The 72089-nt window shown below is 40.5% G+C and overlaps 1 protein-coding gene and 1 non-coding gene across 4 annotated transcripts; both read left to right on the top strand.

Moving 5' to 3' along the window:
- Positions 1-40746: 40746 nt before the first annotated feature.
- TRNAS-AGA (transfer RNA serine (anticodon AGA)) lies at positions 40747-40828 on the top strand. The gene has a single exon. It is a non-coding gene; the product is annotated as a tRNA-Ser (tRNA).
- A 443-nt stretch (positions 40829-41271) lies between these two features.
- On the top strand, positions 41272-64179 carry CFAP418 (cilia and flagella associated protein 418). Of its 3 annotated transcripts, none has more exons than XM_061171658.1 (6): positions 41272-41474; positions 46157-46244; positions 49931-49995; positions 50530-50595; positions 58262-58357; positions 62069-64179. In XM_061171658.1, the coding sequence occupies exons 1-6, from the start codon at positions 41314-41316 to the stop codon at positions 62220-62222; spliced, it is 630 nt and encodes a 209-aa protein (XP_061027641.1). In that variant the 5' UTR covers positions 41272-41313; the 3' UTR covers positions 62223-64179. The 3 variants fall into 3 exon arrangements, with proteins under 3 accessions (XP_061027641.1, XP_061027640.1, XP_061027642.1); XM_061171657.1 differs by having other exon boundaries at positions 58244-58357; XM_061171659.1 differs by lacking the exon at positions 58262-58357.
- Positions 64180-72089: the final 7910 nt, after the last annotated feature.

Here is a 72089-nt window from a genome sequence, read left to right as displayed (position 1 = left end):
GTGCTTATGGCTGAGGTACGTTTCTGGTCCAAGATGGGGAGCCCAGAAATAGGTTTGGAACTTTAAAAATGCCGGGGGTGGGGGAAGGGCAGCAAGTGGAGGGGCAGGGTTCACTGCCGTTGCCTCTGCCCCTGTCCTCCCACCACCGACCCTAGGAAAACAGCAAGAGTTCCAGCCCTGGCTCTGCCTGGGACCTTGGAGCAGCTCTGGCACCAGATAAGCCTCAGAAGGGCCAGAGTTTGTGCTGGTGGGTTTGTCTGCTGCATCAAGGGTCCTGAAATCTGGGCCTAGGCATTTCCCTCTTGTTGGCCCCAAAGAGCAAACCCCAAACTAGCTCACTTTCTAGTCCTCCCACACATTGCTTCCCAACCCTCATCCCTGTCCTGCAAGACCCTGGTTTCTTCCCTTCAGCTTCAGGGTTCTGAACCCTGGCCCCTTACTTCACCTATGAGCCCAACCACAGGGATTGGAAGGTCTTCTTACCTCTCCTGCAGTTCCAGCTCTGCAGTCCTTCCATTCGCAGATTCTTCCACTGCCTGGGGAGAAGGCAGCATCCTCCTTGGAATTTCATCCTCATAGCCCTGCCTGTCTTCACCTAGGATGCACTGATGCAGGCGGTGAGTCTGTTCATGACGAAGCATTAACTCCTTCTCATAGTTCACGCTCCCGCTGTCCCACCAAGGCAAGTCCTCAGGGCACTCTCTCTCCCCAGTTAATCCCAGCTGCTTTCTCTCATTCTTGTCTCCCTGGTGGTCCAGTGGTAAAGAATCCTCCTTCCAATACAGGGGACGCGGGTTCGATCCCTGATCGGGGAACTAAGATATCACATGCCACGGGGTAACTAAGCCCACGCACCACAACTACTGAGTTCGTGTGCCTCAACGAGAGAGCCCGCATGCCGCACACTACAGAGCCTACGCACTCTGGAGCCCACACAACTAGAGAGAAGCCCACGTACCGCAACAAAGATCCCAGTCCCTCAACGAAGATCCCACATGCCGCAACTAAGATCCGATGCAGCCAAAAAATTATAATAACTTTTAAAAATAAAGAAAATAGATAAAAATAATGGGCAGCGTGGAGAGGGGTGTAAGCAGGGAGAGGTGGTTTCTGAAGTCAGGATAGCATTTAGACATTTAGTTTTAAGAATCCAGACATTAGATGAAGGCTGTGTCAGAGGAAGAACCAATGGCAATTAATATACTAAACACAGAGAATTTCAACCAGGTATCAACTATCAGAACAAGAAAAAGGTAATGCCTCTGCCCAAACTGAGAATACTTGAAAGGAAAGCTAGTTCAAATAGCAGTTTAACCAGTGTCTACCTGAGGCCTGCACTTTGTTGGCACAGGAACAGATTGCCTGGATTTTCAGTATCAGAGAGAGGAGTCAGGTATCTAACTCACTAGTCAAAGAAGATCTCCTAGTGAGCCTCTTAGTGATTTTCCATACTGGCCTTCCACCCCTCATCACTCCTATCACCTTTCACCTGCACGTTTCCCTCTGCACCTAGCAGTCCCTCTAACTGGGACACTCAATAGCTATGAGATAACCCTAGTCTGGACATGAAAACAAGCTCTGATCCATGTGGCCAGTGATTGGATGTGCATCACCTTAACAAGAGCAATGCTGCAGGTGTAAAGAAACTCAAACAGTTGGGACTCGAAAAAAATGTAATTTACTCCACCTCTCTGCTAAGGAGATTTTCAGGAGAACTTACACTGGGGGCGGGGGGGGGCGGGGGGGGTTGACATGAATGTCATTTGATTGGAAGATGTTTTAGCCCAATGAAATGAAGAGCTGTAAGAAGAAACAAGCTAGCAGGCAGATAAAGAGGGAGGGGGCAGGCATGAGCACTACCCATATACATTTGTCAGACACGTTTACTTGAAGCTAAACAATTTTTAACTGTGATTTTGTTTTAAAAAATTGTTTTAATTTTTTTAACTTTGTTAAAAGGGCATGGTAGTCCACTGATGAAAATAATCCATTAAAACAAGTTCTAGGATTGAATCAGACCCAAAATTAAGGTCATTTCAGGAGCTGATTCAGAACTGTATGGGGGAAACCAAGATGGCGGAGGAGTAGGGGGACGTGGAGTTCATCTCTCTCCACAAATGCATCAAGAATACATAGACAGATGGAAGAATTCTCACAGAACACCAGCTGAACACTAGCAGAAGAATTTGGGCACTGGAAAGGACAAGAAAGATCCCCGCATAACCGGGTAGGATGAAAAAAAGAAGGGTAAAAGAAGAGGAGAGGAAGCGGGACAGGATCTGCGCCCCTGCTGGGGGGAGCTGAAGCACAGGAGAGGTTCCCACATCCAGGGAAGCCTCCTCACCAATAGGGAAATCAGTTGGGATAGAAGGGGAGCATCTGAGGCTGTCAGAGGAGGGTGAAATGGCCTGTCTGTGACAGAGAGGACAGAGTGAGACCTACACAGACAGTCCGAGCCACAGCCCTGCATGCCCCAGCCTGGGACATGTGTCCGCCAGTGCACACAGGGGCTGAGAGTTGGAACATGGGGATTGGTGAGCAAACCTGGGGGGAGGACTGCTGTTGGTTGCGAGTAGACAGCCTGAGGGGATGGGAGGGAGGAAGTCCGCAACCAGGAATGCTTGAGGAGGAAACCCAGACTGCCATAAAAGCAAGGCGCCACTGTTGAGTGACACGCAGGGGGTGACACCGCCATTGCAGCCTCTCTCTCCCCAGGCACCAGGGCCCTGCCCCACCAGGCACTAGGAAAAGCCCCCATCAGGGCTGGCCTTCTCACGCTGGCCACCAGGCACTAGGAAAAGCCCCCATCAGGGCTGGCCTTCTCACGCTGGCCACCAGGCACTAGGAAAAGCCCGCACCAGGGCTGGCCTTCTCATGCCGGCCACCAGGCACTAGAAAAGGCTCCATCTAGAGCCAGATCTCTCGTGTCCATGGCTGCCAGCTTTCCCATGCACCTGTCACCTTTGGGGCCCCCGTGACACAGGAAATCATGCCACCGCCACACCCTATCCTCACCAGGACAGACCCGAGTGCTCCATGGCAGCCTTGGGAGCAGAGTCCTGTAGGTGGCCCACACACAGAGGTGGGGCTAAAACCACAGCTGAGCCCCAGGGGTGGGGCGACTAAGGAAGAAGAAGAAAAATCTTTCCGTGCAGCTACACAAACCGCAGATTAAACCCCTGTGATTGGCTTGTTAAACCCTGCATCTCTGGAATATCTGAATGGACAATGAGTATTCCCACAACTGAAACGGGCCTAGCTCCAGCAGCTGTGGACTTTGGGAACTAGTACACACAGGAGTTGGGCCAGGTCAGAGTCTGAGCTGCCCCCACAGTGCACACAGAGGGACGAGAGACCTACCCAGAGACCTACCCAGAGGCCCCAGGAGGGCCTCCTGGGGAGGCGGAGGTGGCTGTGACTCACAGTGAGGCAAGGACACTGTCAGCTGAGACCCCAGGAAAATATAATTATTACTATTTTTTTATGTTTTGTTATGTTATGTTGTTGTTGTTTTATTATAATTTGTTTTTATTTTTATTTAGTTTATATATTTTTTTATATTTCTATTTCTATGTTACTTTTTGTTGTTCTGTGTTTTTTCCTTGTTTTATTTCTTTCCTTTGTTCTATTTTGTTTTTATCTTTTTTCCTTTTTTTCTATTTGTTCTTATCTTTTTTGTCTTTTTTTCATTTTTGTGTGTTTGTTTTGTTTGCTTTTTCCTTCAGTTTGCATTCTGCTTTTGTTTTATTTTTTATTTTTGTTAGTTCTGTTTTTAGTTGTTCAATTTTGTTTTGGGATTCTTTTGTTTGTCTGGTTTTACTCTTGTTTTTTGTTTTCTCTGTTTTTGTTTTTCTTTCTTATTTTGTATGTGTGTGTTTCTTTGGGGGTTTTGTTTTGTTTTGTTTTTGTTTGATTTTGCTTTACCATTTGTCTGGGGTTTTGTTTCTCTGCTCGTTTGTTTGTTGTTTGTTTGTTTTTAATTGTTGCCATTGCTGTTTGCTTGTTTTTGTCTTTGCTATTTGTCTTGGGTTTTGTTTGTCTGTTTATTTTCATTTGTTTTCTTCCCACCCTTTTTTTCTTCTTTCCTTTTCTTTTTCCTTTCTTTGCTGAGCTGTGTAGCTTGCAGGGTCTTGGTTCCCAGGCCAGGGATCGGGCCTGAGCCTCTGGGGTGGGAGGGCTGAGTCCAGGACGCTGGAAAGCCAGAAAATTCCCAGACACAGGAAATATTAATTGGAGAGAGTTCTCCCAGAGGTCTCTATCTCAACTCCAAGACCCGGCTCCACCCCACTGCCTGCAGGCTCCATTGCTGAATGCCCCATGCCAAACAACAAGCAAGACAGGAACACAAACCCACCCATCAGCAGACAGACTGCCTAAAGTCGTACTAAGCCCACAGACACCCCAAAACACACCACCTGACATGGCCCTTCCCATCAGAGGGAAAAGATCCAGCTCCACCCACCAGAACTAAGGCACCAGTCCCTCCCACCAGAAAGCCTAAACAAGCCATTGGACCAACCTCACCCACTGGGGGCAGACACCAGAAGCAAGAGGAACTACAACCCTGCAGCCTGTGGAAAGGAGACCTCAAAAAGGAGACCACAGTAAGTCAGACAAAATGAGATGACAGAGAGATATGTTGCAGACAAAGCAGTAAGGTAAAAACCCACAAGACCAAATAAATGAAGAGGAAATAGGCAATCTACCAAAAAAGGTCAGAGTAATGATAGTAAAGATGATCCAAAATCTCAGAAACAGAATGGAGAAAATACAAGAAATGTTTAACAAGGACCTAGAAGAACTAAGGAACAAATAAACAGTGATGAACAACACAATAACGGAAATTAAAAATACACTAGAAGGAATCAATAGCAGAATAACTGAGGCAGAAGAACGGATAAGTGAGTTGGAAGATAGAATGGTGGAAATAACTGCCACAGAGCAGAATAAAGAAAAAAGAATGAAAAGAATTGAGGACAGTCTCAGAGACCTCTGGGACAACATTAAACACACCAACATTCGAATTATAGGGGTCCCAGAAGAAGAAGAAGAAGAAAAAGGGTCTGAGAAAACACTTGAAGAGATTATAGTCAAAAACTTCCCTAACATGGGAAAGGAAATAGTCAATCAAGTCCAGGAAGCACAGAGAGTCCCATACAGGATAAACGCAAGGAGAAACATGCCAAGACATACATAACTCAAACTATTAAAAACTAAATACAAAGAAAAAATATTAAAAGCAGCAAGAGAAAAGCAACAAATGATATACAAGGGAATCCCAATAAGGTTATCAGCTGATCTTTCAGCAGAAATTCTGCAGGCCAGAAGGCAGTGGCAGAAAAACCTACAACCAAGATTAATCTACCCAGGAAGGCTCTCATTCAGGTTTGACGGAGAAATCAAAGGCTTTACAGACAAGCAAAGGCTAAGAGAATTCAGCACCACCAGACAAGCTTTGCAACAAATGCTAAAAGAACTTCTCTAGGCAGGAAATACAAGAGAAGGAAAAAACCTACAAACAAACACAAAGCCAAAACAATTAAGAAAATGGTAATAGGAACATACATATCAATAATTATCTCAAATGTAAATGGATTAAATGCTCCAACCAAAAGACACAGACTGGCTGAATGGATACAAAAACAAAACCCATATATATATATTGTCTACAAGAGACCGACTTCAGACCTAGGGACACATACAGACTGAAAGTGAGAGGATGGAAAAAGATATTCCATGCAAATGGAAATCAAAAGGAAGCTGGAGTAGTAATACTCATATCAGACAAAATAGACTTTAAAATAAAGACTGTCACAAGAGACAAGGCAGGACACTACATAATGATCAAGGGACCAATCCAAGAAGAAGATATAACAACTGTAAATATTTATGCACCCAACATAGGAGCACCTCAATACATAAGGCAAATGCTAACAGCCATAAAAGGGGAAATCGACAGTAACACAATAATAGCAGGAGACTTTAACACTCCGCTTACACCAATGGATAGATCCTCCAGACAGAAAATTAATAAGGAAACACAAGCCTTAAATGACGCATTAGACCAGATAGACTTAAGTGATATTTATAGGACATTCCATCCGAAAGCAGCAGAATACACTTTCTTCCCAAGTGCTGACGGAACATTCTGCAGGATAGATCACATCTTGGGTCACAAATCAAGCTTTAGTAAATTTAAGAACATTGAAATCATATCAGGCATTTTTTCCAAACACAACACTATGAGATTAGAAATCAATTACAGGAAAAAACTGTAAAAAACACAAACACATGGAGGCTAAGCAATATGCTACTAAATAACCAAGAGATCACTGAAGAAATCAAAGAGATAATCAAAAAATACCTAGAAACAAATGACAACAAAAACATGATGACCCAAAACCTATGGGATGCAGCAAAAGCAGTTCTAAGACGGAAGTTCATAGCAATACAATCCTACCTCAAGAAACAAGAAAAATCTCAAATAAACCACCTAACCTTACACCTAAAGCAACTAGAGAAGAAGAACAAACAAAACTCAAAGTTAGTAGAAGGAAAGAAATCATAAAGATCAGAGCAGAAATAAATGAAATAGAAACAAAGAAAATAGCAAAGACCAATAAAACTAAAAGCTGGTTCTTTGAGAAGATAAACAAAATTGATAAACCTCTAGCCAGACTCATCAAGAAAAAAAGGGAGAAGGACTTAAATCAATAAAATTAGAAATGAAAAAGGAGAAGTTACAACAGACACCACAGAAATACAAAGGATCATAAAAGACTACTACAAGCAAATATATGCCAATAAAATGGACAACCTGGGCAGAAGACCTAAAGAGACGTTTCTCCAAAGAAGATATACAGATTGCCAACAAACACATGAAAGGATGCTCAACATCACTAATCATTAGAGAAATGCAAATCAAAACTACAATGAGGTATCACCTCACACTGGTCAGAATGGCCATCATCAAAACATCTACAAACAATAAATGCTGGAGAGGGTGTGGAGAAAAGGGAACCCTCTTGCATTGTTGGTGGGAATGTAAATTGATACAGCCACTATGGAAAACAGTATTGAGGTTCCTCAAAAAACTAAAAATAGAACTACCATACGACCCAGCAATCCCACTACTGGGCATATACCCTGAGAAAACCATAATTCAAAAAGAGTCATGTACCAAAATGTTCATTGCAGCTCTATTTACAATAGCCAGGACATGGAAGCAACCTAAGTGTCCATCAACAGACGAATGGATAAAGAGATGTGGCACATATATACAATGGAATATTACTCAGTCATAAAAAGGAATGAAACTGAGTTATTTGTAGTGAGGTGGATGGACCTAGAGACTGTCATACAGAGCGAAGTAAGTCAGAAAGAGAAAAACAAATACCATATGCTAACACATATATATGGAATCTAAAAAAAAAAAAAAAAGGTTCTGAAGAACCTAGGGGCAGGACAGGAATAAAGACACAGACATAGAGAATGGACTTGAGGACATGGGGAGGGGGAAGGGTAAGCTGGGACGAAGTGAGAGAGTGGCATGGACATATATACACTACTAAAGGTAAAATAGATAGCTAGTGGGAAGCAGCCGCATACCACAGGGAGATCAGCTCAGTGCTTTGTGTCCACCTAGAGGGATGGGATAGGGAGGGCGGGAGGGAGATGCAAGAGGGAGGAGATATGGGGATACATGTATATGTATAGCTGATTCACTTTGTTATACAGCAGAAACTAACACACCATTGTAAGGCAATTATACTCCAATAAAGATGTTAAAAAGAAAAAAGCAAAGATAGGAAAATGAAGACTTTTTTTAAAAAATGTAAAGGTTATTGTAAAAAAAATTTTTAAATGGACAACCTGGAAGAAATGGACAAATTCTTAGAAAGGTACAGCCTTGTAATACTGAACTAGGAAGAAATAGAAAATATGAACAGACCAATCACAAGTAATTAAAACTGTGATTAAAAATCTTCCAACAGGACTTCCCTCGTGACACGGTGGTTAAGAATCCGCCTGCCAATGCAGGGGACATGGGTTTGAGCCCTGGTCCGGGAAGATCCCACATGCCGCGGAGCAACTAAGCCCGTGTGCCACAACTACTGAGCCTGTGCTCTAGAGCCCGTGAGCCACAACTACTGAGCCCGCGTGCCACAACTTCTGAAGCCGCGCTCCTAGAGCCCAAGCTCTGCAACAAGAGAAGCCACCGCAGTGAAAAGGCCGCGCGTCGCAACAAAGAGCAGCCCCCGCTCACCGCAACTAGAGAAAGCCCGCGCACAGCAACTAAGACCCAACAACGAAGACACAGTGCAGCCATAAATAAATAAATAAATTTATTTAAAAAAAAAAATCTTCTAACAAACAAAAGTCCAGTACTAGATGGTTTCACAGGCGAGTTCTAACAAACATTTAGAGAAGAGTTAACACCTATCCTTCTTAACTCTTCCAAAAAATTGCAGAGGGAGGAACACTCCCAAACTCATTCTACGAGGTCACCATCACCCTGATACCAAAGCCAAAGATATCACAAAAAAAGAAAATTACAGGCCAATATCACTGATGAATATAGACGTGAAAATCCTCAACAAAATACTAGCAAACCAAATCTAACAACACATTAAAAGGATCATACACCATGATCAAGTGGAATTTATCCCAGGGACGCAAGGATTCTTCAGTATATGCAAATCAATCAATATGATACACCATATTAACAAACCGAAGAATAAAAACCATATGATCATCTCAATAGATGCAGAAAAAGCTTTCAACAAAATTCAACACCCATTTATGATAAAATCTCTCCAGAAAGGGGTCATAGAGGGAACCTACCTCAACCTAATAAAGGCCATATATGACAAACCCACAGCAAACATTATTCTCAATGGTGAAAAACTGAAAGCATTTCCTCTAAGATCAGGAACAAGGCAAGGGTGTCCACTCTTGCCACTACTATTCAACATAGTTTTGGAAGTCCTAGCCATGGCAATGAAAAAGAAATAAAAGGAATCCAAATTGGCAGAGAAGAAGTAAAACTGTCACTGTTTGCAGATGACATGATACTATACATAGAGAACCCTAAAGATGCTACCAGAAAACTACTAGAGCTAATCAATGAATTTAGTAAAGTCTCAGGATACAAAATTAATACACAGAAAATCTCTTGCATTCCTATACACTAACAACAAAAGATCAGAAAGAGAAAGTAAGGAAACAATCCCATTTACCATTGCACCGAAAGGAATAATATACCTAGGAATAAACCTACCTAAGGAGGCAAAAGACCTGTACGCAGAAAACTATAAGATACTGATAAAAGAAATCAAAGACGACACAAACAGATGGAGAGATATACCATGTTCTTGGATTGGAAGAATGAATATTGTGAAAATGACTACACTACCCAAAGCAATCTACAGATTCAATGCAATCCCTGTCAAATTAGCAATGGTATTTTTCAGAACTAGAACAGAACTAGAACAAAAAATTTTACAATTTGTATGGAAACACAAAAGACCTCAAATAGCAAAACCAATATTGAGAGAAAAAAAAAAATGGACCTGAAGGAATCAGGCTCCCTGACTTCAGATTATACTACAGGGCTATGGTAATCAAGACAGTATGGTAGTGGCACAAAAACAGAAATATAGATCAATGGAACAGGATAGAAAGCCCAGAGATAAACCCACGCACCTATGGTCAGCTAATCTATAACAAAGGAGGCAAGAATATGCAATGGAGACAAGACAGCCTCTTCAATAAGTGGTGCTGGGAAAACTGGACAGCTACATGTAAAAGAATGAAATTAGAACACTCCCTAACACCATACACAAAAATAAACTCAAAATGGATTAAAGACCTAAAGGTAAGGTCAGACACTATAAAACAACACGATCTTTTTTGACCCACCTCCTAGAGTCATGAGAATAAAAACAAAATAAACAAATGGGACCTAATTAAACTTAAAAGCTTTTGCACAGCAAAGGAAACCATAAACAAGATGAAAAGACAATCCTCAGAATGGGAGAGAGTATTTGCAAACAAAGCAAATGACAAAGGATTAATCTCCAAAATATACAAACAGCTCATGCAGCTCAATATCAAAAAAACAAAGAACCCAGTCAAAAAATGGGCAGAAGACCTAAACAGACATTTTTCCGAAGAAGACATACAGATGGCCAACAAACACATGAAAAGATGCTCAACATCACTAATTATTAGAGAAATGCAAATCAAAACTACAATAAGGTATCACCTCACATGGGTCAGAATGGCCATTATCACAAAATCTACAGACAGTAAATGCTGGAGAGGGTGTGGAGAAAAAGGAACCCTCTTGGTGGGAATGCAAATTGGTACAGCCACTATGGAGAACAGTATGGAGGTTCCTTAAAAAACTAAAAATAGAACTACCATGTGACCCAGCAATCCCACTACTGGGCATACACCCAGAGAAAACCATAATTCAAAAGGACACATGCACCCCAATGTTCATTGCAGCACTATTTACAATAGCCAGGACATGGAAACCACCTAAATGTCCATCAACAGAGGAATGGATAAAGAAGATGTGGTACATATATACAATGGAATATTACTCAGCCATAAAAAGGAATGAAATTGGGTCATTTGTAGAGACGTGGATGGACCTAGAGAGCATCATACAGAGTGAAGTAAGTCAGAGAGAGAAAAACAAATATGGTATATTAACACATATATGTGGAATCTAAAAAATTGGTATAGACAATCTTATTTACAAAGCAGAAATAGAGACACAGACGTAGAGAACAAACATATGGATACCAAGGGGGAAAGGGAGGTGGGGTGGGATGAACTGGGAGATTGGGATTGATATATATACACTATTGATACTATGTGTAAAATAGACAACTAATGAGAACGTACTGTCTAGCACAGGGAACTCTACTCAATGCTCTGTGGTGACCTAGATGGGAAGGAAATCCAAAAAAGAGGGGATATATGTATACATATAGCTGATTCACTTTGTTATACAGCAGAAACTAACACAACATTGTAAAGCAACTATACTCCAATAAAAATTTAAAAAAATAAAACTGTATGGGGTTGTCGGAGGCCCCCTTGCTGACAGCATTAGTAGTAAGAATCAAGATAGAATGAGTTAATTCATTTCAGAAATGTTTATTGGGTGACTTCTGTGTGCTAGGCCCTGTTCTAGGTGCTAGATAGACTGTGGTAAACAAGACAGACCAATCTCCCACCTCCTTAGGTGGCTTACCAAAGGGTATGTTGGGAATGGAAGCAACATAACTTCCCAATCCAGTCAAAAAGATCCAAGTGTTGTTAGGTCCTTAAAGGTGAATAGGATGTATTCACACAAAAATATCAATGAAATGTAAAGGATATAAAGAAAACTCTAACCTGCTCAATTGTATTGTAGCAAAGTGAGCTAATAGTGCTTTCAGGAATAGATTTTTCTTCTTTAAAAGGAATTCAAGGATCTTTGTGGTGATGGAAGAGTTCTGTATCTTGATTATGGTGGTGTTATAATACACAAATCTACACATGTGAAAAAACTACATAGAACTATTCTCTCTCACACACACACACACACACACACACACAAGTAAGTGCATGTAGAACTGGTGAAATCTGAAAAAGTTCTAATGGATTGTACCAATGTCAATTTCCTGGTTTGATACTGTACTCTAGTTAGGTAACAGTACCACTAGGGGAAACTGGGTGAAGGACCTCTCTGCACTATTTTTACAACTTCCTATGGATCTGTAATTATTTCAAAATAAAAAGATTTTTTTAAAGTAATTTGAGAGTAAAGAATGTTATTGTGACTCTGATCCACCCAAGATGGAAGGCAGTCTGATTCTTGTCACTGTCAGAGTTCTAAGCACATCCCTAGAAGGAGAAAGGGTGATCCATGCAGCTTCCTAGAGTCCTAGAAATCAAGCCTCCTCTTTGGCGGCTCTTTTAACTCTTCCCAGGATGCCCATACCAGAGGCACACATAAGAAGCCATGGCAAACACTCGACTCTAGCTCAGGAAATTCTTCCAGAATGCCTCCCCATAGCCTGCTTGGAGCCTTCTCACGCATCACACATGGTTCTCGGTTCTCTTGGCATCTCATCTTGGCTCCTTCTCTGCTTATTTCCCATGGTGGAGCTGGTAACTGTGCCCCAGACTCTTGGCACTGACCTAAGACATCATAGAGCAAGATTTAGGCATCACCTCTCGGCTCCAAACACTTATGTATCTCCGAAAAAATGGCTGAGGCCGTGTAACCTGGAGCCCAGAGGGACCAACAATGCTCCCTGGGTCCCTACCCACACAATCTGATTAATTTTCTAAATTTCTTTGTGCTGGTTTTATGCTCATCTAACAACAGTTGATCATGATTTGGACTTTTAAGTGGATTTGCTCACTTAAGTGAGAAGGAGTGACCAGAGAAAATAATCAATGTTTATTATCATGGTTATTATATCTCTTGTTGTAAATAAATCAATTTCCATTCTGTTTTCAGCAAAAGTTAAAGTCCATCCTCAGTAGAGTATAATAGTTATGACTCCAGAACCAGGTTTAAATCCTCTACCGTCACCAGCTCTGGGACCTTGGATATTACCGCTCACTTGCTATGGGACCTCAGGCAAGGACCTCATCTCTCTGAAGCACTTTTTGTTTCCTCATCTGTAAAGTGGGTATAATAATAGAGCTTACCTCATAGGGCTGTTGAAAGCATTAAATGGAGTAATATATCTAAAGCACTTAGAGCTGCGCCTGCATGCTGTAAGAGTTATGCAGTAGTCATTGTTACTGCCTGGAAATAATAAAATAAATGTTGAGGCCTATAAATCTAGGAGGCAGACCCTGTAACTATAAGAAATGAGTTACTCCCAAGGACTGCCACACTAGCAGACCCAAGCTGAGAAATAAACCAGCCTCTGAGATGTCTCTTGTCCCCCAAGGCCCTATGGAATTGGTCGTTGGTCTGCTTGGTGATAAAGAAAGGACACAAACCAATGTTAAGTTTTGCCCTTCAAGGTCAAAACCACTTGGCAAGTGATTCAAGGCATAGAAACAATCTGGGAGTTCAGACAAATCTGTTATTCTGCTGAGCTGATTCACACATGGAATAAGAAGAGTTGCAAAGACAATCCATGTAATGTTACCTGAAAATATCCCCAGTAGCAGGGTTTTAAGAGCAAGTACTGTTTGACAAAGAACCACAGCAAAATAATACTTGTGTTTGCATAGGGTTAGGGAAGTGAAACTGTTGCAGGCCCTACCTATATGATAACAGACCCACTATTCAAGAAAGTTGACTGAAGGAACCAGGTAATTAATCAGTCGTTCAATTAACTTGCCAACTTAGTAAAAGATTCAGTTAACTTTGCATTCAATTCAGTCAAAGTGTTTAAATATGTTTTGCTATAATCCCAGCCTTTATCTGTAGGTCACTTGCCAAAAAAATTAAAACGAAAGTTCACCCAGGGAAAGATAACAAGAGTTAGAAAGTGATTACCCCATTTCATAAAATTACCAATATGAGCTAAAAATTAGGTAGGGAAAGAGCTTAGAAAGCCAAGTAATAGCACCTGCCAGTATTACTATAATTAGTGTTGCCCCAAAATGTGATTTTGGCTAAGTTGCATTAAAAAAAAGACATACCTTAAAGGCCAGCCACAGCATAATTAATAAATACCAAAGTGATAGCTAAATCAGAGCAGGTAATACGGGCAATTAGGAAGGAACAACTCGGACTTCCCTGGTGGCACAGTGGTTGAGAATCCACCTGCCAATGCTGGGGACGTGGGTTCGAACCCTGGTCCGGGAAGAACCCACATGTGGCGGAGCAACTAAGCCCGTGCGCCACTACTGAGCCTGCGTTCTAGGGCCTGTGAGCCACAACTACTGAGCCCACATGCCACAGCTCCTGAAGCCCACGTGCCTAGAGCCCGTGCTCTGCAACAAGAGAAGCCACTGCAGTGAGAAGGCCGTGCACCACAACAAAGTAGCCCCCGCTCGACACAACTAGAGAAAGCCTGTGCGCAGCAACAAAGACCCAACACAGCCAACAATAAATAAATAAATTTATTAAAAAAAAAAAAAGGAAGGGACAACTGGATGGAGCTGGTTCCTACTGATTCCCTCAAGGCACTCGGGGAAGTGATACAGCTGTTTTCCCAGGAGAGGCACAGACAGGGGTGCCTCTTTTGTTCTCCCTGCTGGGAGTCACTGTGTCCATCAGAGGAGCTCCAAATGCAAAATTCCTATGTCCATTCTATGCATAGATCTAGGATCTCAGAAGTTGGCAAAATAAAACCAGAGATTTAAAAAAAGAATACAGTTCCAAGGACCAATGTCTCCTAACTGTCCATTCATAGAAGTGGTCCAAGGGTGGGGGTTTGGAGAATGGAGTCAGAATATGCAAGTGCCAGATAATAAAAGCCAATATATTCTGGGTGCTTACAATGTGTCAGGCACTCTTCTTAAGCACTTCCATACATTAACTCATTTCATTCTCAGGAGAGTAGCATTATCGGCTCCATATTACAGATGAGCAAACTGAGGCACAGAAAGATTAAGTAATTTCCCCAAGATCCACAGTGAATAGGTAACTCAGCTGTAATATTTTATCCAGGCAGTATGGCATCGGAGTTTATTTACTTGAATACTATATTATGGGGCCAGACAAAGAAACCCCTTAAATAATGCACTATGGGGTCAAATGAGAGACAAAGGAATCTATCAAGTCCCTTTGGCTTAGAAATGCCTCCAACGATAGGTGTCAGTGCACATAAGGCCAGTGTTTACAAAGAGGTGGTCATTTGGAGCTGTGGAGCAAACCCAATGATGTCTTTAAAAGACTGGAAAGGGGGGAAAAAGGAAGAAATTGGTACTGCAAAAAAATACTCAGCATGCATCACTCTCCCTTTCATGGACGCTGGCACAGCCACCACATCCACAGGGTGCCATGCCTGTGAGGCATGGCAAACACTCTAAAGCAGCTTCCCGGCAGCTGACCTTTGCAAGAAAGGTCAAACTTACAAATCAACAACAATGACGTGCAACTCCCTACCCGCAGCCCTCCCTCCTGTGAACTGTTAACAGGTCTTAGCACCTGTGGGGCCCTGACCCCAGGGCAAAGCAGGCAAGGCCCCCTCTCCGGTTTCAGAGGGATGTGGAAAAAGGTAAAAGGTGATAAAGCCTGTGGGTGCACAGAAAGGATCTCATCACAAAGAAAAGCTATATCCACCTGAAAGGTATAAAAATATTAATAAAACAGAAACCTCAATTAAATAGAGTTGGAAGACCAGAAGGGGGAGCTCCCATACCCCGTAATGATAGCCCAACAGGAAGAAGACTTCTCATTTTTCCTGGCAAGGACTCAGCCAATGAAAAGCCATGGACTCTTCATTTTCTCTAGCCCTCCCAACCTCCTTTTCCCCTCTATAAAAGCGTTCTCCTTCCCTCGCTATGGGGGGACCTGCATGTGGCTCGCCATGGTTGCAGACCCTGAATTGCAATTCTCTGATGATCCTGAATAAACCCATCTTTGCTGAAGAAATAGCTGGCAGTCTACTCATTTCAGGTCAACAAAGGTAAAAGTAATTATTATCAGTGAAAAGGGAAATAATTAGTCTGGGAGCAGAGAACCAAGAACAGAGTACGTTTCTCACGAAACAGTCAAATCTGGGCACAGATCAGAAAAAGAACTAGAATGGAGATAAGTGGAGTTATTTACAGAAAGAAAAAAATCTGTTTTAAAAAAAATCAAAAGCCCTATGCTCAGCTGCAGTTAAAAAGAGCTAAAATCTGAGAGTGTGTCTGCAGAGGAAATTGACTGGAAAACCAGAGAGGTGTCCTCTGCTCAGAGTTCTTATTGGACCCCACCAAGGAAGATGGAGGCCTTTTTTGTCCTTTATCCCAGGAAGCACGGTGTCCTGAGCAGGGAAGGGCAGCATCACCCAAGCCACGTGGGGCTTTCAGGGGAAGAAGAAGGACAGTAAAGGCAAGAGCAGCTCTTTCTCACTGGGTTAAACTCCCACAAAACCTTTGAAATGATGCAACACACAGAATGCACCAAGGAGAATGGCCCCACTGGTATGGGACTGGAGAGTATTTTCTCCTTTTACTTGTAATGATTCAAACACTGAGGGATGCCAGACAAAAATGAGGAAGCGGCGGGGGGAGGGAGAATCCTGATGGAGCTTATGTCTGCAACATATGGAATAAGTTATTGAAGAAAGTGGCTCTAACAGAATTTGTAAAAGTTGAGGAGGGGCAGTTATGCTTCTTTTGGAGACAGAGAAGATTGAGGGCGTGGTGAAAAAATAGCAAAATGGGATTAAGATAAACCAAAAACAGAGGAGAAATATTGGGCCAGATGAACTTTCACCTTCCCTAAAATGATTTATGTACTTATGAAGAGCTAGACTGGACTTGATTTCTGGGGGTGAAAGTTGCCGGTGAACCTGCACAAATTCAGCATTTCTGCAGGGATTCTGGGCAGAGCTACAGTTCTACAGGCAGAGCTAACGCCAAACATTTGTGGTAAAGAGGTTTAGTATTTAAGTGGGACGAACCATTACTAAGTCTTAGACTTGAGCACCTCACTCTGAGGAGAAGAAAAGATGGAAGGGACGAAGGGAGAGAGACAGGAGGGAGAGGTAGAAAGAGAAGGGAATCTGATTGTACAGAAATCTGAGGTCACCAGATCTAAGCGATTTCATAAGCGATTTCATAATCACTTGGGCCAGAGAGGGTTGGGCAGAATAAAGAGTGTTAGCACACAGCTGAGCTAAATGTCAGAATACCTAAGTGACAACTGTCACAGGGGAAAGCAGGAGCCAGGATCCCAAGGAGATGAGATGTAAGGTTGAGAAATTTTACTGGGAGTCAGGTAGTGGATGGGGAGATCGGGAGAATTGAAGACTTGCCTAGCTAAGGCCCAAAGAGTCAGTTGAAGGTTGACCCTGACAGCTTTACTAAGGGTTGAGATCCATGGAAGGGTCATGAAATCAATGTAGTCCTTTTTCTGCAGAATTTTAAAAAATAAAATAAGCTAGGAAGGTTGAGATAAGATATAGACTACAGTAGATTATACTAGAAGAGTGCATTGCATTCTGTACCGAGGGTAAACATTGTTCAATGATACAATTCACAGTGTATGTGCGTCGTTACATAAAATACACAGCTTACCGTGTGTATTTACCAAAAAAGTTTGAAACCACTGATAAGAAGAGGCTCCAGGGGAAACAGGGGAAGAGGGAGAAAAGAGTTGTAAAATTCATGAAAATTAGAGTTCTTAGCAAATGCCACAACAGTTCTAATTCCTTCCTTGAAGAATAGAAGCCCAAAGAAACAAAATAAGTGTGGCCAAGGTTCTAGGGTTCAGGACAGTGCAGAAACGGTATCTTCATTACTCTAATATAAGTGCCTGACATTAAGCTTTTGATTGTCAAGGCATCCATTTCAAAGACGTCCACATTTAATAATCACATTACCAGCTGTCTGACACCGCTACTAGCGAAAAATCAGATAAGGAGTTAGGCTGCCCTCACCCATGAAGGTCCTTCTTTCAGAAAGCCCTGGGTAACCTAGATAACTGACCACGTGAGTGACTTCGCTTCTCCCTTCCTGTGCCCTAATTCCCTTTGTTATGCTTTAAATTAGCCAATAGTGAACTTACAAAACCCTCAACATCCCGCCCTTGGGCCCTAACATACGCACAGCCCCAGGTCCTCTCTCTCATTCTCTCTCTCTCCCCCCACCTCCACTTGGCTGTGTAGCCATCAGGTGTGCCCTGTACCCTCCGGGACTCACGAGTAATAAATCTTGTTCAGCACAGTTTCCTGATGGCTTGGCTGAAGTGCGTCCTGCGATTACAATAAGAACCACAAGGGCTGGTCCACCCACAACAATGGCCCGGGTTGGGGCAATATCTTTGGGGGTTTCCCTACAAGTAATGCTGGTCAGGCCTGCCGAGTGCCGCGCGCATTCCTGGCAGACAGCATCACTATCAATGGGCTGGGACCCCACAACAAGGCCAGTGAGTCCTTTTTTCTAAATTGTAAGGGAAAGAGGGTAAGAGAGGAGGGGAGGAGGAGGGGGGGAGGGAAGTACTGCAGACAAACCTCTGCTTTGACTATTGTCTTGGGTTGGTTCTACTGCTAAAGTGGACAACAGATTTACAATTAGAAGTGTCCGTTCTGCCACCACTTAACTGTGAGGTCTTGGGCAGTCATTCAACTTCCATAACCCTCAGGTTTTTCCTCTATAAATCAGCGCCAAATACTGGCACTAAACCCTGTTGAGTGCTACCAGCATCCGTTCCCCTCTGCTTATTTCCTAACAGAGACCTGACTTTGTTCATTCATCCACCCCCTCCACGTGGCCCAGGGGAAACTGACTCCCAGCCCAGCTCCAGGACGGGATCCTGACTGGTCTATGCCAATCACAGTAACCCCACCCTTCCTTTGGTGCGGGAACCCAAACCAGTCACTGTAAGCTACTGACTAAGTCACAATGCAACAAGGCTAAAGTAAAGATTAAACTAATCTATGTAAAAGCATTTTATAAACTGCAGAAAAGTTATACAAGTGACAGCTTTTTGCAAAATTATAAAGTTTCAACTAACATGGGGTTTTTAGGAAAAATCCTTGACTATTGTAAGCCTCACATTCTTTCTTTGGGACATATTTGCCCTCTCCTGACCTCTGAGCAGGGATTGTATTCTGTACAACACCTATTGCATTATCAACACTTAATAAATGCAAAATAATGTTGTGTTAACTACAAATTGCCACCAGATGTTCTTAAGGCTTTGAAACCGTCAAGTGAAACTGATTGCACAAAATAGTAGTTTAATTATTACATCATCCATCTCAGTAATGGTGAGCGTCCGTCTGTCTTAGGGCTGAAAGCTCAAGTTAAACCACTGCTGTAGTGTTGAAGATCAAATGTTCAATATGTGGTCCCTAAAGGCAGATTTTGGGAAGAGCCAACATTCAGCTTCTCTATACATCATCATCTTGAATTATTCTGTTCAAAGACAAAGCTCAGCATCCAAAACAAGATGTCAAACAAGAAGTCAAAAAAAGAAGTTTCTGGCTGAAATGAAGTTTAGGAAAACAAGTACTCCCAGCAGTGCACACAAGCAACCAAAAGCATTATCCATAAGTGGTTAATAAATAAGAAGATAGGATGAAAAGGCTGTTTAGAAAAGCTAGAAGGAATTGTCTCCTCCGTTGAAGGGCACCAGTAAAGAATTCCTGCATCCCCAGAAAATGTTCTCCCATGCAGTGGGTCTCAACGCTATCTGTAGACTGAAATCACCTGGGTAGGGTTTTTTTTTTTCAGTTGTCCCAGAACCCCACTGCAACCAATTAAATCAGAATTCCTGGGAGAGAGACTTAAATTATAGATCCTGAACCAGCATCATTAACATCACTTAGGAATTTGCTACAAATGCAGAATCTCAAGCCCCACTCAAGCCCCCATTCAAGGCCTACTGAATCAGGATTTGCATTTTAACAAGATCTCCAGGTGATTCATGTGCCCATTAAAGTTTGAGAAACGTAAGCTTAGATGACAAAAAAAAGCTTATTTTTCCTCACAGAATAGTTACAGGGCTAACAATCCAGGGTAGCAGGGAAGTCCTCCTCCACACAGTCATTTAGGATCCCGGTTCCTTCCTTTTTGTTGCTCTGTCATCCCCTAGGACATTGCTAACATCTACCTGGTCAAAGCTGGACCACTCTGGGTTCCAACCAGCAGCAGGGAAGGAGAGCACTGGAGGAAAACCTATTGTCCTGAGGCCTAAGACCAGAAGTGCTACACAATGTTTCTTTTCTGAATTTAGTCACAGGACCACATCTGACTCAAAGGATATTGGGATAGCTAGTTTAATCACGTCTGGGAAGAAGGAGAGAACAAATTTTGGTGAACAAAGATCAGTCTCCATGCCAGACATAAAGTGCCCAATAAATGATAGCTATTATTAGAGCTATTATTATTAACCAGGATGTGTGCTTCACAAGCTTAGAATACAAATACTGTTTCATTTATTCTATTCTTCTAGTAAATTGCTTAAGGCCCAAAGACCTTACCAGCATGAAGTCTGAAATTCCTTCCTTGAGGCCTTTTCCATTCTTTCATCCCTATAGAGTACAACATCTATAGGGCCTTTCTCAGTTCTAAAGAGTCAGTCGTACTTCCAAATGTCAGGTGAGAGAAATAACTAGAAAGTTTCTACTAGCTCACCAGTACCACTGCTTGGTGGCTACCTCGTGGTCATACCAGACACTGGTCCCACCCAGTCCAACGGCTGATTATCTCTGCCACGGAGAAGTCTTTGCTTTGCTCAGGCCGCCGTCAAGCCTCCACCCATCCTTTCAAGTCAAATGGATCCACTCAGTCATCATCTCTAAGCATGAAACAATGCCCAGCTGGCTGGGTGTAGAAAGCTCCTGCCTCACCCAAGTGCTGCAGAACCACCCCTTCTCACAGTCCCAGGGCCCCATGAAGCCCTGACCCAGATTCTGAATCCAAGCTAGATATGCCCATGGTGAATTCTACTCTAGGTCCCTTGGTGTTCTTTCTTTCCAACAAATGTTAGCCCAGTACATCAATGTCTAATGACATTAACTCTCAAAAGAGAAGGACCAAGGACTTTATCCTTTTGCTTCCAGGGGGTTCCTTGGCTACTTGGAAAAATTACCAACTCCTACTCAAGACCAGTTCTATATACCAAGGGCTATGGTGAGGGGGCTACCTCTGTCAGACCATAAAAAAAATCCCTTGATAATATTACCCCAGGGATAAGAGATAGCTACTGGCCTTACATTTTTACAGCTAAGGGATGCACTCAAGTGATTTTTCCTATTATAATAAAAACTCTGCTCCAAGGCTGTTGCTGGCTATTAAAGAGGCTGGCACCATTTTAAACATCTCATCTCAGCAGTTTTCAATAACACCTAACATCTCTTCAAGGCAAGTATCATTATCATCATCTCTGTTTATTATTTTAAAGAATGGAGAGTTTAAGAAACCCCCTAGTCTCAGTGATCATAGAGCCAGGATTCAAAACCTGGTCTTTCTGGCTAACAATAAAAATAATAATAATAACCTTTACTGAGCACTTTTTATTCACTGTATACTGTAAAAAATTAATAAACAGGGACTTCCCTGGTGGTCCAGTGGTTAAGACTTCACCTTCCGGTGCAGGGGGTGCAGGTTCAATCCCTGGTCGGGGAGCTAAGATCCCACATGCCTCACAGCCAAAAAAAAAAAAACAGAAGTAATATTGTAACAAATTCAATAAAGACTTTAAAAATGGTCCACATCAAAAAAAAATCTTTAAAAAAATAAACAAAAAATTAATAAACAGAAACTTCAATTAAATAGACTTGAAAGACCAGAAGGGGCTATTCCCATACGTGACTATAGCAGAGCCCAACAAGAATAAGAACAACTCCTCTTCTTTCCTGGCAAGGACTCAAACAATGAAAAGCCATGGGCTCTTCATTTTGTCTAGCCCTCCCAACTTCCTTTTCCCGTCCATAAAAGTGTTCTTCCCTTGCCACGCAGGGACCTGCATGTGGCTAGCCATGGTTGCAGTACCCCCAAATTACAGTTCTTTGCTGATCCTGAATAAACCCATCTTTGCTGGAGAAATGTCTAGCAGTCAATTTCAGGTCAACATCTTAGTGGCCCATATGGGAACCAGAGAAGACCCTTGACAGCTCTGGGTCGAATAAGCAAACAGGGACAATACCCACAAGTGAGCCCACTGTCGCTCACTACTTTTCTCACCAACCCTGCAGTTTGAAGGTACATCTTTATCCTCAATCCAAGCTCACTCCCTCTTTCATTTGAAGATTTCCAGGTTTTACTTGGGCTCTATTTTAAGGTTTCATCTTTCTGGTCAAGGCCTTGTTTTGTATATGAGTACTCATTTAGCACTTTGGTCTGATCTTGAGGTCAAACTGTATCAACCAACTTTGGCTCATCCTTCAGGAATAAGTTGCTTCAAATGAAACTGTGGCCGTTCAGCCTTCAGCCTATTCCTCAGGAAGGGGCTATCTTCCAAAAACTGGCTGGAAAAGACTTCAGCCTGGCTACTCCTCCAGGACAAGGCTGTTGCCTTTGAATTGGCTGGTATTCAGGCTTGCAGGCTGTTTGACTCGAACTGTAAGCTATTTGAACCATTTGAAAACTGTTCTTTTAAACTAGAGAAAAACCTCTGAGAAATGGGATCCCAGTTATCTAAATATTTTGAGGGTGCACCCACACAATGACTCCTGCCAATTTTATGTCCTTCCTCATGCACATTTCTAACTAAAAGGACCAACCTGACCAAAGGCAATCTAAAGTATCAATGGCCATTATGGGCAACTTTCTGAAATCCTCAAACTTAATTTCCTTAAAACCAAATTGGACTACAATAGCTCAAAATTTTCCAGAATTTAGTGGAATGCTTATTTCAGTTGGTATTTTGAGGTTTCCCAGTGTTATCAGGAATCTAAAATTGCCTCTCTGCAAAATAAAATTTTAAGATTAACTGAGGCAAACAATCGATTTAAGAAAAATAAAGTGGTCCCTGAAGCCTCAGGCTCTTCTTCCTAGGCTTCTCTGTCTCAGGCTCCGCCTCCAGAGCCACCTCGTCTCTCCTCCCCTGCTCCTCAAGTCCAGACTCTGCCTCCAGTGTCATTTTCCTCCTTCCTTTCTACTCTGCCGACACCTCCTTTTCAACTTCAATACTGCCATACTAATTCTCTCACCCAGCTTCCCCTTTTCTCTGAAATTCTCCCCACTCCCTCTTCCTCTGAACTTTTCAGAACCTGTCCCTTTAAAATTAAGTGTCCTGAGGATCGAGAGGCTAAGCCCTTAATTTCTTATACTCTCTGGACTGAAGCCTAACTGCAAGCCATAGTCAAAGATTTTCCCAAAGTAACCAAAGATCTTCACAGATTTGCTGAGAAATGTTAACATAGTCGTTCAAACTAATCAACCTGGTTTCTCTGACTTACATCACCTAATTCATATGCTTGTCGGTAAAGGCCAGGCTCAACATTGGATGGGAACTGCTAATTGGGAAAACCCTGAAAGGTCTCTAGAATTACAACTGGGAGACTGGCCTGCTTATTATACAGTCAGGCTTGCGCAATTGCTAGGCGACTTCATTGAGCAATTCCTAGGGCTTTTCCAAAGCCTGTTGATTGGAATAAAATTCAGCCTTGCACACAAAAATCTGATGAACGTGTTCATGATTATTACACTCAACTTCAGATTATTTTTAAGGAAAATTCTGGTCTTCCTTCAGATGTTGAGTCCACATGGCTAGCTTTTGCTCTATTTTTATTTATGGACTGAACTGAGACCTTTCCCTTCTAGTAAAAAGGACCAGAATGGAATGGGAAACTACCTCCCTCCAGATTTAGTTAATCTGGCAAACCAGCTCTCTCTCATCCTAGATGAATGTCCTCAAAGGAAGGCCACCAAAATTCTTAATCTTCACCTCTAGCAAATGAAGCCTCCTAAATGAAACCAAACCCTCCTAACTTCTGCTATTATTGCAAAGATCTAGGGTATTGGAAAAGAGATCTTTACAAATTTAAGCACTTTAGGTACTTTCAGCCCTCTAACCAGCCTTTCCAACATCCTCCCAATTCTCAAAGACGGGCCTCCAAGGAAGTGCAGGGGCTCTTCCCAATTCTCCCTCTTAATCAGCTTAGAGAAACATTTCTCCAGATTGGGGATGAATCTCTTCCAGTCCTAATTGACACTGGAGCCACACTCTCAGTGCTCAACTCCACTACTATAAAACAGCCCTTGCCTCGGAGTACTCAAATAATTCAAATAGTGCGGATCTCCAATAAACCTCAAGAGGTTCCTGCCTCTGAGCCCTTTGAGAGATACACACCTTTTTCTCCTTAGTTCCTCTGCCCCTATCCATTTATTAGACTGAGACATCTTAGAGAAGTATCATGTTGGAATTTCTTTCTCGCAAAGGGGGAAATAAATCTAGAATTTTAAAGTAGTCATAGAAGTAACCAACCAGGTGAATTAAATGATACTTTTGACATCTTTTATTTCTTCGGTCTCTGATGATATTAGAGCTGATTCTAGAAACACTGATCATCTGTCCCTATTGAATCAGTTACCAGTTTCCTATTGGGCAAAATCTCCAACTGATGGTGGCAAAATTCATGATGTACCTCCCACCAAGATTCAAACAGACCCCTCAAAATCTCTCCCCAGAATTAATCAATACTCTGTAAGTAATAAAATACCTTCAAGGTATAAAACCCATACTAGAAGATTACAAGGCTCAAGGCCTCATTATCCCTTGTAGTAATCCCTGTAACACTCCCATTTTACCAGTGAGAAAACCTAAGAGCCAAGAGTGGAGGTTTGTCCAGGACCTCCAAGCAATAAACAACATTGTTACCCCTCGACACCCTGTTGTTCCTAACCCTCGAACACTACTAACATCCATCTACACCAGAGACAAATTCTTTACCGTAATTGATTTATGCAGTGCATTCTTTAGTATTCCAGTTGATGAAGTTAGCCAATTTTTTTTTTTTTTTTTTTTGCCTTCACTTGGGAAGAAAAATAATTCACCTGGACAGTAATGCCTCAGGGTTTTACTAAGTCCTTATTATTTCTTGCAAATCCTGAAGGCTAATCTGGATGATATAAAGTTCCCTAGAGATTCTACTTTGTTGCAATATGTAGATCAGGGGTCCCCAACCCCCAGGCCACAGACCAGTACCAGTCCGTGGCCTGTTAGGAACCAGGCCACGCAGCAGGAGGTGAGCGGAGGGCGAGCAAAGCTTCATCTTTATTTACAGCCGCTCCCCATCACTCGAGCCTGAGTTCCGCCTCCTGTCAGATCAGTGGCGGCATTACATTCTCATAGGAACGCGAACCCTACTGTGAACTGCACATATGAGGGACCTAGGTTTCATGCTCCTTATGAGAATCTAATGCCTGATGATCAGAGGTGGAGCTGAGCGGTGATGCTAGCACTGGGGAACAGCTGCAAATAAAGATTATCATTAGCAGAGAGGTTTGACGGCACAGAGACCATAATAAATCAGTTGCTGGCAGATTCATATCAAAACCCTATCAGTGAGTGGCAAGTGACAATTAAGCTGCATTAACAAAAAAAGCAGACAAAAAAGCCTGCTAGTAGCAGGCTTTATGGTGGCAAGTGAGTTGATGAACTTCAGTTGTACAGCTGCATCTGGTGGCAGGCTTTAAGTCAGAATCCGACACTTATTTTAGTCTGTGCGTGGCCCACGCATTATTTTATTTACCACTTCTGTCCACGCCTCTTTCCTGCCCTGCGCGCTTGTCTCAGTCACAGTTATGGTAAGCCCACAAGTTAACCCTAGCCAAAATGAGTAAAAAACAAATGTCGCTGGAGAGCTTCTTTGAAAAGGGGGAAAGACCCAATGATGAGACAGCAGAAGACTCTAAGAGTGCCAACAAAAAGAAAGCTGCATTTAAAAGAAAATACCAAGAGTCCTACTTAAATTACAGGTTCATTGCAACAGGTGATTCCATTCTCCAAGCCTGCTATCCAACAAAGCCATGAAACCTTCAAAAGTGCTTTGCCACGTGGAGACCAAGTACCCTACCTTAAAAGACAAGCCTTTGGAGTTTTTCAAAAGGAAAAAAACATGAACACGAAGAACAGAAGCAATTGTTGAAGGCCACCACTTCATCAAATGTGTCTGCACTAAGAGCATCATTCTTAGTGGCTAACTGCATTAATAAAGCTAAGAAGCCCTTTACTATTGGTGAAGAGTGGATCCTGCCTGCTGCTAAGGACATTTGTCATGAAATTTTAGGAGAGGCTGCAGTTCAAAAGGTGGCACATGTTCCTCTTTTGGCTAGCACCATAACTATACGAATTGACGAAATAGCAGAGGATATTGATGCACAATTGTTAGAGAGGATTAATGAGTCACCATGGTATGCAATCCAGGTTGACAAGTCTACCAGTGTTGACAACAAGGCAACAATGCTTGTTTTTGTGCAATATATTTTTCAGGAGGACGTGCATGAGGATATGTTATGTGCACTTTTGTTGCCAACCAACACCACAGCTGCAGAACTGTAAATGATTACATATCAGGAAATGATTATATATCAGGAAAACTGAATTGGTCATTTTGTGTCAGGATATGCACGGACAGAGTGGCTGCCATGACTGGACGGCTTTCTGGTTTCACTACTCAGGTCAAAGAGGTCACTTCTGAATGTGAGTCTACGTACTGTGTCATCCATAAAGAAATGCTTGCTAGCCAAAAAATATCACCTGAACTTAACAAGGTTTTGCAGAATGTGATTAAAATTATCAACCACATTAAAGTACATGCTCTTAACTCACATCTGTTCGTGCAGCTCTGTGAGGAGATGGACACAGAGCACACACGTCTTCTCTTATACACAGAAGCGAGATGGCTTTCTAAATGTAGATCACTGGCCAGAGTTTTTGAGTTACGAGAGCCGCTCCAGAGATTTCTTTTAGAAAAACAGTCACCACTGGTCGCACATTTCAGTGACACAGAATGGGTCGCAAAACTTGCTTACTTGTGTGACATATGCAACCTGCTCAACGAACTCAATCTGTCACTTCAGGGGAGAACGACAACTGTGTTCAAGTCGGCAGATAAAGTGGTGGCATTCAAAGCTAAACTGGAATTATGGGGGCGACAAGTGAACACTGGGATTTTTGTCATGTTTCAAACATTAGCAGAGATTTGGAAAGAGACTGAGCCAGGGCCTTCTTTCTCCCAGCTGGTGCATGATCACCTATCTCAGCTTTCAAAAGAGTTTGAGCATTACTTCCCAACCACAAAAGATCCCCAAACTGGGAAGGAATGGATCCGTGACCCATTTGTGAATAAGCCAGGTGAATTGACTTTGCCCGTGCTGGAAGAGGATCAACTGCTTGAGATCGCAAATGACGGTGCCCTTAAAAGTATGTTTGACACAACTTCAAATCTCCATATGTTCGAATTAAAGTCAAGGCAGAATATCCCGAGATTGCCACAAAAGCACTGAAAAGCCTGCTTCCATTTCCAACATCCTGTCTTTGTGAGGCAGGGTTTTCTGCAGTGACAGCAACCAAAACAAGATCACGGAGTAGACTGGACATAGCAACACACGTCGGGTGTCCCTGTCTCCCATCACCCCCAGATGGGACCATCTAGTTGCAGGAAAACAAGCTCAGGGCTCCCACTTATTCTGCATTATGGTGAGTTATATAATTATTTCATTATATATTACAATGTAATAATAATAGAAATAAAGTGCACAATAAATGTAATGCGCTTGAATCATCCCCAAACCACCCCCCCACCCTGGTCTGTGGAAAAATTGTCTTCCACGAAAGCAGTCCCTGGTGCCAAAAAGGTTGGAGACTGCTGATGTAGATGATTTGCTTCTTTGCCCTCCTTCTCAAGCCTCCTCACAGGAAGACAGCATCCACTTGATAAAGCTTTTCATGTTAAAGGGATATAAGGTCGCCAAGGAAAAATTGCAGTTTGTCCAAACCCAGGTTCAATATTTAGAGCATCTATCAGAACAGGGCTACACCTAGATCCAGATAGACTTCATGGTGTCCTAAGTTTCCCAAAACCCAAAACTAAGTGCCAACTTAGAAAACTTGGAGGTTTTCTTGGGCTAGTTAGTTATTACTGAAATTAGATTTCAAATTTCTCTTTTATGGCCAAACCTCTACATGTTTTACTCAAAAATAACAACCCTGACCCAATTTTATGGGAAGAACTGGAGACACAGACTTCAGTGCCTAAAAGAAGAGTTTGATGAACCTACCTGCCCTTGGCATCCCAATTATCAAATTCCGTTTTTCCTATTTATATAGGAAAAAGAAGGAAATGCCCTTTGGGTACTCACCTAAAAATACAAGGGCCACCAACTGGACCAGCAACTGGACCCTGTGACATGGGGATACACCCCTTGCCTTAGAGCCATTACTGCCACTGCCCTTTTGGTTAAGGGCACTGAGAAAATCATTGTGGGATCCCTTTAACCATTTTTGTACCTCATGCTGTAGAAGTCCTCCTGAATGCTCTTCATATTCAGTACTTCTCAGCTAGTTGCCTCACCTCCTGTGAAGTCCTTTTGTAAACTGCTCCTCACATAACTCTTTTATGTAATAACCTTACCCAGCTACCCTTCTCCCCTCTGTCACTGACAAAGTCCCTCACCACTGCCTAACGTTGACAGACCATTTCCTGATTCCTTGTGATAATCTGCAGGAAAATCTTTTGGGTAATGCTGACTTCTAATGGTTCACTCATGTCCCTTACTTAAAAGATGAAATAGCAAATACTGTGCTGGGTATGCTATTACAACTCCTTTTGATGTTGTTGAGTCAGCATCTTTACCTATGGCTACTCCAGCCCAACAGGTTGCATTATCTGCTATTACACAAGCTTGTACTTTAGCCAAGGACCAAACTGCCAATATTTCTATTGATAGTAGATATGCTTTTGGAGTAGCTCATGATTTTGGAATGTTGTGGAAGCAATGTAACTTTCTTACTTCCAGTGGAAATAAAATTAAAAATGGCTCCTACATTCAGAAATTATTGAATGCAATACCTTTACCTGCCACTTTAGCTATTTTTAAGATTCCAAGGCATTCTAAACTTGACTCTCTGGAAGCTAAGGCAAATTGCCTTGCTAATATTTCCACAAGGAATGCTGCTTTTTCAAAGGGACCAAAAACAGCCAAACCTCTGTCACCGTCTAGAGGGATAGTTCACCAAATGATAACTTAGAAAAACTGACTTAGAGAAGCCCAACAATTGGCCTCAGGAAAAAAAAAAAAAAGATTGGAAATTCAACAACTGTTGGTTTGACAAAAAGGGAACGCTCTGGTTTAGACCAAATATCAACCTAGTCCTACTGGAGACTAAAATTCCCACTCCTCACCCCAGTACATGCATTAAACCACTGGTTTACTGACAAAATGATAGCCTTATTGAACCAATATTGCTGGGAAAATATTAACCAGGCCACAAAAAGTGCCTACCTTACTATTCCACTTGTCTGATACAAACCAGGGAAGGCTGTTCATACTGCTCCCAAACACTGTAAACAGCCTAGAGGTCTGGCAAATGGATTTCATACAACTTTCTCTGTCTAATGGATATAAATCTGTTTTAGTCATGGTTTGTATGTTTTCATACTGGACTGAAGCCTTCCCTTTCAGACTACTGCCTCTCCTGTGGCTAAAGTCCTTTTGGAAAAGATTATCCCTATCTGGGGAACTCCTCTAAAACTTCATAGTGATTGAGGAATGCATTTTACTGGCCATGTACTTCAACAGGTCTGCACTGTTTTCTGGTTTTATAACACTTTTGTTATGCTTATCACCCTCAATCCTCTGGTTTTTCAAACACACTAATGGCATTATTAAGACTCAATTGGCAAAATTTGTAGAGGTCTTTCAAATACCTTGGCCAAAACACTGCCATTAATGCTTCTAAATCTCAGATCCACACCTTTTGGAACTCATAAACTCTCAGCTTTTGAGATAGTCATAGGATGCCCAATGTACTTGGCTCCTGCTTCTTTTGACCCACAACTGATAAAAGTAGAGATAGTCTAATATTGCAAAGGCCTAATTGCTTCTATTAAAAATATGTCGGGAGATAAAGACCTTAAGTGCCACACCTTGCAACCTGCAGATTTTGGTTATTAGAAAAGACACCTCCAGAAGAACCTTCTTCAACCTTGCTGGAAAGGCCCCTTTCAGGTATTGCTAAGTAACCCACATGCCACCAAATTCTAGGGAATAGACTCTTGGATTCACATGAAACACCTAAATAAAGCAATTAAACGTGACTCGACCTGCACATCATCTGGTGACCTGAAAGTTAAGACTTCCTGGAATTGAAGTAGAAGACAACTGATGACAACACAGCTTTCCCAAGATATCTAGCCCAGGCCTCTTGGAAGTTTATTGCCAAACCTTTGAGATTGTACAACACTTCAGATGATCTCTAATGTCTATAATCTTGATAACATATAGACTTTAGATTAAAAGTGCCTGAGAGTTCTCCCTCCAACCCTCCTTGTTACTCGAACGTGACCTTAATAAGTTTCCAATCTGTTCACTTTCCCTCCAACCTGAGACACTACATCTTTCTTAACACTGAGAGACAAAAAGCTGCTGAAACTTGAAAATCTGACTCTTGATCAGGGATGCTTTCAGAGAAAGATCTTGATCAAAAGGGGGAAATATAAAAAATTAATAAACAGAAACCTCAATTAAATAGATTTGGGAGACCAGAAGAGGGAGCTCCCATGCCCTACAATGATAGCAGAGCCCAAAAGGAACAAGAATGACTCCTCTTCTTCCCTGGAAAGGACTCAGTCAATGAAAAGCCATGGACTTTGTTTACAATAGCCCTCCCAACTTACTTCTTCCCTCTATAAAAGCATTCTTCCCTTACCGTGTGGGGACTTGCACATGGCTTGCCATGGTTGCAGAGCCCAAATTGCAATTCTCTGCCAATCCTGAATAAACCCATCTTTGCTGGAGAAATATCTGGCAGTCTATTAAGTTCAGGTCAACAGTGTTTTTAAAAACTTTTAAAAAATAATTTATATACAGAAAAGTACAGAAATCACAAGTATACAGCTTGGTGAATTTTCACAAACTGAGCACACCCACATAGTCAGTATCCACAACAAAAAGTCAACATATCCAGCACCCTCAGATACTCTCCTCATGCTACTTTCTAGTCATTCTCCACAACTAGGGCAGTCATTATTCTATTTTCTAGTTTTGCCTGTTTTTGATCTTTATATAAAGGAATCATAAACAGTATTTACTTTTTCATATCTGGCTACTTTTACTCTATATTATGTTTGTGAGATTCATTCATGTTACATGCACATAAAGTTTATTCATTTTCATTGCTATATAACATCCTGTTATTTACATATAATAGAATTTATTTATCCTTTGTACTGTTGATGGGCATTGGGGTAGCTTCCAGTTTGGGGCTATTATATCAATAAATCATGCTACTGTGAACATTCCAGTAAATGTCTCTTGGTAAATATATATACTCATATCTATTGGGTATATACCTAGAAGCGGAATTTCTAGAACATAGGGTATGCATAGTGTTCAATGGGTAGATGCTGACCAGATACTATTTAAGTACTTCACATGTATTAACTCTTTTAATCCTCATAATAGTCCCAAAAATGTAGGTACTCTTATTAGCCCCCAATTATACAGATGAGGACATAGAGACATAGAGAGATTAAATAGATTAAATAGCACAACCAGTAAATAGATGAATTCTATTTAAATAGGGTTTAAATTCAGGAGGTTTAAGTCCAGAGCCTGTACTCATAACCACCACCCTGTACTCCTAAGCCAGGATTTCTTCTAGAACTATACCATTCCGTTATTTTGCTAACTAATTTTCCCCTACCATGCACTGATAAAAGAATTAAAGCACACACAGACACGTGCATACAAGATGATTCTGGGAATGATCATTAACCACATTGATATCACTGATAAAAAACCAGCCTGAAGGATTTCCCTGGTGGTGCAGTGTTTAAGAATCTGCCTGCCAATGCAGGGGGACATGGGTTCGATCTCTGGTCCAGGAGGATCCCACATGCCACGGAGCAACTAAGCCCGTGTGCCACAACTGCTGAGCCTGGGCTCTAGAGCCCGCAAGCCACAACTACTGAGACCGTGAGCCACAACTACTGAAGCCTGCATGCCCTAGAGCCCGCGCACCACAACTACTGAGCCCACATGCTGCAACTACTGAAGCCCACACGCTCTAGGGCCTGCGTGCTGCAACTACTGAGCCCGCGTGCTGCATCTACTGAAGCCCACGCGCCGAGAGCCCATGCTCCACAACAAGAGAAGCCACCGCAACAAAGAGTAGCCCCCCCTTGCCACAACTAGAGAAGGCCCACGCACAGCAACAAAGACCCAACGCAGACAAAAAAAAAAAAAAAAAAACAGCCCAAGCTGGTCACTTACGTGAGCAATCTATGTATATATGAAAGGTTCAGATCAACCAAGGATTAATTTTATTTCTGATGGAATTAAAAATATAGGATAGGCAAGACATCCTCGGTTATATACACAGTTATCAAACATTCTATTTTAACTGGAAAACTTAGAGCCATATTCATCCCAGCTTCCTACAGCAAGTGGCAATTTTACACACTTAATCATTCAATATATTATTTGTGCTAAGTGTTTTGAGGGGATGCACACTGGGAGAGTACACATGGGGTGAATACGTTCCCCATCCTCATGGATCTCACATTCTTGTAAGGGACACTAGAAATAACTACGACAGACAATAAGTGCCACACATGGTTATAGGGCTACAGATACTCAAGGGAGGAGTGGACCACTTTTCATTCATCGATCAGTTGAAACTAAAATGGTGACATTTTGGCTGAGTCAAGAAAGATTGATTAGATTTCCCCAAAAAAGGCAGTCAGGTCAGGGAAGGAGTAATAGAATGAGCAAATGCACAGATACAGGAGGGCACCAAATTCTCCTGGAAAACAGCCAGAAGTGGAGTATGTTGGGAACCAGAACACATACTGGGCAGAAAACCTCACCACTAATTTTTACTGAGCACTTACTGTGTGTACTCTCATCTGACCCTCACAACAGCCCAGTGAGGTAGGCATCATTATTCCCTCTTACAAGTGAAGGTTCAGGGATATAAAAAATTAAGTTAACTTGTCCATGGCCACAGTACTTCTAAGTGCCATAGACCAGCCTTCGGTTCTGGCCCACCTGACTCCAAAGCCCCCAGTCTGCTGCCTCCTGCCAGGGGTAATGGATCTGAGGGGGAACTAGGAGCCTTCCAGGCTAAGGATTTGGACTTCATATGGAAGGCAATGTAAGACCATCAGAGCTTTAGTAAGAAACTAAGGACATAATCAGAGTAATGCTCTAAGAACAGAATACTTCAAACCGTGGGTCGCTACTTATTAGGAATCAATTTAAGTAGGTTTTGACTAGCTCTTTTTTTCCCAGATAAAAAGATAGAATGGAATGGAATGGAATAGAATAGAATATATCAGAATGCATCTCACATAGATTAAAATACAATTTCATAAAACTTCTGTCTCACTATAGATAGATAACATACAGGTAAGGAAGTAGATGACTAGATAGATAGACAGCAGAGAGATGTATGTGTATACTGTGCTGTCATCTAAAATGAATTTCTTACTGTGAGTCAGTTCTAAGAAGATTGCCAGGAGTATAAGTATACAGGTCTGATTGGAGGAAGAGTGCCTGGGGGTAGGGAAACCAGTTAGAGGATATTTGCAGATTTTTGTAATGGACAAGAGTTTGAACTGGGGTAGTAGCAGCAGGATTCAACAGAAAGGATTTTGTGCAACAGATATATGTTTTCTCTGACTTAATCTGCCCTGGAACATCATTAACCTGTTCTCTCTGCCCTCAATAGGGATCCCTCGAAGGCCCCTTCTGACTTGCCTGACTACTTCCTCACTATCAGGAGGCTTAACTTCCATCTTGTGCCCCTCCCTAGGGCTCAAGCAAAGTAGTCCTTGATGTGTAGATTTGTTTTAAAGGAATGAAACTAACTCCTCTCTACTTAGTCCAGTAATCTGTCTGTTACAAAGCAGTGCCCTGACTTTGGACAGAAAACATTAGGCAAGCCCAGAGAGGTGCTAGGCCATAAAGATGGTCTTTTCCACTGGGCTCATTGTTAGAGGCTGTCCTGCTCTCTTAGTAGCTCTGCAATTCTGTCGCCTCCACCTTGGGCTCCCATTCAACCCTCTCAACATCCTTGCCAGGCCATTACTGTATTACTAACCCCATTTTTTAACATATGAAGAAACTGACAGAGAAGATAAAGAATGCCTTCAAGTACCCCCATCCTCAGCTAGTAAACTGGGGAAGTGAGACTGCAACCAAGGCCCATGTGACTTCTAAAGCCACACGTTTACCACCATTAGTACGCTGCCTTTCATTAAATTATGTTTCCTTTAGATTAAGAAAGTTATCTTTTTAAATTTGTATTTTAGTTGATTATACCATAGAAAGCTAAGGATATCACTAGCCATGAGAGGAGAGAAGATAACCTTAAGATAAATAATGAAAACACAAAAAATATAGTATGGCACAAAAAAATGAACATGAATTTTGCAGTTAGACCCAATTTCAAAACCCAGGTTGTTTGACCTTGGGCAAGTAACTTTAGCTCTCTGTCCCTATTTCTTCACATGTGACAATTAAATAAAATAAGTTATACAAAGAGCTCAGAATATGGCAGGTGTGTAATAAATTATACTACAGACATGAGAATACTATACCTGACACAGGCATTGCCATGAGGCATGCTGAGATCTCAATGCCAGGCTGACAAGAGGATGGAAACCATTCCAGTACGACTCAGGCTAAGAGAACTGACCTGCCCTTGGGCTTATTTGTGGGAAAGGAGTCCACCAGGCAAAATCACATTATTTAAAGGCAAGCTTGGATCTGATCCAGCCTGACACTTATACCCAAGGGGCTAGAACTGGAGGCCTGGAAAGGCAGTAAGAACATGGGAGCTGTGGAGATACTCGCAAGATGTGTCCACAGCTGTGGAGATACTGTCAAGTGGGTGACAGAATTCCAGACAGACTCATTCATGTTGAAACTTAACCTTAGCCAGACACAAGAAAGACAAGGGGCCCATCTCCCAGGAGGAGGGGCCAACATGGGCCAGGAGATATCAGGGCCTTTGTAAACTAAGTAATGACCCCCCCCCCAAAAGATATCCATGTCAAATCCCTGGAATCTATTAATGTTACGTTATTTGGAAAAGGGATCTTTACAGACGTGATTAACTTTAGGATCTTGAAAGGAAGGGCTTATCCTGGATAATCTGGGTGAGTCCAAAAGGCAATCAGATGGATCCTCATAAAATAGACACACAGAGAAGACACACAGGGAAGGCTATGTCAAGACGGATGCAGAGATTGGAGTGATGAGGCCAGAAGTCAAGGAATGCTAAGAGCCACCAGAAGCTGGAAGAGGCAAGGAACAGATTGTCCCTTGGAACCTTCAGAGGGAGTGTGGTCCTGCCCACATCTTGATTTCAGACTTCTGGCCTTCAGTACTGAGAGAATAAATTTCTATTATTTTAATCCACCAAGTTTGTAGCAATTTATCTTTGGAAGCCCTAGGAAACTACTAGAGCCCTGGACAAGGGTTTGGGGTTTGGACAAAGTTTCAGCCCAAGAACAGAAATGGATTTCAATCTAAAAGTAGAAGTCCATCACACAGGGGTTCATGGGGCAGACATCAATGTGGCATTTTGCTCACTGGATATCAGACTCAGGCCATCCCAGACTAATTCCAGATCTAACCATGATGAAGAAGAGTGAGCAAGTCCTGGGGTGGCTCAGGGGCTGGTGGGGTTCATCCTGCAGGCGGGATATTTCAGTACCCACAACCAAGCAGGGCAAACAGGAACTGACAGAGCAATCAGAGATGTTCTGCCAATAAATGATAAATATCTCACAGAATATGACTGCGTGCAGTCTGAGACGATGTCCATTTCATAAGAAAAAAAACAAAAGGCCAGAAAATATGCTGCTCCTTCTATGGAAGGAATCTGCCCCTTCATTCAAAGGCCAGGCACATGCCAGCACTGGGGGTGCAGAGGTGAGCTCAAGGTCTGCTCTGGCCCTCCTCTGTAGCTTCCACAGCCTCTCCTGGAGCTGAGACCTCCCTGCATGCTCAGAAGACTCATTCTCCTTCAGCCGAGAGCTTCTGTGGCTTGAACAGACCATTCTGTGCCCATATTAGCAGGAATGGGGAAAGGAAGACCTTAGCATCTCTACAGGCTTCTAATTCACAGGTCGTTGAGTCAGCCTCACTGTTAGCATACAGTGGGGATTTCCTAGTCCCCAAAAATAGTATGATAAGAGGATTTCAATTTAAATGTTCTCAAAAGCCACACTTCTCCCCCACCTTCCTAGGCACTACAGGAGAAACAAATATGCATCAGTTCCAGCCCCTGTCCTTCAGGAGTTTGTGTCCTCATATGCAATATGAGGTCTAGACATAATCACTTAAAACTACAGAGCAGTGGGTACCTCCAAATGACACAGACAATCAGAGACAAAGAACTAGAGGGGATAAAATAGCTTTTATTGATACGGTCAATCCAGCCATGAAAGGATTCCAAAATGTGGCAATCTGATATTAAATTTATATCATTAATTTTATAGCCACTAAAAACAGTATTATCCAGGATAACAAGCATGATTATGAAATAAGACAATGTAATGGTTGCAATGAAAATCTCTTAATTAAAGAATTTCTAAATTGCTTCACTTCTCTGGCCTTAACTGCTTTGTCTGTAAAATGAAAGAATTTTATACACAATCACTAAAGTCCTTTCCATCCCCCTATAATATTCCTTGGGCAGTTCACTGTAAGGGAGACAGTTCTGTTGGCTTTATCCTTAGGGACTTCTGTGAGCTTTTCATGTAGGTGGAGAGCTTTTGATTTTCAGAAACCTACGGGCATCTTTTTTAAAGCTATAAAGATTGATTGATAGGTGGAAGTGTGACTGAGGAAATAGAGCAAACTGGTCAGCTTAAAACCCTGGTCTCCTTCCGAAGAGGCATTGTGGCCAATCGGGGACACAGAAGACTACGAGGCACTAAACCTAAGCCCCAGCCTGTGAGACATTTCTGATGGCCTCCATCCATTTGGTTCTCACTTTGCTTTCGTTATAACGCCTAGCTGAAATTCCTACTGCCCCACATGGTTCTTCAACTGATCCCTTTTTTCTTTTGCTTGAATCAGGTTTAACTTTCTGAAGGCTGAAAATCATAAAGCAAAAAATGATATGAAACAATGATAGGAGGAGGGAAGAGGGAGTTGGACTCACAGAACTACAGAAGTGAAAAAATTATTTTAACGTCAAAGCCTCAAACAAAGGCTCGACTACTGACTCCTCAGAGGGATAATGGGTTTGCGCCACATACATTAGCACTTGCCTCTTCGGGCTGATCTGTTTGTTGGTTGCTATGTGCATGGTGATAAAATATCCATTTGGGTGGGATCAAAAATTGTATTACCCTCTTAGAGCACATCTGTGAGTACTGGCCTTTTGAACAAATGACTATAGTTCACCAGGCCTCTGTGCTGTCAGAGGTTGCTTTCCAAATACCAACTTTGAGCCTAGCCCTACCATATGGACACATGGGGGTCCATGAAAAATAGTGGCCAAGGGGCCTGAAAGCATGAGAAGGTCTGGCAAGAAAGTGACAGGTTTTGTCCAGGCTGCCAAAGAGAAATGTACTTAGGCTAGAAAGACTAAAGAGGTGCACGTCTTCAGAACGTGTCTGTGGATCCAAATACACCCTAATAGATTTTTGAGAGAGCCCCCGGCGGCCGTGTTAACCTTGGCATTGTTATTGTTAAGAGGCTACGCTCATTTCTGGCACCTAACACTGGACACATTGACAGCAACGGGGTTGATGGAAGAGGAAAGAATCTGTTTTGCAGTTAAAAAAAAAAACAGTTCTCAGACTTCTCAGGCCATTTGAAATCACGCCAGAGAAGTACTTGATTTCGGCATTCTTAAGCTCTCTGCGATGATGCCGCAAGTGGTGTCCCCCACGTGTGATGATGTATTTCAGGGCCAGAGCTTTCTCAAGATGTTCCAAGCCTGCAGGCTCCTGATCCTTTTTCAAATTACAAAGATGATAGTATCCCAGTGAGAGTTGTGACTAGTCTAAACTCTCCACAGCTGTGAGAGATGAATGTACAAATTCCAATAAATATTCTGCGTGGTATGGACTGAATTTACCTACACGGCATCAAGGCCTAACTCAGGACCACTTAAGAGAATCAGAGCTGCCCCCAATGCTATTTCCATTTCTTCTATAGCATTAGCTGCTGGGAAGCTGGCGAATGTTCTGTGAAGATGCCTCCCCTCACACTCACGCCACTGTCACTGCCCAGCGGTGGGTATCTATTTAGAAGGTCTATGATGTGTGGAGAGAAAAGCAGGGCTGGGAAAAATTAAACCCAAGCACATGGGAATCCAAAGAGGCCTTGCAATTCATTGCGTGAACAGCCAGGAGGACTATAAAACACCTTGTAACTGAAGGGGTTGCACTGGAGCTGTGTGTGACAACAGACCAGCTGTATCACCGCCTCTAACTCATTTAGAACAGTGCTAGCAAGAAGGCAGGTTCCGAGCAGTCTTCAGTTACTTGGGAAAGTCAACGGGGCTTTGTTTCCTTATTATGGACACCTTTTCCCTAAAATACTTCCTTGGAATGCTAAGTAGATGTAACAATACACAGCACGCCACTTTTACCATGTTCAATAATTGTATTGTCTGAAGACTCTTGGCTATACTCCTTTATGAAACATCTGACGCTCGGCATGCTTTCCAAGACTGGGAAAGAGTTAAGGGACAAGGATTCACATCATTGTCTACACATATTAACAATTATAGAGAGAATAAATAAGATTCTTCACTTCGGAAAACAAAAAGACCAAAGGAATATATAATATTTTTAAAAATTATCTTCTAATATGATTTGCACGAACGCAGACTCTTCCAAAGCCAAGTATACATTCATCATGTACATCCACCTCCATTGCTTAGAGGCCGCTGAAGTTCACCTGGTATCACTCCTGACATCTGGAGTTTTTTTTTTTTTTTTTCTGCCGCTGTGGCTTGTGGGATCTCAGTTACCCCACCAAGGACTAAACCTGGGCCACAGCAGTAAAGCTTGAAATCCTAACCACTAGGCCACCAGGGAACTCCCTGCAGATTTTTAATAGTATGCTATCATCTTCCCATTTATCATACAGCCATACACATATGTGATATGTGGCATTTCTCACTGCAGACACTGAACTTGACTTTTCTCACTCTAACGCAAACCGGAAAGACAACACAACTGAGGTCAGAAGACGCAATGAAGAGTTGAACAAGCTGTAAGTGAAATTCTCAAAACACCAAACCTCTGGATGATCTACACATGATATTCTATTAAAACCGGAGTGGGAGTGGAAGAAGGAAACAAGCTCCAATTTTTTCCAATATTCATGTAAACAAAACACACAACTAGAAACATTTCCTCTTTTATCTTTTCATAGTCCTTCATGCAAATCTTCTACATGCTAAAAGATTCTTTCAGCCACTGGTGGTATACCTCAGATTTCATCTTTTCTAGAGAAAAATCAAATTATTAATTTAAGCCTATTAAACTGTATGGCAACTATGCATAACTCCCCCAGAACCATATTGCAAGGGCAATTTCAGTATCAAGTGGCTTATTCCTGTCTTTTTTTGGAGGCCAGTTCCAAGTACCATCACCCAGCAAAGCAAGTTAGGGAAAAACAAAACAAAACTTTAAAATATTGAGTGGGAAGTCATACAATATGCTAGGATTCTGACAGCTAAAACAAAGCTTTTGTTTTAGTACAAAACAAAAGTATAACCAGGGCAGCCGGACAGGTAAGGGGAATGTTGCCTTGCTGGGAATATTCAAGGTTGGTCTGATGGTAAACATTAGTGATGTGCTGGTAAGTGCTTGACAACTAGCTCTAGTGAGAAAAGTATTTTGTAGCATGCGCAATTTCCCTGGCGCAAATACACCCAGGAAGCCTGATTCCAAGCTACCCAAGTGACATCACTAACAGGAAGTTAGGAAGAGAGTCACAATAACAACCCACTGTATAGTATTTCAGATACAATGGATGTAAATAACCTCAACAGCATAAATTATAGTAAAATGTAGGGAAATAACTAGACTGTAGTGAATTTTGAGAATTGCTTTTGTTTTTTAACATATTTAATTTAATTTTTTAATAATGATTGCATTTAACAGCTGGCTCCCAAAAGTCGAATATTTAAAGGTAGGCTCTACATTCGCTCCATCACACCACTTCATGTTGCTCTTCAGGGAAATTAAAGGTATTTTGAACAAACAGCAAACCAAATAAATGAAACTACTAATTCAACTCGATTAAACTAGCTCCGGAGTTTCCAAGACTGCCAACCTCTTTGCTATCCCACGTTAGAAATACTCAAAGTTCAGGTTTCGGTATGCACAGTATTTACAGTAGTACCATGAAATGACAATACCTTGCATTTTATCACGCATCACACTTTTCAAAGTAGTGTTTTTACGGCACTGTGGGACAGTGTGGCCCTGCATAGTGAATTTAAATCAGTGGGCAACAGCATTTTAGTGCCTAGTGGGTAAAAAGAGTCCTTGGGAGCTGTCTGTCCAAGAGAGAGGGGCAGGGGTGGAGCTGGGAGCCCGGCAAGGAAGCCCGGAGGCTGGCCGGTGGCCCCAAGGTTGCCGGTTCCCTCCTGGAAATGCACACCTCTGCAAGCAGGTGTACAGCAGCACCAGGCTTTCTTCCTTACCTCTTGTTGTCTGACGCTAACTTTAGCGATTTTACTAAAATTCAGTTTTTTCTGATGGGGAGTAAAAGGTTGGACGGGATATGCTCTAAGAGCCCTTCAAGAAGTTAAAATTATTAGAGCCGTAACATTCAAATATGCTCTTATCTGGCAGAGCAGCTTTGTAATGTTTTCCTCACGATCTAAACATACCTGTTACTGGAGTAGATACTTGTGTGCAGACTACATAGATTTCATTGCCAAAGTTAACACCAACAGTAGTCGTGGCCGAGTGGTTAAGGCGATGGACTAGAAATCCATTGGGGTCTCCCCGCGCAGGTTCGAATCCTGCCGACTACGACCAGCAAGTCTTTTGGTACAGATCCTTGTTTTCCTTTTGCAGGCTTCGCCGCAGATTATTTAAAGAATTTATGAACTGCTGGAATACAACTGGGACCCCAATGGGGCAAGATGAAGAGCGGATGAGGGAGCTAGGCAGTCGTGTGATTGTGGTTACAACTTGAGTCCAGAAGAGGGAGATGGGACAAAACACGCCTGACAATCTGGAAGAAAGAAAAGCAAAGCGGCGCGAGGTAGCGCAGGAAAGGACAGTTCCGACAGACCTCTCGCCCCGCGGGAAAGCCTGTGCCCCGGAGCCTCGCTACCCCACTGCACCCTTCCGCGCGAGCGCGTCAGCGCCCAGGCATCGCGAGCGCCTAGGATAGCCTCGGAACGGCTCGCGCATGCGCGGGGGCGACCAGCGCGCCCTGCGGCTCCTCGCGTTGCCCCTGGAAACCACACGGTGCTGTAGCTACCAGAGCAGGGGAAGGACATGACGATTCAAGATGGCGAAGGACCTGGACGAGCTCTTGGATGAGGTCGAGTCCAAGTTTTGCAGACCAGACCCACTGAGACTGGGTATGGTCGAACGGCCCAGAGGCGGAGGCGGTGGCGGCGGCATCCTCAGCAACGACCGGAACCGAGCCGAGGCAAAAGAGAATCTCAGGTTAACAGGCGGGAGGGGTGGGCTGTTACGGTGAAGCCTGCTTCAGGTCCTAAAGCCACCCCTCCGCCGCCGGACCCAAAGAAACGTACCCCCGCCCGCAACCTCCAGCTCCTCTCCCTGCTAGGGCCCAGACTCTCAATTCCCCACTTCCGGGGCCGCACACACTTCAACTCCCCGGCCTGGAGGATCCTAACATCTCTTTCCAAGGCCCGACTCCGCCCCCGAGCAAGCCCCAGAGGACTGGCCCCGCCGATGCCCCGCCTCTGAGAGCCCGCGGCTTCACTCGGGTTCCGATGGGGGAGTGGGGGTGCAGCTTAGGCTCTCTCTCTTGAGCCCCGAGGGGGTCACGGTGACCCGGGCCTCCGTTTGCGTGAGCGATTCTCTTCCGCTTTTGAGGTGCCCGCACAGAGAACCTCATCCTATTGCCTCTGGTCCTCTTGGGACCCCATTCCCAAGGCAGAACAATTCTTAGGCCAATTGTTGCAGAAAACGATTCCATTCTATTACATCATTAGTTGATATTTTTTTTTAAGCTCAGAGAATTGAATGAGATTAGATTTAAGATTAAAAGGTTTAATTATTGGTAACACTGTCTTTATTAATCCAGCCACCTTCCTTCTCCCCACGGCCCCAGCTAAGGGTCCCAGAGGATCTCAGGCATCCAAATTGAAATTTGGGGAATTTTATTAAGTCTTGGTTTTTGATCCAAAAAAAGTATCTTTCAAATTTGTCAGTCATTTTTCTTCTGTGTAATTATTCAATAATAGGACTTTCTTCTTTATCTCACTTCCCCCCTCAATTCCAAAAAACCGAAATTTTTGCCAGAATGAGTATTGTCCTTCAAAGTGATGGCTTGGGAGCCTCTGCAGTAACTCTTGCTTGAATTTCTTGGAGACGCTTGTGGAATTACACAGAGGCAGCTTTGGAACAACCCAAGAAAGTCAATCTTGTTCATTTATGGCTGCATCTGTGGGTTTTGTTTTGTTTTTGCGCACCTGTGTGTGATTTCCCAGAACCCGGCACCATTGCTACCCAATTTACTAGACTTACCTCTAATGACATTTGTTTATAAAAATTCACCCTCAGAAGATAAAAACATTGGAAAGAGTCTAAAATTTAGAAACAGAAGTTCTAAAAATTATTCGAGTACTTGGCAGCATTCTAAAAGAAAACTGTAGAGCCAACTAAAATGACTGCTTTGGGGACTTCCCTGGCGGTTCGGTGGTTAAGACTCCGAGCTCCTAATGCAGGGGGCATGGGTTCATCGCTAGTGGGGACTCGGCCAAAAAGATGACTGCTTTGAATGGGCTAATGCTCATTTGACTGTTTATGCAAATATCACTCTCACTAATTTGTATATTATTATCTTGAATGCTGGACATTCTTATGTACTCATTCCCAGCACATCTACCATTCCTATCCTACAACAATGTTACCTTGCAAGTTCTTTTGTTCTTTTTATTTATTCCTTTGGGGCATGGAGAAAATTTATCAAAGAGCCTTCCAGAGCCTACTCATCTTAGGAGAACTAGCACAGAGGGATAGAATGTCTTGGAGCAGGCTGCTGAAAATGGAAAGGGTTACTAAGGTGGACGGATCCTCTCCAAGCACAGGTCCTTTTGTACCCCTCTCCGTAGCCTGTTGTTATACTACTAAAATCCATCCATAATCCTTGTAGCATCCCATCCCACCTTACTACCTCAGATTTTTCAATAATACATTTATAGAAGCTGTAACAAACCAGTACTGTTGTCATTCATGTGTTGAATTCAAGTGTTGTCATTCACATCATTTGACAGTGTAGTTGTAAAGGTAAATTATGCAAAAAAACAGCAACAAAGACCCTAAACTTAATAACAAATGTAGTATATAATGTCAAATATTAAAATTTTGTCCTGAGCCAAAATTGATACCTAAAAGTTAGGAACTGATTTACATTATGAATTTATTAATAGGAGACTACCTGCCAATTGTGTAGTGATATAGCCTGTATCTCTTTTTCTTAAAAGAGTTAAAATACTGAAATTGTCCCTTAAAAACGATAGCTCTGCAGATAATAAATGACCATGCCACATCTGGATACCAGGAACTACTGCTAATATAAATGGTCAGAACATATACAACTTGATGAAGAGTTCAAAATGGTAAAGAGAAATATATGATCAGTTATTTTTTTAATAAAAAAGACTGATGTGAGTTGAACTGCAATAAGAATAAAGTGGTTAAGGATTATACAGATGGGAATATTTAGAGATAATATCATAACCTCATAGATGATAGCTGTAATAATAGCCAATACTTATTGAGTCCTTTTTATATGCCTTATATGTGTTATTTCATTTAATCTCCGCACCCCTACATAGTGAATACTATTATTATCCTCATTTCACTGACCAAGACCTAGAAAAATAGTTGCTTGCCCAAATTCATATTTCCAAGTCTACCGGGACATTGTACATCTAGATTTAAGCTTTTATGTATACCTTTCACATTTAATTGTGGGTTTCAAGTGTTTACCTTTATTTTATTTAGAATATATATTTTATTTTTGACAGAAACTATATCTAAATCAAGATTCAATATAGGAAGCAAAGTTAAGTAGGAAACCAATAAATGTTTATTAACCTTTGATTAAGATTATTGTATTACAGCATCAAAAGACAAAAAGTATACTGTCGTTTAAAATTTATATGCTTTCTCAATGAAATGATGGCATTTTTTTCCCATTTCTGTAGCAAAGCATAGGCAAGCGTAGGCATCATGAAATTGTGTGATCTAATAACAGACCAGAATCTTATGTAAGCTGATAGTTTGGATCCCTAACAGTACTGAGTAGACTGGTAAAGTTTGAATGCATCTGATTCTTGAAATTGTGAAATTGCATGAGAGAAGGGAACCCAGAGAGTACATCATGAAAACCAGAGGAGAGAATTTCTAGAGGACATCTTAGCAACCTGCTGTCACAAAAGAAATTGAAGGAATTGGTACACAAGTGTCAGGTGCTTCTGAAAGATTAAAGAGAATTGGAACTGAGAAAGGCCATTGAATATAGTGATTTGGGCAGTAGTGACTTTGAAAAAAAGAGTTTCACTATAGTTGAGGGATATAGAGGCCAGAGATGGAATATTACATCTGGAAGAAGTTTTAAACAGTTGTCTAGATTTCCTTTTTACATATAAAATGTCTGAAGTTCAGAGAGGTTAAATAATTTAAACTAGGTGGGTAGTTCTCAACAGGTGATGACTTTACCACTCAAGGGGCATTTGACAATGTCTTGACATTTTTGATTGTCACAACTGGGGAAGGGTGTGCTACTGGCATCTAGTGGGTAGAAGCAGGGATGCTGTAAAACATGCTACAGTGCACAATAGCCTGCGCCTCTCACTGTGACACACACACACATACACACACACACCCCAAAGAATTATCTGGTCCCAAATGTCAGTATTTCTAAGGTTAAGAAACCGTTATCCAGATCACCAGCTGATGCTAAATCCAATATACTTGTAAGGAAGTAGAAATAATGGATATAGACTACTCTTCAGTAGTGAGTAAAATAGGGTGGCAGCTTCAAGAGGGGTTTTGGAATGTTTCTTTGAAGAAGAAAGCATACTTAGCATACTTGGGAAGAAACCAGTATACAGTGGAAGATATTAAGGGTAAAAGTTAGAAAGGGAAAAACTGAAGAGGCAAAGCCTGGACATAGATGGAATCAGACATTCAGTGTTAGGCAGTAGCCTCTGTGTTTTCTTACATCAGGTTAATTATCTTACTCTAAGCAGTATCAAAGAAGGGCTATAATCCTGATGTTAACAATTTCGGAGCAAATATGTTTCTAGAAATAGAGAGTTAGTCTAAAAAACCTGTCTTTTAAAACAAATAATGATCCAATGAAGTTATAAAGTTATAATGATATACATCATCTGTAACGTTAACTCTAAAGAGAGTTAATCTCATTTAGTGTTAGGTGTCTAGACTGCCCCAGATTCAATTCCAAGCCTCTCCTCCCACTGTTTATATGACCTTGGTCGAGTTTTTGAATCTCTCAGTCCCTATATCTTATCTATGTAAAGTATTCAGTAAATGTTAGCTATTAAATAGGAGTTCCATGCAGTAACAGTTTGTCAGTAATCCTGTGATGGCTTTACCTGCAGAAGGTAAAGAGGTAGTTGAGATACTCTGTCAAGCAAATATCAATTTTTTGTGTGTATGTGTGTAATTGATCATTTGGTTATATAACCTTTGGCTCCTGTAGTAAAGAGATATGATTATTTGACTTACAATGGAACCCTTAGGGGAAAATTAGACATATTAAATTTATCTTTGTTTATAATTCTCAGGTTCTACTTATAATTGTACATATTTTGTATTCTTAAATAAATGGTTGATGTAATTTAGAAAAGTGCATACCCACCTTTCTCTTATGTATAACATACGGCTCTAAATGTTATATTTTAAGTATGTAAAAGTACACATGTGAATTTGTACCTGATGAACTACATCTTTTTTCTCAAGAAACCTAGGCTATGTCCATAGTAGGAAAAAAATAACATCACATTTCTCCTTCTGTTATCAACTCTAGTAATGGACTTTATTTAAACAAAACTCTTCTGATGCTGGCTGACTTTATCTGCACTTAAGCTTCAGCTGTTTTCTTGTTTGTTTGTTGTTTGTTTTTTCAGATCAACAGAAACATTTAAAAAAGAACATGATCTTGACAGTCTCATTAACGAAATATTTGAAGAGCCCAACTTTGACAAAAAACGCTTTGTAAGTCAAATGTTCTAAATGTACAGTAATTCTTCCATTATCTCAAGACATGTTTAGAATAGTCTGAAAACTTATAGAATACACAAGTATCTATAGTCCTTTGAATTCTGAGAAATACAATTATTTAAAGAAATTATTCCACTTAGATTTAAATAAGAAAAAAAAATTAGAAACTGTGTGTTTTGCTTTTTATTTCTCAGCAAGAATGAGAAATTAGAAAAGCTGTTGAACAAAAGTCAACTTGCAGATGAAGTTGGTTACTTGTATTTATTTGTGTACTCTAAGAATACTTTTCTAAAAGACCAAAATCAGCTTTCATTATAGGAGTGTGCTTAGCATCTCAAATGCTTTGCCATTGCTCTCATCCCATGAACTAATCAGTTAAGTTGGTAGTATTTTAATTTTTTAAATGCTTATATATCTATATCAACTTTATAAAAGCTCATAAAATAATATAACAGCCACCTATATATTTACTAGTCATACTGAACATATCTTAACATTTTGCCAGATTTGCTCCTCTGGATTTTTTTTTTTTTTTTTTTTGGCCACACCATGTGATTTGCGGGATTTTAGTTCCCTGACCGGGGATTGAACCCAGGCCACAGCAGTGAAAGCGCTGAGTCCCAACCACTGGATCGCCAGGGAGCTCCCTGGACTTTTATTAAAGAAATAAAAATTATAGTTTAAGAACTCTCCAAATCTTACGCTACTGTCTTCCTTCCCAAAGGTAACCATTAGCCTTTCCATCCATACTTTTATACTTTTATTACATATGTGTGTAACCATAAACAATTTTAACTAATGTATAGCAGTCCCTTACGTAACTCCACCACAGTTTATCTATCTACATCCCTGGTGATTAGACATTTTGATTATGCCAAGTTGTTGCTCTTACAAACAATGCTTCGTCAAATATCTTTGTATGTCTTTTTTTTTAACCCATGTATAGGAGTTTCTCTAGGATATATAAACCTAGGAGGTCACAAGGTGTGCTCATCTTCGACTTTTCTACCCATTGCCAAAATGTTTTCCAAAGTGACTGTCTTATTTGTATTCTTCTCACCAGCAGCGATGAGAATGTATATACTTTCATTTTTACCAGTTTGGTGGGCACAGAATATATTTGTTAGATTTATAGATTTATTTATATACATATATATATATATATATATATATATATATATATATATATATTTGTTAGAAAGAGACCAAATGGAAGTCTAAATTACAAGGACCACAAGGAAAAAAATCAAAGAGATAAATATAATACCAAAGAGGGTTGGTTGGTTTGTTTTTAAGGTAGGGAAGATTAAAGCAAGACAGTGGACCTAAAATAACTAGGCAATGATTGTGTTAAGATTATGGATATGGGCCACTTCTTTTTTTGTCAGACTAAAAATCAAGTGACTGGTATAGATCTTAAGCTTTGTATTTCTCTATGCCAGAGGGGAGAGGAGTGGGAGAGATGAGTGAAATACATGAGGGATGTACAAACTTCCAGTTACAAAATACATGAGTCACAGAGATGAAATGTACAGCATGAGGAATATAGTCAATAATACTGTAACAGCTCTGTATGGTGACAGATAGTGACTAGACTTTTTGTGGTGATTATTTTGTAATGTATAGAAATACCAAATCAGTATGTTGTACACCTGAAACTAACATAGTGTTGTAGTTCAATTATACTTCAATTAAAAAAAAAAGAATAAAAATAAAACCAAGTTTAAAAAATCTTAATTTCTCTAAATTTAACATTTTCAGTTCATCTGTGGTAAATTAATAAGCTGGTGGCCTAGTTGAATAACATGTCAACACAATAGCAATGGTGTTGAATACTCTGCGAACAGAATGCATCATAAATGCTGAATAGCAATACTAATTTAATTAGTGGTAGGAAAAAAACTACCTGATGTTATTCATTGATCATCTGAGCAATTCATTATTTTTTTTTTTTTAATTTATTTATTTTTGGCTGTGTTGGGTCTTCGTTTCTGTGTGAGGGCTTTCTCTAGTTGCGGCAAGCGGGGGCCACTCTTCATCGCCGTGCGCGGGCCTCTCACTGTCGTGGCCTCTCTTGTTGCGGAGCACAGGCTCCAGACGCGCAGGCTCAGTAGTTGTGGCTCACGGGCCCAGTTGCTCCGCGGCATGTGGGATCTTCCCAGACCAGGGCTCGAACCCGTGTCCCCTGCATTGGCAGGCAGATTCTCAACCACTGCGCCACCAGGGAAGCCCGAGCAATTCATTATTTATTAAGCACTACAGGGTATGTATCTGTATGTGAGGCACTGTCTCTTCAGTTCAAGGCATTTCAGAAAGAGAAGGATATACTTCTCTAAAGAAGTATTAGAGAAGATACACTAATTTGAAACAAAAATAGCTCTTATAATCATGAAGAAATAAGCTTTTATGCACTTCTTCTGTAGGCTCCCTTTTTGAAGTTAGTTATTATATCCAGTTTTCCAGCCTGCAGGGGAGAAAGCAACCCAAGTAAACTTCTGGAGGAAAGCAGATCAATGTAAAACACTGATTGGATGAGGAAAAGAAGTGTCTGTGAATTGCCAGTCCATGCCCACCTTGTCCTTGGAGGCCAGGTCATGCTCTTGAGAGTATTGCTTCCTCCCCCATTGCTCACCCATTCTATTGTGTTTCTTTTTTTTTTTAATTGAAGTATAGCTGATTTACAATATTATATCAGTTGCAGGTTGTCTTGTTCGTTAACCACTCTCAGACTCCCACAAGAAAGCCCAGAAACAACAGTAGATGTCCCAGTGTGCCAGCTTTGAGTTGTAAACACAAGCCTGGATGGCACATGGAGCATGCTCCCAAAGACAAAAAGAGACTTAGGCACATTATTACTTTTCAGCTATGCACCAAAAATGTTTCCAGTTCTGTTTAACATCAGTTTTATTCAACAAATAAAAGAGTTAAGAGAAATAGTAAAGTATTTTTGCCTCCATTAAATTTCCTCACCTACTAGGTAAAATGATGGCATGTCTCTGCATAGTTTAAATTGCCTTTTCTCCATCCTACTTCCTTTCCTTGACGGTGGTCCTAGTATGTGGTCGGCTATGTTGTTTGGTACCTTATACCAGTTAACACTTAATAAATGCTTGCTAATGATGATGTTATGTAACCATATAGGAACTACTGTATGGTTGTGACTAGGTAGCTGTACATTTTCCTTGAACATCTAATGGTTGATACCATTCCATTTGATCAAAATTAATATTCCTGAAGTTACCCAGGAGTTTGGTTAGTTTATTTTTAGTTCAGGTGAGTACCATTCACAGCCTTTAAAATGAGTCTGAGGTTTTTTTACTCCTCAGTTGAATTTTTCCAGGATGAAGTTTTAAATAGCAGCTCCTTCATATTAAATCATTGAACTCTAGTATTAACTGAAGAGTTATAAAGTGACTCTAAATCTTAGCATGCTAATAATGGCAGTATATCAATTTTCTAGACTAAACGTTAGCATAGTAATTCGTAAATTCCTCAGGGAGGTCTACTTCCCTTTTGCCTTTAAAGGGTTTTGATCATTGTTTTCATTTCAGAAACTTTAAAATCATAGGAAATTTTAAGCCATTTTTTAAATATTCTTGTTATAAAATAAAGAATATTAGTTTTCATGTTACAATTCTCTAAGTTACCCTTGGCCTTTTATTGTTTTGTTTTTGTAACAGAAATTAAAATCTAAATCTTCAGGTAACACATCTGTCAGAGCTTCCTTTCAAGGCCTTGGTAAGAGGTAAGTTGGGATTGCTTTGGTGAATTATACACACTGGTGAGCGTGGTCTAGTAGATTTTGTTACCATTTAACAACATTGAGCAACAAAGCACTGGTCGGCTTTCAGGAGACAGACCAATAGCAACATTTTCAGTGTTCTTATGGTCTGTGACTCCTTAGTGTAAAGGAACTTGAATGGGAGGTTATTGCTATTGTAAATAATTTTCTGCTGCGTTTAAAAAAAAAAAAAAGTATGAATGGTTTCTCAAAATTAATGTTCTGTTATATTCTTCAGTGTTTACTTTGTCCCTTACATTATTTGGCAAACACATTTTTCTGTGACTCATTTTAACTCCTTGAGTGTTCCTGAATATATAGGTTTTATCCAATAACACACTGACCCTGGAATAAATACCTCTTCCTTGAAATAGTTGGCTTGCTCAGGAAAATATACAATTTGATTACAAGAATATAGAGTCAATGAGGCCAAATTAACTTCTCATGTTTCTTTTATGTTTTAATTTTATTTTTCTCCCATCTGTTGAACATGTCCAGCTGCAGCCCAGTATACCTTGGTGGAAGCGCTGTTCCATGTGGGATTGGGACAAATACTTCACAGAGGTAAGATGTCAGAAATATGTTATACTTTCTTAATTAGGTTTTTCCAAATTGATACCCTGTTAAAACATAGATCTTATCATCTTGGCATGAGTCTGTTTCATAATAAAAGGTATATTTTGTTAGCCAGTCTAAGAACACCTTACTGAAATGTTTATTATTCTTGGGTGATAGCTGTTAAAAGCTATGGTGTTGGGTATGTGTTGTTCATTGTGTTGACACCCTTCTTTAAGATCCACTTGAAGTGCCTGGATCACTTCCATCCCAGCTTGGTTTCCACAAGACACCAGGAGTTGAGCTTCTGCCTTGCCATTTTTCCTTCCAGGCAGTGGAAACCAGTGAGTAGGACAGGTGAACTATATGATGTGTCACCCACACTGCCTTGACCAGTCAGCATGAGAAGCTGTGGGTCTGTAGTACCCAAGGAGTTCTTAAGCACAGTCTCTTGATTTTACGTATTTCAAAAGCAGAAACCCTCCTTTTGTTGTCTCTTCCCCAACCCTCCCTTCACCCAGTATCTCACTCAGTACCTCTTTCAGGGCAATCTTATGGTCATGATGCTACCTACCCCAAGCCCCTATCAGCCTCAGACTCCTAGCCTATTCCATTGTCATTGTGGGGAAACAGATTGATTTTCAGCAAATTTTTTTTTGTTGACGTATAGTTGATTTACAATGTTGTGTTAATTTCTACTGTACAGCAAAGTGATTCAGTTACACATATATATACATTCTTTTTCATATTCTTTTCTATTATGGTTTATCACAGGATATTGAATATAGTTCCATATGCTATACAGTAGGACCTTATTGTTTATCCATTTTATATATGACAGTTTGTGTCTGCTAATCCCAAACTCCCAAGCCATCCCTCCCCCACCCCCCTCCCCCTTGGCAACCACAAGTCTGTTCTCTATGTCTGAGTCTATTTCTGTTTCGTAGATAAGTTCATTTGTGTTGTATTTTAGATTCCACATATAAGTGATATCATATGGTATTTGTTTTTCTCTTTCTGACTTACTTCACTTGGTATGATAATCTCTAGGCCCATCCATGTTGCTGAAAATGGCATTATTTCATTCTTTATTATGGCTGAGTAGTATTCCATTGTATGTATGTACCACATCTTCTTTATCCATTCATCTGTTGATGGACATTTAGGTTGTTTCCATGTCTTGTCTATTGTAAGTAGTTCAGCAAATCATTTTACTGTCCTGTTAAGTTTGGTTCTATTTTTATAGAGGCCTACTTAACTAGATTATTATATTTTGTCTAGTTATTTCTAAAGCACTTTTTCATTTTCTGATAATTTTTTAAGAAATAAAAGACTGAGCTATATGATTGCATTCTGATCACGTTTCAGGAGAGATAACCATTATATTGAATAATGGAAGTGGGATCCAAAAGGACATTGTTGGAGGGTTGTGGTAGAGCTGGCCTAGATCCTAGGAGGCCTGGAAAAAAAGGGTTATAGGACCAGAGGGAAACTGGGAATCTGGGGAAGCCTGGACCAGGAACACCAGGCAGCAGACAGGCTATAGCAGCCCACAGGGGTGATGCCTGCTGTGAGGGCTGTAAATAAAGAGTTGATAGCACCTGAATCGTCGTGCATTGAGGACTGTCTATTCAAAGCATTAGAGACACAAAATGCCCTTAGAGAAGAATACAGTGTGGTTGCTTATCGATCCTGACTTACTGTGTCTACCCGGTTGGATTTGTCTCGGTCATTGCCAGACCACTCTGCCTCAAATCCAGGCTTCCCTCAAGTCATCCTTGAGCTATACGGCAAACGTTTCCTAGTTACCATCCACTTCCATCTTCTGTAGTCTCACCCACATAGAGCATTGAAGAAAATATACCTAACATAACATTTTGAGCACCTCTCCCCTGTTCAGAAGGAAAATGAGAGCTGCCATCTGTCTCATATTAACTCTAAACTCATTTAGTTTGCTTTACCAAATTGTTGTCCTTGTTCTTCCTCTTCTCTTTTTAGTTCTTTCACCTCCAGTTAAAGCCTGGGCTAGATACTCTACTTCCACTAGAACACTTGTTATCCTTCTACTTTCCACTTACATTTTTCTGCCTCTGAGTATCTTTACACTTACTCCCTGTCTAGAATGACACTCTTTTCTAATGCATGTCCCCACTGTCTTATACCTGCTTAATTCACTTACTGTAGACTCATTTTGTCATTCTGTTTGAACTTCCTTTTCCTTTTCTTTTTTTAAATATTCATTGAATGTCCTCTATGTCCTAGGTACTAGATACCAAAAAAGATAAAACACTGGCCAGTAGAGAAACTGATAAAGAAACAAATGATTATACCCAGGGCATGAAGAAAAAGGGCTCTGATGACAGAATACCTAAGTTCAGATATTCACTCTGCCTCTTACGAGCTGTGAAGCCTTGAGAAGGGATATAATCTTACAAAACCTCAGTTTCCTCACCCATAAAAACTTTAGTTTTTATGGGTGAGGAAACTGAGTTATTGTAAGGATTAAATGAAATAATACATTAAAATTGCACCCATGTTGCAAGTCAGCTAGCTACTGTAGGTACACTAGTTTGCAGTTATTTGTGGGTCTTTCTCATCTGTTTGTGCTGCCTTCTCATTGTGTTACACCTCAGCTGCAAGAATCCTATATTCTACTACTTTTCCATTTTATCTCAGGAAATATCTCTATGTGTTCTGGTTTACTTCCAAGAGTAAATATTTTATTAAGATTTTCTTTTATGTAGTATATTTTTACATTTACTTTGATTTAGTCTAGCAGAGAAGAATCTCGTTCCAGATGGAATTTCAATGTATGTCTATTATATAACATTGATCCATGAGAATGCCACAATCTTTCGACCCCATTCCTACCTTTTGCACAGTGACAAGAAGTGAAAACACATACAATTTGCATATATATGCACAGGTAAATGTTTATATTCACAGATCTTTTCTTCTTCACCCATCACAACGATACTAATCATTGACCACCTTCTTCATGACATAGATCAGCGCACACAGAAAGATAAGCACATACATATTCACGTACATGTAAAATATTATATGTGTGAAGTACTTTATACTGTCCAGAGCACTTTTTTGTAAATATATGTGTATTGGTTCACCTGCTTCACAGGGAAAAACCAAGATGCAGATAGAGCAAGAATTTTTAACCCCATTTTATAAATGAGGAAATTGAGGCACTGATGTCAAATTCATTAAACACGTATTAATTCATCATGTCCTTGCTAAGTCCTAGGTTTTGAGTGAATACATTGTGGTGAACAAATAAATAGACACTTCCCTGCCCTCAATGAGCTTTCAGTCTAGATGAGGAAAGAGACTTTAATTCCACAAATAACTATTTAATTTCCACATAATATGTAATGTGAAGGGTAAGTACGGAATACCATAAGCATAGATAATTGGCATCCTAACTAATATGAAGTGTTAGGGAATGCTTTCCTAAGCAAATAACATTTAATCAGACTATGATATGATAAATAAGTAGGAATTAAGTAAAAACAGGGGAACGTTGGAGCCAGAGGACCCACCGTGTTAGACGATCCCTGAGCTGGAAGGAGCCAGGGGTGTGGGAGGAACAGAGAGCAGCCAGGTGAGCTGGAGTGTAGTGAGTGGGGGAAAGAATGGCTCCTGGTGGGGCTGGAGAGAGGTAGTCAGGGGACGTTTGGTTTGGGGTCACCTGGAGGATTTTAGAAAAATATGTCTTATAGCAGTGGAAGCCATTGGGTTGTTTGGGGGTTTGTTTTAAGCAGATAGGGGTGACATAGTCATATGTGTGTTTCTAAAGAAAGAAATTTTGGTTCCAGAATGGAAAATGGATTGGAAGTTGGAGGAACAAGATAGGAGAGAACACAGGGAGACCAGTCAACAGGCAGTAGGTACCGGTGGTCCAGGAAAGAGACAGTGATGGCAGCTGTGACCTAAGTGGTGGCAGTGGCTGTAGGGAAAAAGGGTCACCCTTGAGATATTTAGAACATAGAATTGACAGAATTCAGTGATTAAATGGCTGTTGGAGGCAAGAGAGAAAGTTGTCAAGAATGACTCCCAAGCCCTGTGCCTTGCCCAAGGCAAGGACTCAGACGTGTAACTTGATGCCTAGTCCATTACGCCTTCTAGTATACCAATTTGTAGAAGCTTGTATAATTTATGAAAGAGGGAAGCCGCTTTTGCTATTGCAGCTGTTGTTTTCCAGCTGCCCAAACAGCAAGACTCCCCAGTCCGCTGTGTAGATCTGACAGGATTTGACTGAGAACCAGAGTCTGTGCAGAAGACTATATTGGGCTATATTTGGGACATTCCCACCACTAACATCTTTAAAATAGTAAAGATTTTACTTACTAGCCTGATAAAAGGACAAAGCTGTTGGTGACACTTCCATGTTTGTATTTACTCACATTTTAGAGGAAAGACCTGACAATTTATCTTTCATTGGAACCATGACTTTATGTTAGATATTCTTTTATATATAGTTATAAAAGAAAAATATATTTAAGCCCTGAAAATAAGCACTGATTTATATGCCTAGGGCATAAAGGAAATCGAGTCTGTTCTGCCTATTTTTCATGTGTTATGTTTGTTTGATTTTTGGATAAAGCTCTGGTTTGAGAATAATCTCGAATGATTTTAGAGTGTAAAGATTTGAATCTTTTACCCACTTGGTGTAAAGGAGAAAGAGCAGTAGCAAAGCGTGGTGGCATTAATAAGATACAGATAAAACCAAGGTGTTATTTTCAAGCCAAATTGAATTTTACTCTCCTCATTATTTTTTAAACTACTTGCAAGCCTGGATTATTCCATAGACTGGTATAATAATGGTCTAATAGAGTGAATCGTAGCAGCAGAATGATTTCTTAGCTGCAAGTTAGTTTTATTTTTCTCAAAGGACAGTGTTTGTAGGAAAATGTGTTAGTGTGAATAGATTTGAATAAACTACTAAATTTTAAATTAAAAAGCTGTATGTTACATTATGGTTGAAATTTTACACATACAAAATGTCAGGAAATTCTAAATTATAGTTCCCACAACAGCAGTAATTCAGCCAAATTGCACATATGTATTAAGGCATTAAAGTTAACACTCTGTGCAATCATGTAATAAATACATATGCATAAGAAAGCAAGTTACAGCATCTTTGGGAACCATCATTTTGCATTTCCTGACTTGTACATTCAAAATCCAAGTTCAAATGTGTACAAATGTAATTGTGTTGAATTTCCATATGTACAAATTCAACTTCATAAATTGCTAAAAGTTTAAAAGGAAATATGGAATTGTTTATGAAACTTAAGATTTTAAGTGTTTAATTATTGTTGTGATTAATGTTTTTAGAAATATAAAGCATTTATTCTCAAAGAAACTTTCAGGCCAAAATATATTTGCAATTTTGAAGTTAAGTTATCTGAATTTTAGAGGGAAATAAGTGAAAAAAAATATAGTGATGGATTTTATTTTATTTTTTAATTGCAGAAGTATTATATGCTTTTTGAAAAAAATTAAAAGTCAAAATGTATAAGGAGAAGGATAGTACTCTCCTTCCTTCCTCTCCATTCCCACCCCTCCTGAGTCAACCAGTGATAGCTGCATGGTATATTACCTTCCACATTTTTCTCCATGTTCTTACAAACTTATTATAAACACCTATACAGGAAAATTTGGGGGGTCGTTTTTATAAAAACAGGATCATGTTATATATGTTATTGTGTACCTTGCCTTGTGCACCTCTGTGTCAGTAGTTAAATCTAATTAACTCTTATCAACTGCCTAATATTCCATAGTATAAATGTTATTCAGTCTTTTCCCTCTTTGATAGCTATCCAGGTGGTATCCTGTTTTTTGCCACTTCAACAGCACTGCAGTAGGAATTATTCTTGAGATACACGCCTATACTCTGGTGCTTTTATTTATATGTAATATATTCCCCAAAATGGGATTGCTAGTGCAGCAGCTAGGTATAATTTTAATCTTAAAATAATGCCAAGATTTTTCCCAAAAGGTTATAGCAGTTCACATACCCACCAGAAATGTCTGAGAGTGCTAATTTTTGCTCACTTAATTGGTTTAAATATATATTTCATGGTTGCTTGAAATTTTAATTCTTTATGTAGTATTTTAACTTTTTAATAAATGCTGTATGCCAGGCACTGTCATGAGCACTTTATCAATATTAATTTGGTTAGCTCCTCATAATTCTTTTATGAGGTGTGCATTATTATCCCCATTTTACAGATAGGGAAACTGAGTCACAGAGAAGTTAAGTTACTCGACTATAGTTACACAGCTAGGGAATCAGCATTTGAACGTAGGCAATCTTGTCTGCACTCTTTAACTACTAATCTATGGTACCTATGTTAGTGACATAGAGTATATTTTTAGGTTTTTTTTCTTTGTTGTCATTTGTAAGCACTCTTTATCAGTATAAGTATTTGACTATGTGTTGAAAATGTTTTCTTTCACTCTATTATTGGTCTTTTCACTTAGTTTTTGGTATCTTAAAAGCTCTTGTTATTTCCTTTTAATTTTTAGATGATCAAATGTATCTATATTGATTCTAGTTTTAAAATACTTCAAACAATGGAGAATCTTTAAATCACAATTATTATACAAGTCAAATGGTTTACAGCAGCAATTCATAATTCTTACCATATATTATCATTTTACTCCTGAAGTTACTATGTACTATATGAATTTTGAGATTTGCTTGGCATTTCGGTTCCTCAGGTTGTCACTGAGTACCTGTTATGTGCTGAGCATCGTTCTAGCAGTTCTACCCTCTCTCATCAGCAGCATTTTTCCCTTCACTGCATCTTTGCCATCAGTATACAAACCTGCTGTTTTTCCTTCTTAAATATAACCTTCTCTTAACCCCACTTCCTTTACCAACTACCACTCCACTTAAAGAAACTGCTTAGATACACCTTACCAGTGAAGCCTATGCAGACTATTGTATTTAAAATTATAACACACTTCCTCCCAGTACTTCCAATTTTATCGACTCTACTTTTTATTTCACTTAAAGCACTTTTTACCTTCTAACATGCTACATAATTTATGAGTATTGCTTATTTCTTCTCGAATTAGAATCTAAGCTGTTTGAGGACAGAATCTCACCAGCACATAGTAGGCTTTCAGTAAATATTTTTTAAGTGAGTGAATGAATACATTAATGCCAAGTAGTGGGGAAACAGAAACAAATAAGATATTGTCCCAGCACACATAAGATATTGTCCCAGCATTTCAATACAATGTGGCAAATTCTGTGATAGAGGCATCCTGAAATTTTCATTAGGAAGGGAAACACGTAAAGAAGGTAGCTTAAGTGAAGATCTCCCTCAGACAAATTTGAAAACCATTGAACTAAAAGATCTACACATCCATTTTTTTTTCTTTTATATATGTAAATATACATGTGTGCATATATGTATCAGTATGCAAGATCTTAGTAAAATAGGTGGGTTTGTGCAGAAATGTAACCTGAAAGTTCAAATAGGTAATCAGACCAATAGTATAAAAATTTATAATCAGATTCATCTTTACTTTTCTGTTGTTTACTCAGTAATCTGTAATATGTGGTATAGTCTATGAATAAATCAGCATATTTTCATATTTTAACTTACCAGTAATTTCTAATGTACAGTGCTTTTTCTCTGAACAGAGCATGTGACCATCTGCGTTGTATAGCCTGTGATTTCTGGGTAGTAAGCTACGATGACTATGGGTGGGACAAATCATGTGATTATCTGTTTTTCAGGTATGTTTCTAAAGAACTTTACTCTGTGAAAAATGTACTTAATGTACAACTCTATATTTCTTATTGTGCAGTAATGCCTCTTGGTGGCCTTGGCCAGATTGTGTGGCCTCCACCTCTTTGATATTTCTCGCATCATCTCCTCCTTTCCATCTGTCTGCTGTCAGCCTAGTTAAGGACATGTTACTTCTGGACAGGAGTTCAGAAGTAGCCTCCTCACTGATTTTCCTGTGTACAGTCTCTTCTTCCAGACCACCCTTCACTTGCTGAGAATTAAAGCATAACTCTGAGTATGCCGTCCTCTTGCCCAAAACCCTTCTGCTTACAGAATAATGTCCAAATTCCTTAGCATGGCATTCAGGACCTTCCATAATCCAGTCCCCATCTATCTATCACCCAGCTTTGTTTGTCTTTCCACAATATACTTTTCACCTTTGCAAGATTTTAGCTACATCAAAACAATGCTCCCATTCCCTATGACTTAGTATAAACTCTCCACCTCTTGGGCTACCTTCCCACCATTTTATCTACCTAAACCCTACCTGTCCCTCAAGGTATGGTTCATTGCTCATCTTCTATGATTCCTTTACCACTCTCTCAACTTGGAAGTAAACTCATCCTCTCCCGTGTGTCCACAGCACGTTGCACCTGTTGTAGCACTTACTGTAATAAAAGACTGAAAATATCTTACGTTGGTATATGTCTGCCTCCCTCCTTGTGCTTGGGATAGTGTCTTACTCATATTTTTGTAATTTGTACACCCTTAAATACTCAGTGAATACCTAATGTTTTTAAGTTATAAAAATGTATTTGAACTATACATTCACATTTTCAAATAAAAATTAAGGGCTAAAAATTAGTAAAGTACATATATCATGCATTTTTGATCCCCCAAACCTGTGCCTAAGCAAAGACTATATTTTCAGATACAAGTCATCAGAATTATTGCAGCACTCTTCAGTAGCATAAAGAAAACTGAGAGGCTTTCTTCACACCTCTCTGGCATCCATTCTCATGTAAATCTCTAGGAGTCTCCTCTAGTGTTAATGTAAGAGTTTTTAAACTTTTCACATCAAGAACTGTTCTGAAAATCTGAATCCTCTCAACATACCCACAGAAAAATTCAAATATGCAAATACATAGAAAAATTACAATTTGAGAGATTTCATAGTACCCAACCCAAATAAAGCCTAGTGCGGTCCCAAAATCCCAGGTCAAGAGCCCGTACTCTTTGGGGCTCTGAAGCTCAGATAAGAAATGTAGACTGGGGCTTCCCTGGTGGCGCAGTGGTTGAGAATCTGCCTGCCAATGCAGGGGACACGGGTTCGAGCCCTGGTCTGGGAAGATCCCACATGCCGCGGAGCAACTGGGCCCGTGAGCCACAACTACTGAGCCTGCGCGTCTGGAGCCTGTGCTCCGCAACAAGAGAGGCCGCGATAGTGAGAGGCCCGCGCACCGCGATGAAGAGTGGCCCCCGCTTGCCGCAACTAGAGAAAACCCTCGCACAGAAACGAAGACCCAACACAGCCAAAAATAAATAATAAATAAATTTTAAAAAAAGAAATGTAGACTGTAAAGTGGTAGATGAAACCATGAAACTGGATGATATTACCCAGAAAGGTGACTTGGAAGCCTGTCAGTGAATGCAGAGTTAAGGGATCATTTAGTTAAGATAGGAGATGCTGGGACTTCCCTGGTCCAGTGGTTCCCTTAACCGCTGGTCCAGTGGTTAAGAATCAGTCTTGCAATGCAGGGGACGCCGGTTCGATCTCTGGTCAGGGAACTAAGATCTCACATGCCGCAGGGCAACTAAGCCCACGTGCTGCAACTAGAGAGCCCGCATGCCGCAACTACAGAGCCCACACGCTCTGGGGCCCATGTGCCACAACAAGAGAGAAGCCCGCTCACCACAACGAAGAGCCTGCATGCCACAGTGAAACATCCCACGTGCTGCAGCTAAGACCTGACACAGCCAAAAATAAATAAATAAATATTAAAAAAAAAAAAAGATAGGAGATGCTTTGACGTTTATATTGTGGGGGGGTGGGGAAGACAAGAGAAGGGAAGGTTATGTGAATAACAAGGTCCTGGAGGCTTTGGGGTCTGATGGAAAAGTGGGCCTTGGATAGGAAGAGGCCACCTCTGTGCCTGGGTGGAAAGAGTTCATATACTGATGTGTTCAAGGGGAAAGCTAGGAAATGGAGGCCTTTTCACATCTCACTGCCTGATTTTGTGAATGAAGATGTGATCTGCTTGAAAGTAGAGGGGAGATGAAACACTTGAGGGCAATAAGTATATCCTAGCTTTGACAAGTTCTAGAATTTTCAAAAAGAAGTATAAGCTATACTTGACCATCCTGCCATAATAGCTAAATAAAATGCTCTTATTTTTCTATTAAAATGTGTTTGCTTTATGGGAAATAATGAAATTTTCTTTCTCAGCTTTTGAAATATGCACTACTTGAAATGTATTAATTATTGATAGTTCCTTGGCTTTCATGATTCCTATTCCTGAAATCTCTAAGTATTCAATCAAGTATCACATGTTAAGTTTGTCAAAATATATTGCAGATTGAATAAAGGACAGTCCTTCATTTAGCCATTTAGTTTTCATTAAACACATTTAGTTTTGTTCGGCTTTTTTCTTTGCAGTAAAACTTATTCATTCAGTTCTTCCCCTATCTCACTGTAACCTTAGCTAAGTTGTTCAGCTGGTCAAAGTCTCAGTTTCCTGAAGTCAGACAGTTGGCCTGGAAAATCTCTTAGGTTTTGTTAGGGTCTAACCTCAATTGTGCCTGAATTTTGTGCAGTACTGAATGTGGTGCCCATTGGCCACCAGAGGGCACTTTGTTTCCTGCTTTCTGTTGCAGTGACATCAACAAGTAACAGTTAACAGTGTATTTCTTTTTTTAAAAATACTTATACTGTATTTCATCATTTCACTATGTATTTTTTCATCATTTCACTTTGAATTTTTTCATTTTCTTTTGTCATGGAATATTTACATAAATTCAGTAGATGGATTATGAAAATCATAATTGATTTTCTATTATTAAATTTAACTTCTGCAGTCTTTTTTATAATAGCATCAAGTCAGATGGTTATCGTTTCTCATGTGCGCATAGATTTAATTATGTTAAAATTACTGACATTTATTTCAGGATAGGCATTTGTTTTGTTTCTGGTAGTATATGTAAATAAGCAGATCATTGAAACAAATGAGATATAATATGAATTCAACACATAGAAATAACAAGCACTTTTTCTCTATTAATGAAAAATTTCTATAGTTAACCCATCAGAAGCCTGTTATCTTTATGCCTCTTATATGCCCTCCATTTGCCACATTGCAGGCTTTTAAAATATGGCACAGGTGAGTATTTGAGGTAGGAGATGAACCACCATCTTTTCCACTCTATTCTTATATCGTGTAGTCTCTGATAAGACAGATCAATAATTCTTCAGCTCTTTAGGTCACTGTGTTCTACAACAGCCTTAATAAACAGACCTAGAGGATTGCCATTTAAAAACATTGAAATCCTCAGAAAGAGAACACCAAAGTGTATCTTCTGTTTTTCATGTGAGAACAGCAGGTAGTTTAGTGTTTGGATGTTGTGAAGATAGGAAAATAAAGCAGTTAGAATTTCTTTTTTTTTTTAAGTCATTAAGCACTGAACAAAGCTACTATGCTAAAGCCTTTTTGTTTTACTAATAGGAACAATATGCCAGAATTCCACAAATTAAAAACAAAGTTGGTAAAGAAGAAAGGAACACGGGCATATGCCTGCCAGTGCAGCTGGAGAACTGTTGGAGAACTGACTGACGTTCAGACGGATCATCACCTTCGCTGGGTTTGCGGTAAACACTAGGAATGCAGACTTTCCACATTCAGACAAATGCATCCATGAGAACAGTCTCTATTAATTGTCACGATATTTAGGTAAAGGTACATAGTATCATGCCCTTTGGAAAAGACAGGAAGTTTCATTTAATGGCTGTACAAATTTTCAAAGACCAAATGGACTTGGGAAGATAATGTGCTTTAACATTTTGGAATTATTCCTTTTTGATATATGGACATTTCACTTAGTAAGTAAGGTAACAAGTTATCCAAATACTTCTTTGCTAGCCTGTCCCCTGTTAAATAGAAATTGAATTGTGGAGTTTCATACAAATATATAGCCATTCAGTAGCAACTGCAGTACTACTGACTGCTAATATACTTAGCATAAACATTCCTCGTTATAGCAGTTAAAGGGGATAAAGCTGGCCCTGCAGAGAGGTCACTGAGGGGTGTACACGTCACCTCTTCCAGTCAGATCTGTTGTTAGCAAAGATCATAATTTAGACATGTCAGAAACCATGTGATCAGTGGCTAATTGAAGGGTTTTCGGGAGTCTGGGTGTATTGTAGGTGAAAACACTGCCTGTATCTGATCTAACTTCACCAATTCAAAGCAATACTATGCACAGTAGTAAGTATATATTACCAGTTTTAGCTTATTTCTCCTCCTTTTGTTCATTTAGATATCAGCAGTTTAGTTTGCTCTTTTAGCAAGTATTCATTTCTATATTAAAGTGGGTTTTTTTGATGCACCCAAAAGTACAAGGAAAAATCCTAATACAGACAGGTCATTTTTGGATTTTCCAAGTACCTTCTTGCCTTTAATGCCCTAAAACTCCATTAAGTAAAGAGAACAGCAAGTGAGATATTTTCTCAGGCAGCCTGTTGATTTTTCTGGTAGGATCAGGTTGACATGCTGTTTATTGGTGAGTACATGAAAAAAGAAAGCATAGCTGAACCAACAGGTAACCTGTTGGGCTCCTTCTTAATATGACTAAGACTTGAGGAGCCCTACAATAGCAACACATTCAGAAAATTGGCTACCTCAAAATTACCAGCTCACAGTCCCATCAAGAGATTCCAATTTGCCAGAAGCTCTTTACCGCATGTGTCTAATACATTGTTCAAATGCGTGACACAAGGCTTGCTGAAAGGGAGGAACTGAAGCAAAGTTATGATCTGCGTAGTCTTATACTGAATCTGTTCCAGCCATTTTACTCAAACAAAGAAAAATCTGGTGGTCATTAAACTCCTTCTCCTAACCGTGACACATTTGCATATGTGTATCAGTTGCTCCAGTAAGTCTAGTATTCCAACAGGATAAATCTCATTGTGGCAGATGCTCACATTTTTGTATTAAGAATATGTTTACCAATCTTATCTTTCAATAAAAATTTTTTACCCCCTAAAATTTTATCTCAGTGTAATTGTACCGGAAACATAGTGGGGGACTTCCCTGGTAGCGCAGTGGTTAAGAATCCACCTGCCAATGCAGGGGGACATGGGTTTGAGCCCTGGTCCAGGAAGATCCCACATGCCACGGAGCAACTAAGCCTGTGTCCCACAACTACTGAGCCTGCGTTCTAGACCCCGCGAGCCACAACTACTGAAGCCCGCATGCCTAGAACCTGTGCTCTACAACGAGAAGCCACCACAATGAGAAGCCTGCACACCTCAATGAAGAGTAGCCCCTGCTTGCCGCAACTAGAAAAAGCCCACGTGCAGCAACGAAGACCCAATGCAGCCAAATAAATAAATAAATACATACATACTTTTTTTAAAAAAAATTGATCCTTTTAAAGAAAAATAAAGGAAACGGGGATTTGGATTGAAGTCACTTATTTCAAAAAATAGCAGAGCAACAAGATCCACACATTCAGAACCTCATGGAATTTGACGCATTTAATCATAATGGTGATTTTTTTTTTAATTTAAATGAGCAAATTTACTAAATTATGGATTTGAAATTTTTTTCCTCTTTTATTATTTCATCATAACTATTCTATAACTTAGATATGTTGCCCATGTTTGGCATTCCATAACATAATAATTATAATAATTAGTTCCCTAATGTCAGAAATGTATAAATGAGTTTACATTTTTGTTGGCAATTTATAAGCTTTTTAATATTGTATAATTTTTAATTGAAAATGTAGAAAGAATATTGTGTTTATGTACAAATGGATAGATTATTACCAGTTGTAATTTAAGCCAAAATGCAGCTATTTTAGTATCAATGTAGAAGAACAGTATAGTTCCTAATCAACTATAATTTTTAAGTGCAAAATCTGTAAAACTTTCAAGATGTCTTGCATATTTGTTTTCAATATTCATAATAATTTTCTACCTTTAATGAGTATTTATTTTTTTATCAAGCCAGGTAGCTACTTTATTTGAACTGCATTGTACTCTCAGACCCTTATCTTGCCTAGAAATGAATAAATAATAAGTAGCTTTACTCTGTATTTAGGTGTATTTTTTTGTTTTATAATAAAATATTTATTTGGGGATTAATTTGATATAATTTTGATAATTTCCTTTAAAATGTTAACAAAATGTTTTCAACCTCCAGTGGAACAAAGAATTTATTTATTTGCATTGGGGAAGAGAAGCATGCCGTAAGTTTTAGTGTGTGTATAAGCGTGTATGTGTGTACATGCATGTGTAAGAGAGTGTAGTAGCTAAAAGAACAGGTCCAAGTGCAGGAAGGAGCCATGTTGATATGGTGGTGTACATCCAGACCTGTATGATGATGTCAGTACACTTAACACTCTTCTTTTCTTGGGCCAAAGGAGATGGCATCAAACTATGATTTTTAATTGTTTTCCCTCCTTTTCTTACTCATCTGATATTTTTAAATGTGGTCGGAAAAAGGTCTTGAATCCAGTAAGTATTGTGATGAAGCTCAACAGTAACTCAAATGTTGATTTTTTTTTTCAGTTGTTAGGTTTTAACAACATTTCTATCAGCTGATACCAGCTAGTAATCAGCTTTACATATTGTTTAAGGTAATTCTGGAAGGAAAGAAAAAATTCAAAATATACAATCTCTTTAGAGATTTTACATTGTATCACATTTATTTGGGTTTGTGACACCAAAATGTGCCCTATTTAAAAATATTGCATGGAATATATAGATATACATATGGTTGATAATTAAATTTGTTTTCAGACTTTCCCCAAAGATAATGGGTGACAATATGAAGTGTTACAAAATCAGAGTTGAAAGTCATGTCCTGTGGAAAGTTACTAAACTTTTGGGGCTTCATTTGCCTCATCTATATGAGTGGTGATACCTCTTTTGTAAGCTTGTTGTAAGGACTAAATCATATAACGTGAAAATAATATAACAGTATAGTTTTTAGTTCAGAATAAGTGCTTAATAAATTCTCTCATTCTTCTTTCTAAAAGTAATACTATCTAAATTAATTGGTGCAGCATGTTTCTTATAGGAAAGCATTTCACCACATGTTTGTTTATTCATTCCCTAGATATTCCATATGAGAAAGGTAGCTCTGCTGTCACTTTTATTTTATAACTAGTAAATGTAAACATGTCTAGCTTTATTTTTATATAAGTTGAAATAACTTTCAAAAACAAAAAACAAAACACCTGCTCACCCTAGCCTCTTCTTCCTGTCTGGTTTAAACCTAGTTGATCTTCATGAAGGCCTTCCAGGCTTTTCACAGTATCTTTTTGGCTTCTTCTGCCTCTTCTTCCCTCCTCTTCCAACTAGACCTACAGCCCACCCACTGTTCCTTAGATATACTTCACATTTTACTGTCTTAATGTTCCTGCCCTCCCTCATCTTATTCTATCAAAATCTGACTCATTTTTTCAAAGCCTGTGTCTTGTACACTAGTGGTTCTCAGAGTGTTGTCCACTTTCAGAGGAGTCCCCAGGAGTCTTTCAGGGGGCGCACATGGTCAAACCTATTTTCATAACACTAAGACGTTAGTGCTTTTTCACGTTTTCACTTTGTTGACATTTATACTCGTGGTGCAAATAATAGGTAAAACTGCTGGCACCTTACGATTCAAAGCAGTGGCACCATGCACTTGCAATAGAAAAAGTCAGTTTCACTTAAGAATGTCCTTCATAAAGGCAGTAAGATTAATAAAGCATATCTTTTAAATATTCTGTGTGACTAAATGGGGGGTACACAAAAAGCACTTGTGCAATCTGTGAGCTGAACAAACCACTTTTTTCATGGAATCCACTTTTGCTTGAAAGAACAACTGACAGACTATGGGTATTCAGACTTACTTAGCATACATTTTCTCAAAAATTAACAAAGTGAGTCACCTTCAGGAAAATTACTGATTAGTATTTGTTGCCAATGATAAAATGTAAGTCTTCAAGCAAAAATTAGAATTTTGGAAAACTCGTATCTACCAATCTGAGCATGAGACTTTACTGATGAGTCTAGTAGTGATTCGAACAAGTGATTTGCAGTGGGTTTAAGTTAATTAAATAGTTTTTCATGTTTTCAGTTTTAATTTCTAATATGATAAATATCAATAGATATAATCACAAAAACCAAGCTCTTTGGGGTTTGCAGTAATTTTTAAGACAGTAAAAGGGTCCTGTGACCAAAAAGGTTGAGGACTGTTGCACATTCTTGATTACCTCACCCCAGCCTAAAGGTGTGATTTCTCCCCCTCCCATCCGCTCTCAAACTTTCTATTTCTCATATAATGCCTTGTATTATAATTATCTGTGTGCTTATTGTATATTCATCTTGGAGATTAGATTGCAATCTCTTTATAGTCTTGAATGATCTCCTGGTGGTACAGGGGAAACTATCTGGGACCGTGTGCCACTAACTTCCTGGGGCACCGTGGGTAAGCCACTGTGTCCTGGGCTTCAAATTCCAAATGGGAGTTGAATTTAATGACATATGAGTTTCCTTCCAGCTTGAGATACTTGAATACTGTTCCTCTTATAATACCTTGTGGGTCCAGTGTTGTGCTAGCCATACGTTGGGAGATGGCATTCGTGTTGTGAGGAAGACCCCAGATTCTGGGGTCAGAGAGATGTGGGTTTCCAAAACGCATGATCTGCATCCTCTTGGAGCTTTCAGTCAGTGGCAGAAAGAAGTGAACCACTGACTGCTGAGGTCATGAATACTCTCTGAGAGAAGTAAACAGGGTCCTTACAGAGCATAGGCGTTGAAATCCAAGTGGGAGGGAAGGAGGCTCTTCTTTCTTGTAGGTAATGATTCTTAAGTTGTTTTTAAAGAGCTGCAAGTAAACTTCTTTGGCTTGATTTATACCGTAAATATGGCAGAGTGGTGTGGTTAGATAAGAGGCTGCACTGGAGAGGTAGGATTGGATTAAGAACCTGTCCCATGTAGTCCCATGAGACGGAAACGGAACTAATTGGAAGATGCAGTCGAGGGAGAAAGATGACGAACACTTTTTCCGAGTGACGCGTACTATTTGTGTGGAACTTTTGTTCACAATTAATCTTCCCCTTCCTTCCAAGAGGACTGCATGTCCTCATCTGAACTCAGGGGGAGAAGAATGACATCTCAAACTTGGAGAATGAAAGGACCTCAGGGAGCCATTCCAAGAAAGCCTTGTTAAGGCAGTGCAAGGGCATGTGGAGTTCACCACAAAAGGGCATTCCGGAAGGTGTGGGGAATGAAGTTGCCCAGGGGCCACACTGCGGGGAGGTGAGGGAGCAGGGGATGGCTAGAGATGTTGAGCAGTGTTGAGATGAGAGCCTGAAGGAACTTACATTTTAGCCAAAAAGCAACAGGGAGAGAGACCTGGGGGGTTGGCTGGCCTCACAGATCTAACCAAACTCTGGTTCCAACTAGAAGCAAGATGGTTTCTGTGCATGACATAGGCTCCTGTCCCTGAGTGATGACCCAGGCTGCTGGACTGCTGTGTCTTGCATCCGGTCAGCCGTCTACCCTTTACTCTCAGGTTTGAATAGAATTGATTCTGATAAAATCCAAATTGTTAGGAGACTACAGAGCTCATCTCTGGCTAGAAGAGTACAAAGTACCCAAGAAAAGATGTTTTGTAATGTAGTCATTTTCTTCAGAAGGCCATTTATAGGAACTCTGAATACTAGTGAGTAAGGCCTTTCTTCTCAAGGTTTTGTTCATCAAAACAAGTTGTTATCAGGGGCCTGAGAGGATTGAGATTCAGAAAGATAAAGAAGACCAGCCGGCCCAGGCTTCAGTTTTGCTAGAGATCAATACCAGAGGAGAGGCAAGAAGGCTGGACTCAGGAGATAGTTTTATCATTATTCTTATTTACAGATGAAGAAACTGAGACACAAAGAACTTGCCCAAATTCACATAGGTTGTAAATAGCAGAGTAGGATTCAAACCTAGATCCACTTGACTCTACATCTGTGTGTAAAGGGAAAGGAGAAGTTGCTTTCTGCAGGATGAGCTAGAGCAGAACCTCAGTTGAGTAACCCAGGGCTTTCACCCTGGTATTCCCCAGCAGATCCCTGGTCGACTAACTGATGAATACACTGGACTGTGAGAATACACAATCCCAGCTTTACCAGAATAATACTTTCAGATATTTTCCATGACTTTGTTTAGAGGAAGCAAGATAGAGTGCCCAGGTGGAGCTAGGCTTCAGGTTGTCTCCCAACACTGAAGTACAGGTGGTAGCTTCCAATGAGAAGGAGGCCAGGTTAGACGCAGCAGGAAGGAGTTCCCGAATTCATTAGTCAAGTCTTCCATGTGCTCAGGAATGAGGAATGAGAGCCTGCCCCAATTTTGATAACCCTGGGAGAATATTAGGGCCTGGGTTCTTGTCTAGCCTCAGCGGTTCTCAACTTTGGCTTAAGTTGAGTTGCTTGGAGAGCTCTAAAAAGTGTCAGTAACCAGACCCTAGGCCCAGAAACTCTTGTCTTCAGTGAGGCCCAAGTATCAGTATTTTTTAAAAACTCTCCCACTTATTTCAGTGCGCAGCCAGGGTTGATAATCTACTAGCAGTGATAAGATCTTGAGCATGTCACATTGCTCTTTGGGCTTTAGTATCTTCACCTGCTTTAAAAAAAAAAAAAATTATTTGCTAAGAGCTCTTACTGCCAATATAAAAATATGAGGTTGTACTAAGTGATTTTTAATGTCCCAGGATTAAATTTTCATGAATCTCTTTTCATGATGTAAGCATTTTAAAGTAATTATTTCATATAGGGTTCAGGGTGTATTGTCATCAGTGTTTCTCTTAGTACCTAGAAACAGCGTGGGGTCAATGCTGAGTTTGAAGTTTGAGTTCCATAATGACTCATTCACCTTACATGGATAAGAATAGCAACCTCCAAATGTGGACAGTGCAAATCCTTGCCCACTAGAAGAGGCACCTCAGAGATGTGCCCTCCAGAAAGTGAGTCACTGGCACCATCTTCCATTGCAAACAGCAGCACTCACTAATAATATTAGGTAGAAAACAGGACTCTAGAAAATAGATGAAGGACAATTTTAAGTCAATAGAGAAACTTAGAAGCCAATGTATTGGCTTGTATCAGGGCCTTCCAAGTCCCTTCTCTTGGTTTCTCCCCACAGCTGACTATGCACAAAAGACCACTCGGGCTTCTTTCCACTCAGCTTCTATGGAAGACGTTTATATATTTAATTTAATTGCCAGCACATTTATTCTGAAATATACCCGGTCCAATAATAAACCCAGGAAATGAGAAGGAAAGGATTTATATGGCTCCACCTGTAAAGGCATAGATTATGCAGGCACACACGTGGCTCAGCACTGTGTCCTCAACAAAGGGGCTCCTTGCGCCTCCTTGCCTTTGCCCAGTTAATCAGTATCTAGTGCCCTACATGAGCTGCTGGAGTGGGTGAGGTGAGGCGCACAGACCTGGAAGCGGATGGCCTGGATTGGAATCCTGGCTGTGCAGCATGCAGGGGACATGGTGTTCTGCAGGTCACTTATCCATCCCGAGCCCCTTCTCCCCAACCTGTGCAACACAGACGGTAAGAATGCTGACCTCACAGAATTGCTGGGAGGAAGTGAGCGAGATAACCCATGTAGAACAGTTAATGTGGTACCTGGCACTTAGTAAGTGCTTAGTAAGTGTGAATTCTTTGCTAAGATCTCTGTCAACATAAAAATGCACACCTTAAAGATAACTTTCTGCCATGGTTCTAGATAGGTCTTCTCCTTCAGCGTTCTCCATTTTGCCTTAAGCATGTTTTAGTACCACCGAGTTTTGTCTTATAGCAGGAGACCCAAAGCGACCCATTTAAAGGGAGCTTCAAAGCACAGGCACGTTTCACCTAAAGTGCCCGCCTGCACTGTGCTGGGTTTGTGGCAGCAGGGCCCAGAGGTGATAGTTTTCAGACAGGAGTAGAGTTGGTAACACATGGGTCATTTCCTAATGAATGGTGATAACTGGTCTTTTATGTTAGGTGTCTTTGACTCTGGTCAGTACCAAACATCAAAGTGTGGACATCTACAGGCAGAGCTGGTGCAGGGAGGTGATTTCACAACCAAGTGAAATTCACCGCTGGACATCCCCCTGTTTGCTCATCATTGATTCTAATGTAACCAAAATGGAAACTGATAACCCATGTGTCAATGCTTGTGCTAGAAACATACACTGCCCCCAGGGAAGGAGAAAGGAAAGCACTTCATTAAACTTCCCCTTTCATAGTCTAAAATTCCTGCTGCAACTTCAGGTCAGCTGTCTAGTCATCAACCCACATTCTGAGCCCAGCACCAGCCATCCCTGAGGCCTGAAGGACCAGAAAAGGAAGTTCTGAAGAAGCCTTCACGGCAGCAGCTCAACACAGTGGACAAGAAAGGGACCAATTTTGTTCCAGGGACTTAACTTGGTGATTTAAAAAGACCCTTCTTCTGAGTAAGGCTGACTTAGTGAAACTAATAAATTGAGAATCTAGCCCATAGGGGGCAGACCTGCACTGAGGACCGGATCTCATTTCTTTGTTGGGCTTTGGTGTCTGGGAAAAGCACCCTGAAGAACACTCCCAAATATCATGCACTCCGGTTTTTCATCAAAATCTGCCTGCTCTTGTTAAAGATATCTTGTAGGGGTGGAGTTAAATGTTTTTCTCTGGCTGAAAATAGAAATCCTCCCTAGTCTAAACCACCTGTCTGTTCTTCGGAGAAAAGGGTAGGCAACCAAACACTAGATCAGTCTTACCGAGAATATTTCACAGCCCTTTCTACATGGAAGCACTTGTCGTCTTGAGCTGTGAACCCAGGTGAGGAAGAAAAGTGGAACATTTTAACGGATTCACTTCGAAAATCAACTCCTTGAGCACTTCAAGGAATATAATAGGATCTAAAGTTAAAGAGGAGCAATGAAATGACTCCTCACAACAAAAGATGGGAAATCAAGGTGACGGGCTTGTCAAAAGCAGTTGAGGAAACTGCAAGGGTGAGCGAGTTTGTGCTGACAGGCTTTCTGAGACCGGGAAACCATATCTTCATGACCTTTAAGCATGATTGTTCAGCACAAATGTTCTCAAACTACAGTGATTTGGTTTTATTTTAAGGCTTGTTTTTTCATTTAAACATAAAACAAAACAAAATAAAAAATTATTTCCTACTCTCACTTTTTTGTGCATTGAAATACAATATAGAAAAATGTGAAAATCTCTCCATTATCCCAAAAGGTAAATATTATTCATTTGATGCCCATCCTTCTGAACTTTTGGATGGATGGATAGATGGATGGATGGATGATAGAGATATTTCCTGAAATTTTTTTCTGAACAAAAATAGAGTCCTGATAGATATAGATATATTATCTTGCTATTTGTTTGTTTGTTTTTTACCAAATAGTATATCATGGACATCTTTCCAGACCAGTATACATTTATCTCATTTATAATGGCTTCACGGTATTCCATGGGATGGATGTTCCAAGATTTATTTAACT

The sequence above is a fragment of the Eubalaena glacialis genome, chromosome 17 (assembly GCF_028564815.1).
Source record: "Eubalaena glacialis isolate mEubGla1 chromosome 17, mEubGla1.1.hap2.+ XY, whole genome shotgun sequence".
In the NCBI taxonomy this organism is placed as follows: Eukaryota; Metazoa; Chordata; class Mammalia; order Artiodactyla; family Balaenidae; genus Eubalaena; species Eubalaena glacialis.
The sequence above is the reverse complement of the archived record's forward strand: the minus strand, read 5'-3'. Positions and strand labels throughout refer to the sequence as shown.

Excerpts from the sequence above, each read along its gene's own strand:
- CFAP418 (XM_061171657.1), top strand. The coding sequence starts at position 41,314 with ATGGCGAAGGACCTGGACGAGCTCTTGGATGAGGTCGAGTCCAAGTTT. Across the intron at positions 49,996-50,529 it reads TTTCAAGGCCTTGGTAAGAG|CTGCAGCCCAGTATACCTTG; the intron begins GTAAGTTGGGAT and ends GAACATGTCCAG. Across the intron at positions 58,358-62,068 it reads TGTGATTATCTGTTTTTCAG|GAACAATATGCCAGAATTCC; the intron begins GTATGTTTCTAA and ends TTTTACTAATAG.